The sequence below is a fragment of the Phyllobates terribilis genome, unplaced genomic scaffold (assembly GCF_046119375.1).
Source record: "Phyllobates terribilis strain yellow unplaced genomic scaffold, ASM4611937v1 Scaffold_3__8_contigs__length_932513732, whole genome shotgun sequence".
In the NCBI taxonomy this organism is placed as follows: domain Eukaryota; kingdom Metazoa; phylum Chordata; class Amphibia; order Anura; family Dendrobatidae; genus Phyllobates; species Phyllobates terribilis.
In genome coordinates this window covers 696375591-696447679 of record NW_027362763.1, presented here as the reverse complement: position 1 = coordinate 696447679, position 72089 = coordinate 696375591, and positions in this window count along the sequence as shown.

Sequence of the window (72089 nt, the reverse complement as noted above, 5' to 3'; positions counted from 1 at the left end):
ACAGAGGGGCTCTCCAAACGCAATGTGGTGTCCGCTAACAATTTGAGCCGATTTTCCATTCAATTTGTTAGCGGATACCATGTTGCATTTAGAGAGTCCCTGTGTGCCCAAACATTGGAGCTCCCCCACAAGTGACCCCATTTTGGAAACTAAACCCCCCAAGGCACCTATCTAGATGCATAGTGAGCAGTTGGAACCCCCAGGTGCTTCACAAATTGATTCATAACAATGAAAAAGTGTTTTTTTTTTCACTTTTTCATTTTTACGAATCAATTTGTGAAGCACCTGGGGGTTGCAACTGCTCACTATGCATCTAGATAGGTGCCTTGGGGGGTCTAGTTTCCAAAATGGGGTCACTTGTGGGGGAGCTCCAATGTTTGGGCACACAGGGGCTCTCTAAACGCAACATGGTGTCCGCTAATTATTCAAGCAAATTTTACAATCAAAAAGTCAAATGGTGCTCCTTCCCTTCTGAGCCCTACAGTGCGCCCAAACAGTGTTTTTTCCCCAAATATTGGGTATCTGCGTGCACAGGGGAAATTGCACAACAAATTTTGCGGTCCATTTTTTCTTGTTACCCCTGTGAAAATAAAAAAAATTGGGTCTAAAGTAACATTTTTGTGAAAAAAGTTAAATGTTCATTTTTTTCTTCCACATTCAAAAAATTCCTATGAAGCACCTGAAGGGTTAATAAAGTTCTTGAATGTGGTTTTGAGCACCTTGAGGGGTGCAGTTTTTAGAATGGTGTCACTTTTGGGTATTTTCTGTCATAAAGACCTCTCAAAGTGACTTCAAATGTGATGTGGTCCCTAAAAAAATGGTTTTGTAAATTTTGTTGGAAAAATGAGAAATCGCTGGTCAACTTTTAACCCTTATAGCTCCCTAACAAAAAAAAATTTTGGTTCCAAAATTGTGCTGATGTAAAGTAGACATGTGGGAAATGTTATTTATTAACTCTTTTGTGTGACATATCGCTCTGATTTCAGGGCTTAAAAATTCAAATTTTGAAAATTGCAAAATTTTAAAAATTTTCGCCAAATTTCCGTTTTTTTCACAAATAAACACAAGTGATATCGAAGAAATTTTTCCACAATCATGAAGTACAATATGTCACGAAAAAACAGTCTCAGAATCAGGGGGATCCGTTGAAGCGTTCCAGAGTAATTACCTCATAAAGTGACAGTGGTCAGAATTGTAAAAATTGGCCCGGTCATTAACGTGCAAACCACCCGCGGGGCTTAAGGGGTTAAAATAATTGTCCAATTACTTTTGGTCCCAATAAAAAGAGGCGGCTACTTATTAAAGAGCTGTAATTTCTAAACCCTTACTCCAATGAGTATGTGAATACCCTCAAATTAAAGCTGAGAGTCCGCACTTTCAGCCCATATTGATTATATAACTGTATCTTGAATATGTTTTGGTAAACAGCTAAAATGCCAAAACTTGTGTCACTGTCCAAATATTTCTAGACCTAACTGTATGTAAAGATATCTTCTCTGTGCGTCCAAGAGGTCAGTCATTTGCACCTTCTTCATCACTTTCCTATCTGGCTGTAGGACAAAATTGCTCCCCCCTCTGCCTTATCTGCAATAGGACAAAACTACTGTTAAGTCCTGTCCACTTAGATAAGCACCGCCCTTCCAGTTTTTCCTGGAGCAGACCAGAAAGAGATCAAACTACACATGCTTGGTGGGATTTCTAGAAGATTGACTGTTTTAGAAACTCCTACAGACTAATAAACAGAGATGACGAGATGATCTCCTGTTTTACTCATTAGTTTCTTTGTCTTCTGCTCTTTTAAAAAAAGGCATTGTGCTGTGAATACATATCAAAACGTTGAGTGTAGTGATGAGCGAGCATGCTCGCTACTGCTCGGTACTCGCCAGAGCATCTCACTGCTCGAGATGCTCGGCGCTCGGTGAGTATTTCCGGGGTTGCTCCGCGGGAGCTCGGGTCCCCTCCCTGCATGCTTGGCGCTCTTTAGAGTGCCAATCAACATGCAGAGATTGCCTGCCACTCACTGTAATGCCGTAGTCATGTTGGTTGTGGCATTACAGTGATTGGCTGGCCGCACAGCGTCATCAGGGCTATATCAGACCTGGCGCCGCCATGCTCGTCACAGTCACTCCGGAATCAGACAGTGTAGGCAGAGGTGCTGCTGCGTCAGGGAGAGATTTGCTTGTGTATTAGGTAGTGTAGGGAGAAAAACCGTACATTACACATATCTATCTTAACAAACAGTCCTTTTGAGGACTAACTAATCCATCTGCAGAGATATCAATCAGGCAGTGTATATAGGGAGGCAGGCAGGGTATATAGCAGACTGCAGTGCATATAGCACAAGAGGCTCCATTCCAATTCTGCCTTCTGCTGCTGTTAGATATTTCTATACAAAGGCCCAGGTCTCAGGGGCCAGGAATACTTTTTTTTGGATCTTAATCCTCATTATTTGCTTAAAAAGCAATCCAGAGAACACCGTTTTTCTGCGCCATTTGCTTGTTGGCACTGCAGAATACAGTCAGGTCCTTTCCATATTACAGCGCTAGAAATCCAGCTATTTAAAACTGTGTTTTCTCCGTCACATGGATCACATATACGTTTTCAGAAAATACTGCCATTTTTGGCCTCCATTCCAATTTTTTTTCACTGTGTCAGCGAAGTTTTTGACACTGGTTTGCTGTTCAAACTAGTTACCTACAGGCCAGGTGTTTAAAACTCTGTTTTCTCCGTCACACGGATCACACATACATTGTCAGAAAATACTGCAATTTCTGGCCTCCATTAAAAACTTCCATCAGCGTGTCAGTGAAGCAATTCACACCAATTTTCTGTTCAAACTAATTACCTACAGGCCAAATATTTAAAACTCTGTTTTCTCCGTCTCATGGATCACATATAAGTTCGCTCCATACTCAGTCATTTGTAGTGAGCGTGGAAGATACAGTCCTCCATTTAAAATGGGCAAGGCACGTGGCAAGGCACGGTGAACTGGATGTAATGGTGCATGCAGAGGCCGAGGACAAGCCTGTGGGCAAGCTGAAATTATGCCACAACAGACACCCACATCTTCTCGCCCGACCTTCCTGTCCCAATTTCTAGGGGACCGCAGTACACCACTATTGAACCCAGAGCAATGTCAAAAGGTTGTTGGTTGGATAGTGGATAATGCTTCCAGTCACTTAGCCACCCCCACCACCACCACCCTGTCTTCCACACGGTCAAGTCTCAGTAGCCGTGAGTCTGGACCACATATTCCTCCCCCTGATCCTCCTTCCTCCCACCATGCCAAGTGCCCGGAGACAACTGATCCCACACTTGGACACTCTGAAGAGCTGTTCACTTTTCCATTTAAAGATTCGGGACTCTCGCCCGGTCCACTTGAAGCGGGGCAAGAGGAGATCACGTGTAGCGATGCCCAAATATTTGAGCAGCCACGGTCACACGAAGGTGACGGTGGGAAAGTGTCACAAGAGGTGGACGATGATGAGACACAATTGCCAGAAAGTCAGGAGGAGGACCAGGGTGCGGAAGTGGAAGACGAGGTGGTGGATGATATAGTAACTGACCCAACCTGGCAGGAGGACGTGCAGAGCGAGGACAGCAGCACACAGGGGGAGGGAGGCAGAGCACCCCAACAGGCAGGAAGAAGCAGTATGGTGGCCGCAGACAGAAGGCAGGCAACCGTTCCCTGTAACACCAACACGAAGGAAGTTGCCAGTACAACTGTTAGGTCTTCCCGAGTCTGGTTGTTTTTTAAAGACTCTGCTGAAAACCCCAAAAAGGCCATTTGCACCACCTGCCAGGCCAGTATCAGCAGGGGTGACTAAACGACCAGCCTGACCAGCACCAGCATGATCAGGCACATGGCAGCAAAGCACCCAACTTTGTGGGCCGAACCCCAGGGTCCAGGAACAGTGTCTGCAGGTGGCACCATTGCTTCTTCCGCTGTTGTGCATGCAAGCCAATCCCCTGTCCATGGTGCATGCGAAGATGCCTCCTGCCCTGCACCTGTCATTGTGCACTCTCAAGTAGCAGCATCAGGAAGCCCGTATATGTCTTTGTCCCAGCTCAGCGTTCAGTTGTCCATACCCCAGTCCTTGGAACGCAAGCGCAAATATGCAGCCAACGCCCCACAGGCCACACTACTAAATTCTTAACCTGATGGCGGCAGCTGTCCCTCGGTACTCGGTCCCCAGCCGCCACTATTTCTCCTGGTGTGCTGTCCCCGCATTACACAAGCACGTGTCCCAAAACATTAGCCGTGCCCTCAACAACGCAGTTACCGGGAAAGTCCACCTAACCACGTACACGTGGACAAGTGCTTGTGGGCAGGGACGGTACATCTCGCTGACGGCACACTGGGTTAACATAGAGCTAGCCGGGACCCAGTCAGACCTTGGGACGGAACACGTCCTCCCGACGCCAAGGATTGTGGGCCCTAGGTCAATCAGGGTTGCCCCCACGGTGTACAGCTCCTGCACCTCATCCTCCTCAGCCTCCTCTTCAGCCTCCATCTTCGAAATAACCACATCAGTCACAAGCTGGAAGCACTGCAGCACTGCCTCGGCCAAGCGGCAACAGGTTGTGCTGAAGCTAATATGCTTAGGTGAAAAACCGCACAATGCTGAAGAGTTGTGGACAGCTCTGAAAGAGCACGCAGATCTGTGGCTCACACCGCTGAACCTACAGCCAGGCATGGTCATGTGTGACAATGGCCGGAACCTGGTGGCGGCTCTGAAGCGAGGCGAGCTCACACACGTACCATGCCTGGCCCATGTACTTAACCTCGTGGTTCAGTGGTTTCTCAAATCCTACCCGGAGCTGCCAGATCTGCTTGTTAAAGTACGCCGCCTGTGTGTCCATTTTAGAAAGTCAGCTACAGCTTCCGCCGCCCTTGCTCTGTTTCAGCAGCGTTTGCAGCTTCCGGCTCACAGACTGGTGTGTGATGTCCCTACGCGTTGGAACTCTACACTGCAGACGTTGGGAAGGATTTGTGAGCAGAAGAGGGCAGTTGTTGAGTACCAGCATCAACAAGGCCATCGGTATTCAGTTCAGACTCCACACATAAGACCTCAGGAGTGGACATGGATGTCAGACATATGTACCATCCTCCAAAACTTTGAGGACTCCACCAAGATGGTGAGCGGCGATGACGCCATAATTAGCGTCACCATCCCGCTTCTCTGTATTCTGAAATGCTTTCTGCTCACAATCAAAGAGGATGCATTGGAGGCGGAGCTCGATGAGATGGAGCAAGGAACCATACAGGGTGATTACACACAGCCCAGCCTCATCTCATCCCAATGTGGATTGGGTGACAATGAGGAAGAGGAGGAGGAGGAGGAAGGACAGAAGCTAGTTTCATGCGCTATAGATGGTACTACCTGCACAGCTGTCATACCGTCTGTTCAGCGTTTATGGCCAGAGGCCAGAGACGAGGAGGAGGAGGAGAGCATGGTCAATCATCCTCTTGGTGAGGACACGGAAGTCTTGCCTGTTTGTAGTCTGGCACGCATGGCTGAGTTTATGTTACGCTGCCTTTCCCATGACCCTCACGTTCTCAAAATTTTGGGTGACAGTCATTACTGGTTGGTGACACTTCTAGACCCACGCTACAAGGAGAACTTTATATCTCTTATTCCTGAGGTGGACAGGTCTACAAAAATGGGGCTGTACCAGAAGGCCCTTGTTGCGGAACTATTAAAAAAATTCCCATCTGAAAACGCTGGCGGCAGAGGTCACACTTCGTTGGACAACCAAGGAGCACAGGCGAGAGAGACACAACTTCAATCCAGCAGAGGCAGGGGAACACTGTCAAAGCTCTGGGAGAGTTTTCTCAGCCCCTCCCATTGCACAGGCCCTGAGGCGTGGGGTACTCTCACAAGGAGTGCAACGTTTGGGAAGATGCTGAGGGAGTACCTTGCTGACCGTACCAAGGTCCTCCGTGATTCCTCTGTGCCTTATAATTATTGGGTATCCAAGCAGGATAAGTGGAATGAACTGGCTCTCTATGCCTTGGAGGTCCGGGCCTGCCCTGCCGCCAGGGTTTTATCAGAGCGGGTTTTTAGTGCCGCTGGTGGAATTAAAACTGATAAGCGCATCCGCCTGTCAACTGAAAATGCTGACAGGCTGACTCTTATAAAAATGAACAAGGACCCGGGTTCGGGCCAGACTTCTCAACACCAGCGAATGATAGCGGCGTAACATAAACTCAAATCCAGTGTCTTTTCTTGGGAGGTGTATTCCCATGCACCTTTTCACACCCAGACATGGGTATACGGTTCCTGATTTTGGCTATTTGCTCTTGTCCTCCTCCTTCTCCTCATCCTCCACCACCATATTGTGTCACCCCAGGCCTGGATGCCACAAATATTAAAGGCTGTGTCTGAGAGCAGGAAGGAGGTTCCCTGGTCAGGGACAATTAGCATACAGCACCTCCTGTCCCAGGCCAGTAGGGGGAGCTGGCTGCCCCTATAAAAGCTGGAACTGAGGGCAGGGTTAGGGAGAACTGGACGACCTAGCTCAGGACTGAGACTAGTCCCAGAGAAGTAGGGACAGTTCAGCTGTAGCCAAGGAGTCCGTGAGGCAGAGGAGAACCTGCGAGCCAGGGATAGAGGCGACGAGAGCCAGTCCTGGCTGAGAGAACTACACTACCGGACATTGGGGTCCGAGGCTGTCAGGGTTGTAAGCCCAGCAGCAGAGAACCAACCCGCGAGGGATTTCAGGTCCCTTGGCCTAAGAAGCCTGGAGGTTCCGCCACATAGAGGGACCAGTACAGCACGGAGAAGCAAAAGGTACCTAAGGCCCGAGTCGCAAGCCATACAGGCAAAGTACACGGCCAGCTCAGGGACGTGGGCTATTACACCACGAAAAGGGGGATAGTCAGCAAGGGCAGAGAGAGAACGGTAGGCCTTCACACTCACCCTGACCAGTGGGGCTCGCCCGAATGCTCTCAGACACCCAGGCCCATTCCTACCTTGTACTCCTGTTGGGTCATTAGTTCTAACTACAATAAAGACCCTGGGCTGTTTGAAGCAGACTCTGAACCCTTTTTATTGCGGCCTGCACCATCACCCCCAGCATCCTATTACACTGCCCTGAGGCTACACTCTTCCCGTGGGGAGTTATCCTATCCCTGTGCTGCATACCAACATCAGCCTCAGCGGTCTGCCTTGCAGCGGCAGTCGTCCCTGACCGGAATCCACGGGTGGCGTAGTCGGATATTCAAAAACCCTACAAATAGACTGCCACAGCATTTGGTCTGACCACCCTGAGCCACGGGATCAGGTTGCCACTACTACCCCCAACATTGCACTGAAGCCCGGTTCCGGGTGCCCCACGGCCCAGGGGGTGAGTCAGCTTTTGGCGTAGTCGGCAGGATTGTGACCAACCCGCCACAAACGGGTACTGCGTGCCTGAAAAAGACTTTATACTTACCTGAGTGAAGTTTCCCGCCATCCGGAGCCATTTCCCGCCATCTTCAGCCGCTTCCCGCCATCCTCAGCCGCTTTCCCGCCATCGGGCGCCATCTTCGGGACGCCGCATGGGAAGAAGAGGGGCGTGGACGTCCAAACCGCGCGAGACCTGAAGCCCTGCCCTACGCACCGACGCTGCGCAAGGTCCTGGAAGGAGTGAGAGCGACGCTGACGTCACCAGGACGCGACGCAAGGTCCTCACCCGGAGCAGCACCAGCGGAGCCGCGGCCTACGGAAGAGGATCAACGGAAGGTAGGCCACACTTAACTAGGGGGGAGGAAGATGACAGACACGGAGGGACCCTCTACCACCAGCGTGGCTGCAGCAGCGGTGATGCCGTTCTCCATGCCCTACATCCCCGGAGCGGCCTGGCTGCCCCAATACTCAGGGGAATCCCATACCTTAACTGACTTTAAAGAAAGACAGCACAGTTTACAGTATTTAAAGTTTATCCCCTGACAGAAGAACAGAAAGTGAGCATTCTGACGGGGCAGCTAACCGGTGCAGCCCAGCTGGAAGTGAAATCATGGTCAGATGAGGAGAAAAGGACTGTAAAGGACATTCTGACCCGGCTGCAGAGTACCTTTGACACCCGTACCTCAGCAGAGATCAAAATGCGGTTCTATGGCTGTAAGCAGCGAGCCCAAGATAGTATCAGAGACTATGCCTTGAACCTGCAAGAAGCTCTGGGAGCAATAAAGCAAGCTGACCCTGGCAGCGTGCAGGACACTGATGAACTGTTGACTGACCAGTTCATAGAAGGTCTGCTGTCCAGCGCCCACAGAACCCAGCTGCGCCTTATTGTCCTACAGAACGCCGATCTGACTTTTGCGCAGTTCAAGGATAGGGCCATCCGGGCGCTCCGAGAACCCGCACCAAGTGGCGCTGTAGTTCCCTGGCGCCCTGCCATCACTTACCACCAGGAGGCGGCGCCCTACCCAGCAGACCTTGTGGGGGCTGATGCACAGGACCTAAATCCATCCCAGCCTGCAAACCATCAGGTCCAGGAGCTAACAAAGAGTGTGGCTGCATTGACCAGTACCGTGCAGTCGTTGCAGGTGGAACCGTCAAGACCAATCGAGCTGGCTTCCAGTCCGGAGGATGTCCCGTGGCGTCGACAGAGGAGGATCCCGTCGTTCAGAGGGAGGCCCGCCGACCGTTACACTGAGGATGGACAGTCGATTTGCCGCCGTTGCAGTCAGCCAGGACACATAGAAAGGTACTGTACTTTAAATGGGTCCGACCTGGGGCAGAGGGCCAACCCCCAGGCATAAGGTCATCAGGCCCGTCTAATTGGCGTGATAAGTATGTGGGGGGACGCCCGGTCTTACCCGTAGTGCTGGACGGTATCCCCATGAGTGCACTGCTGGACACCGGGTCTCAAGTGACTACCATCCCCTACGTACTTTTCAAGCGGTACTGGAGTGACGCCGACATAACCCGCTATCCAGACGATGACTTAAGCATCATCGCCAGCAATGGCCAACCCGTGCCGCAGGTGGGGTTCAGAGAGATGACCATCAAGATTGGTAAGGTGGAACTGCCGGCACAGGGAGTGATCATTGTGGACATTGACCGTCGTGAAAGTCACTCTAAAATAACCTTGGGTACTAATGTGATTGAAAACTGTCTTTCAGAAGTAATTGTGATTTTGCAGCAGGTGGCGATGAATGTGAGCTCCAGCCAACAGAGGGTCCTCCAGAAAGAGATAAGAGCCCTGATGAGACGGCAACAGGTAGAACTGTCTGGTGGTGAGATCGGTAGCGTGAGGATGAGCGACCCGTTCCCCATTGCCATGCTTCCCAAAAGTAAAATGATGATCTGGTGTCGGACTGCAATCGGGTAAAGAGGGAAAGACTACCAAGCCATGGTAGAACCCGTGTACTCAGACAGCAGGCCCACCATTTTGACAGCCAGGGGGGTGGTTGATGTCCGCCATGGGAGGGTGCCCGTCCGGATCTTAAACATCGGGGAAAGGGAAGTAAACTTGCCCCGGTACGCTACACTAGCCAAATTGTTTGCCGTCGAATACAATGCTATCAGGGTCGTGGAACCTTTGCCTCCATCTCCCCTGGTGGAGGGTAATGGCTCCAAGAAACACAAGGAGGATTGGTGCCAGAAACTCCATGTGGGTGCTGACTCCACTTCCCTGCACCAAAAACAAGGAGTCTACCGGGTGGTTCAGGAGTACGAGAGAATTTTTAGTAAGCACCCGCAAGACTTCGGCCGAGTAAAGGGAGTAGAACACCACATCCCCACGGGGAGCCACCCACCAATAAAAGAGAGACACAGACCTGTACCCCCTGCACATTATCAGAACGCAAAGGGCATGCTGAGAGAAATGAAGGAAGCTGGGGTCATTAGAGATAGCTGTAGCCCCTGGGCAGCCCCCTTGGTTCTGGTAAAAAAGAAAGACGGTACCATGAGAATGTGCGTGGACTATAGACAAATCAATCGTGTAACCCATAAAGACGCGTACCCGTTACCTAGGATAGAGGAGTCTTTAGCAGCCCTAAAATCAGCTAACTTCTTCTCTACTTTGGACCTTACTAGCGGGTACTGGCAGGTTCCTGTGGCAGAGGCTGACAAGGAGAAGACCGCCTTCACCACCCCGATGGGATTGAGCGAATTCAACTGTATGCCCTTCGGGCTCTGCAACGCACCGGGGACCTTCCAGAGGCTGATGGAATGCTGTCTAGGGCACCGAAACTTCGAGACGGTCCTACTTTACCTGGATGACGTGATCGTCTATTCGAAGACCTACAAGGACCATCTAAAACACCTGGCAGATGTGTTCGAAGCCCTGGCAGGCTATGGCCTGAAGGTGAAACCATCAAAGTGTCACCTGTTGAAACCGAAGGTCCAGTACCTAGGGCACGTGGTGAGTGCAGAAGGAGTAGCCCCCGACCCCGACAAGGTCACAGTAATCAAGAGCTGGCCAAGCCCTCAAACATCAAAGAAGTGAGGCAGTTTCTCGGGTTGGTAGGCTACTACTGAAGGTTCATCCCCGGGTTCACTAAGATGGCAGCTTCAATGCAGGACCTCCTGATAGGTCAATCCAAATCCAGAAGTCAAAAGCCACCCTTCAAGTGGGACAAGCCGGAAGAGGAGTCCTTCCGCCAGTTGAAGATGGCCCTCACGGGGGATGAGATCCTGGCCTAACCCGATTATGGCCAGCCTTTTATCCTCCACACAGATGCCAGTAATGTGGGGCTAGGAGCCGTGTACTGTCCCAAAACCAACAGGGCAGAGAAAGGGTGATCGCGTATGCCAGCCGGAAGCTGAGGCCCACTGAAAGAAACCATGAGAATAACAGCTCCTTCAAGCTAGAATTCTTGGCAGTGGTGTGGGCCGTCACAGAACGGTTTAAGCATTACCTGGCCTCCGACAAGTTCACCGTGTACACGGACAACAACCCGTTGACACACCTGGACAATGAGACTAGGTGCCCTAGAACAGCGGTGGATGGCTCGGCTATCCAATTATGACTTCACCATCAAATACCGGGCAGGCAGAACCAACGCCAACGCAGACGCCCTATCAAGAATGCCTCACCTACCTGAAGGAGAAGAAGACTCGGAAGAGCTGGAGGAAGTAGAGCCCCCGGCGTTCCACCGGTGTGGGGCCACTCAGTATTCTCACCGGGTAAGAGACAAAGACCTAACCACCGTCATGTTCAACCCCTTACCCCACCACGGCTGGGCTGAAACGCAAGATAGTGACCCTGCAGTTCGCCTGGTGAAAGACCTGTTAACCCAGGCAGACGTTAGCCCTGGCCCGGACGCTCCAGAGGAAGCCAAGCAGTTATGGCAGGAGAAAAGCAGGCTATTCCTCTACGAGGGCAAGCTGTGCAGAAGGCTTGTCAACCACCGGACGCACAAGCTGACCTGGCAGATAGTGGTCCCAAGGCGAGATGCAGCAATGGTCCTGGAGGCCTACCATGACAGAGCGGGACACTTCAGGTGGAAGAAAGTGGAGTTCCTGCTGAGAGCGGTTCTACTGGATCGGTATGAGAGGGGCCATAGAGAAGTGGAGCAGGGACTGCGGCCCATGCCACCTCCGAAGGAAGGACCATACCAGCCAGAAGACACCCCTGAAGCCCATCGTCACCAGGCAGCCTCTTGAGCTGGTAGCTCTGGACCACGTGAAACTGGCTCCAAGCCGGTCGGGCTACGTCTATGCCCTGATAATAGTGGACCACTATTCCCGATTCCTGGTGGTGGTTCCTGTTAAAGACTTGACAGCCCAAACAGCGGCCAGAGCCTTCCAACAACACTTCTGCCGTCCACACGGGTATCCGGAACAGGTCTTGACAGATCAAGGTCCAGCGTTTGAGGCGGAAGTCTTCCAGGAGTTCAGCAACCTCTACGGCTGTAGGAAGATTCGGACAACGCCTTACCAACGGGCTGTGTGAGAAAATGAATAATATCGTCATTGATCTCCTCAAGACGTTGCCCCTGGAAGAACGCAGCCTGTGGTCGGAGAAGCTGCCAGACCTAATAGACTTATACAACAATATCCCGGTGAATGCTACAAATTGCACCCCGGCTTACCTGATGCGAGCAAGACCAGGTAAGCTGCCAATCGACCTGGAGATGGGAGTCCTGACACCCGAGGACACCTCCCCAGACGCGGACTGGGATACGGAACGGCGACTACAGTACAAAAAGGTACAGGAGAGCGTGGAGAGGAGCCTGGCTCAAGCGAGAGAAAAGCAAGAGAGGCTCTTCAACCAACATGCCCCTGCTGGTCCCCTGGAACCTGGTGAGCAGGTCCTGAAGCGGAAGAGAAGGCTTCACAAGCTAGATGACCAGTGGGAGAGCAACCCGTACACAGTACTGCCGTCCAACCACAACAACCCGAAGGTATGTGTAATTACCAAGGACGGAGGAGAAACCAATAGCACTGTCTCCAGAGACCACCTAAAATGGTGCCCCGAGCAACTGCAGAATCCAAGTGAAGATCAAGATGACCTTGAGCCCGCAGTGGACAAGGAGGAAATGGTCAGAACCGTTCTCGGAGAGTTCCCCCGGTTCTGGACTCGGATAAACGATGCCATAGTGGTACCCATCCTACACTTCCTTCAACCTACCCAGCAGGAGCCTACAGGAGAGCAGGAAGAACAAGAAGAACAAGCAGCTCCGGAGGCAGAAGAACCCATGCCAGCAGCCCAGGAGAGTCAACCCTCTGCTGACAGTGAACCTGCCATGCCTGCGGTAAGCCAAAGGACCCGCAGACAGCTGCCTGCCCTGCCTGTAAACCCAGCTAGTAGCTGTACCCTTAATACTAGTGGGGAAAGCCAGGTTAGACCATCACCAGACAGTGGGTTACGTAGGTCAACCCGGAGCACTAGGGGTCAAATACCAGCTCGCTGGAGGATCTAAATGCAAAGTACCTGTATGTTGCAAATGTTTTATGTTTATTACCTGGTTATTAATAATGTTTTTCTAGTTTCTCATAGTGACAAATGGACTAACAGGTTATAAACTTTGAGTAACCGGGACTTCTTTGTAAAATATGTTCGGAGCCTAACCAAAGGAATGAATAAAGACTGTCTAGGACTCGGGGCAAGGACAGACCCCCACCTGGTTAAGGCTCCCGTTGTGTTGGTGAAATGGACACCGGGTCACGGATCGTACTGTGACCCTCTCCTTGTGTGGGTGATATGGACACCCGGTCACGGAAGCGCCGTGACCTTAAGGACAAAATGTACTTGTATATATGTTATGTTACTGTTTATACCCTGTATTTATGTTTCCTGTTTAGTCCCGGAGTACTAAATTTTACTAGGGGGGAATGTGTCACCCCAGGCCTGGATGCCACAAATATTAAAGGCTGTGTCTGAGAACAGGAAGGAGGTTCCCCGGTCAGGGACAATTAGCATACAGCACCTCCTGTCCCTGGCCAGTAGGGGGAGCTGGCTGCCCCTATAAAAGCAGGAACTGAGGGCAGGGTTAGGGAGAACTGGACGACCTGGCTCAGGACTGAGACTAGTCCCAGAGAAGTAGGGACAGTTCAGCTGTAGCCAAGGAGTCAGTGAGGCAGAGGAGAAGCTGCGAGCCAGGGACAGAGGCGACGAGAGCCGGTCCTGGCTGAGAGAACTACACTACTGGACATTGGGGTCCGAGGCTGTCAGGGTTGTAAGCCCAGCAGCAGAGAACCAACCCGCGAGGGATTTCAGGTCCCTTGGCCTAAGAAGCCTGGAGGCTCCGCCACATAGAGGGACCAGTACAGCATGGAGAAGCAAAAGGTACCTAAGGCCCGAGTCGCAAGCCATACAGGAGAAGTACACGGCCAGCTCAGGGACGTGGGCTATTACACCACGAAAAGGGGGATAGTCAGCAAGGGCAGAGAGAGAACGGTAGGCCTTCACACTCACCCTGACCAGTGGGGCTCGCCCGAATGCTCTCAGACACCCAGGCCCATTCCTACCTTGTACTCCTGTTGGGTCATGAGTTCTAACTACAATAAAGACCCTGGACTGTTTGAAGCAGACTCTGAACCCTTATTATTGCGGCCTGCACCATCACCCCCAGCATCCTATTACACTGCCCTGAGGCTACACTCTTCCCGTGGGGAGTTATCCTATCCCTGTGCTGCATACCAACATCAGCCTCAGCGGTCTGCCTTGCAGCGGCGGTCGTCCCTGACCGCAATCCACGGGTGGCGTAGTCGGACATTCAAAAACCCTACAAATAGACTGCCACAGCATTTGGTCTGACCACCCTGAGCCACGGGATCGGGTTGCCACTACTACCCCCAACATTGCACTGAAGCCCGGTTCCGGGTGCCCCACGGCCCAGGGGGTGAGTCAATATCACCAGGGTGACCGTGGTCCGTGATGCAACACACACATAATTTTTTTAAAGGGTGTACTGTTTATAATGCCCGTAAAAAAATTTTTTTATACAGTATGTTCATGTATACACCCCAGGGGTAAATGTTTGTCAGCCCATACACTTAGAGCATGGGCATTAGAAGTATAGGAGGCCCGCTACTTTCTAATTGGAACATTTTTTTGAGGCCCTCATCCACGTCTCTTCCAAGGAGCATTGGAGTGCCTCCAAATTTTTGGCAACCCTTGCATTCACTGCATAGGCCAACACTGTGGGAGACCCACTTCCTAATAATGGGAATATTGTTTTGAGGAGGCCCTCTGACCTCCATGTCTCTTCCAAGGGGCATTGAAGTGCCTCCAAATTTTTGGCAGCCCTTGCATTTACTGCATAGGCCAACACTATGGGAGACTCTCTTCTTTCTAATGGGAATTTGTTGTTACTGTGGCCCTGCTCTATATGTCTTTAATTTCTTAGTGGGGTTTTTCCTAAATTTGGTCAGCTGTTGGACTCACTGCATACCCTATAACTGTATAGCAGACTCTCTCCTTTCTAATGGGAATTTGTCGTTACTGTGGCCCTGCTCTATGTGTCTTTAAATTCTTAGTGGGGTTTTTCCTAAATTTGGTCAGCCGTTGGACTCACTGCATACCCTATAACTGTATAGCAGACCCTCTCCTTTCTCATGGGAACATGTCGTACTCGCTACTGTGGCCCTGCTCTATGTGTCTTTCAGAGTCCCTCCATCATCAATGAAACAGGATGTGTCTGATGATGTGTCACACACCACATTGCCAGATAAGGTTGTAAAATGTTAAAATGACATTTCCCGATGAATGCATTTGCCTTAAAAAATAGCGTAAAAAAAAAAACAACAGTGGGATCTTTCTTTAGTATAAAAACAGTCGCCAATGTAACCTCAATGTAATCACATTGTTCAGCTCCTGCACCTCCTCCTCCATCTCCGAAATGACCACATCAGTCACAAGCTGAAAGCACTGCAGCACTGCCTTGGCCAAGCGGCAACAGGCTGTGCTGAAGATAACATGCTTAATGCTTAGGTGACAAACCACCCAGCCCTGCAGAGTTGTTGAAAGCTGTAACACAGCAGCTTGATCTGTGGCTCTCACCGCTGAACATACAGCCAGGCATGGTCATGTGTGACAATGGGCGGAACCTGGTGATGGAGAAATGACAGCTGGAGTAGATATGGTTTCCCTCTATGCCAGTCCTTTCACCGAGCTAAAGAATATGGCTGTGATGAAATACAACTCCCACTGAGAAGCTGTTTCAGATTGAAAAACATTGTGCCCACCAGAGGATTTGAGTCTTTCTCCCCCGCTCAAGAGCCCCATAGCAGCTGCAAAATTAGCGCTATCATGAACTCTCCTGTTGTAGAAGCCAGGGCACACCAGAGGATTCTCTGGTGGGACCGTCCAACCCTGCCGAGAAGCAGTCCTGGCTAAGAAAAGTGTGTGGGAAGGTTCCCGGACACTCTATGGCTGCTTTTTTACTGAGGTGGAAACCCACGCACACACGGGGAGAACATGCAAAGTCCTTGCAGATGTTGTCCTTGCTGGGATTTGAACCCAGGATCCAAGCGCAGCAAGGCTTCAGTGCTAACCACTGAGCCAATGTGCTGCCGTTCACCCTCTAATATCTAACAGGAGAAACTTGCACCTACTGCCACTCTATCTTCAGTTCCTTTGTGAGAAACTAATGTATTTGGGAAGCCACTCAGTCTACCAAATAAAATTCCTGAGAAGGAAATTGGGGATGGCTTCGCTACTTGTACTGGGGACAGTGCTAATACCATGGCGTCGTACCATAGTTTACTGGAAATATTCCAGGCTGGTAGGAGGCAAGCAAATTCCCACAGAAAAGTACCAGCAGTAATGTTCAGGGACCCGCGCTTGTAGAAGGCGGAGACAACACGGGAGAAATAGTGACGGCTGGGGATCGAGTATGGACACGAGGCATGAGGTTGTGAAAAGCTTCCGCTTCCACGAGCCTAAAAGGCCACATATCAAATGCAAGAGGCTGCCCAGAAATCTGGCAGTTTAGTATTGCAGCCTGTGGGTGGGTGGGTGGCTGGCTGCATACTTGCGCTTGCATTCTAAGTAACAGAAAACTAAGCAGATGGTGGCCTCTATCATCATCATGGCCTCACCTCGGCACTATGAACTCTACTGAAGGAGAAGCCAGGGCCCACCGGAGGAGTCTCTGGTTTTCTGGTGGATCTGTTCAACCCTGCCGAGAAGCAGCCCTGGCTAAGAAAAGTGTGGGGGAAGGTTCCTGGGCACTCTATGGCTGTTTTTTTAATGTGGATCGGACGTGCTTATGTATGTTATTTCTCAAATCGGATTGCAGATCTGGCCATTGCCCAACTCTGTAGTCATGAAATTAAATGCGCAAAGAAAGATGTTTGTGTGTCAAAGCACCACTGGGAAGTTCGAGTTGATGTTGGACGGGTTGCCATTGCTTCTGCAAAATCTGCTTTAAAGGACTTCCTGGGAGAAATGACACCCAGAGTAGATACGATTTCCCTCTATGCCAGTCCTTTCACCAAGCTAAAGAATATGGCTGTGGTGAAATACAACTCTCAGCAAAAAAAGTTGTGGACTGGCTCCGTACCGTCCCTGGCTGCATTCACCTGTCCACGTGTTTGTGGTTAGCCGGTCCTCCCCAGTAAGTGCACTGGGAAGGGCACGGGTAATGTTGTGGGACCCGTGCTTGTGGAAGGCGGAGACGATACCGCGAGAAACAGTGGCGGTTGGGGACCGAGTATGGACACCCAGCCGCCGCCGGCATGAGGTTATGAAAAGCTACCGCCTCCACGAGCCTAAAAGGCCACATTTCAAGTGAAAGCAGCTTTAGAGGACTTCCTGGGAGAAATGACAGCTGGGTAGATATGGTTTCCCCAGTCCTTTCGCCAAGCTAAAGAATATGGCTGTGGTGAAATACAACTCAGCAAAAAAAGCTGTGGACTGGCTCCGTACCATCCCTGGCCACATTCATCTGTCCACGTGTTTGTGGTTAGGCGGTCCTTCCCAGTAAGTGCACTGGGGAGGGCACAGGTAATGTTGTGGGACCCATGCTTGTGGAAGGCGGAGACAACACCGGGACAAATAGTGGCGGCTGGGGACCGAGTATGGATACCCGGTCGCCGCCGCCATAAGATTGTGGACAGCTTCCGCCTCCACGAGCCTAAAACGCCACATTTCAAGTGCAAGCAGCTGTCAAAAATTTGGCAGTATAGTATTGCAGCCTGTGGGCTGGTGGGTGGCTGGCTGCATACCTGCGATTGCATTCCAAGGAATGGGGTTGGGACAACTGAACGCTGCACTGGGACAAGGACGTGGATGGTGATTGTTGCAAGTCTGAAATGACAGGTGCATGGTGGGAGGCATCTTCGCATGCGCCAAGGATCACTAATTAGGCAGTGACCTGGGAGTCAGAGATGCTTCCAGAGGTCTTCCCCATGCTGTTCCCATGTCTTTTCAGCACTGTATGCATGTGTCTGATGATGTGTCACACACCATATGGCAAGATAAGGTTGTAAAATGTTAAAATGACATTTCCTGGTGAATGCATTTGTAGCACCCTGAGGATTCGGCTGCTACAGGGGTATTACACCTCAAGCCAGAGGTGTGGTATTCCACTCCCGGGTAAGGATGGAGTGTGGAACTGAGCTCAGTAGGCTGCATGCACTACATACATCCCATTTCCGGGGGACAGACCAATGGTACTCCCACTAGAGAAATGTGCAGGTACGACAGCGTCTGTCCCTGGCTGGAGTGGGAGGGGGGTGGAACATCCCAGTAGTGTAGGGGCAGATAGGGGGAGCAGTCTGGGTAATGCTAGGAGCTCATTGGGTGCTGGTCACCTGAGCTCACACATAGAGGGAGTATATAAGGTGGGAACCATCTTAGAACAGGGTCTTTTGTAGAGGTTTGGTCAGACAAGCAGAGCAGCTCAGCCAGCTCCAAGGCCAAGAGAGTGAGAGAGAGGAGAAAAGAAGGACCCAGAGGGGGAGAAGAGGGAACTCCAAGAACCCAAAATTAGACCAGAGGGTGAAGAGTTGGCACAAGGGTACCGGATCCCAAGCTGGTGGAGGGCACTAATCCTTAGCCAGAGACCGGAGGTCGTGGGCAGGATCTGCCACGACCACCCACTAAACCACCCGGAAGGCAAACCAAGAATAGGGTCAGGGAACCCAGAGACAAGGGTTTTACCAACAAGAGGCCCGAGGGAGCCGGACTTAGGTGGATCCCTGGTGGGGAAGGCCAGAGAGAAGGACAAGTCAGAAAGGGAGCTCAGGAACACGCTCCAGAATCACCTGGGGGTTGGCCGAGTCCAGGACCTGGTGGACGCAGCGCGGCTCGGTCGGTCACTCAAAGCCGGAGTGACCAACACAAAAGCAGTAAGTAAAAACCCTGAACTGCACAGCCCGACTCTGAGTTTCATTACCATCCTCACTGCACCTCCACAACCACCATCCTCTGCAACTGCCCCCCCTGAGGCTATACCCCTCCCGTTGGGGGTTATACTACCTGAGCTGCACACACACCACCAGCCTCAGCGGACCCTGCTGCAGCGGCGGCCGTAGTGACCGCAAATCAACGGGTGGCGTAGTCGACACTAAAGAACATCCAGTAACATCTGTAGGACTGCCACACACTGAGCTTGACACCCTGGGCACGGACCGGGTCACCGCCACTCGGAGACTACAACCCCCATCTGATCCGGCTCCGGGTATCCCCCAAACAACACTGGCCCAGGGGGCGCGTCACATTTATCTTGGTTGAAAGCAATGCAAAAGTGCAAAAACGCATCAAAAACGCTACGTGTGAACATAGCCCAAGGTGTGGAGGAATATTTTTGTTTTTGGCTATTAATTTCGCCTTATATACAAGTCATTACCCTGGAAAGTATGTTCCTTAACATATTTCCCAGGAAATCCATTTTGGTTTCGTCTTGGTATGTTTTATTGTGAGTCCGTAAAAGTGGCGTAATACTCTGACAATGTTGTTGACAGCAGTGATCTGAGAGTCAGAGATGCTTCCAGGGGTCTTCCCCATGCTGCTCCCATGTCATTTGAGCACTGTTCTCATCGATTTGGGCAATTTTTTGGCCCTCTGCAGACCGCTGGGGGGAACCGCCTGAAAAATGCTCGAGTTTCCCATAGACTTACATTGGGCTCGTTGCTCGGGTCGAGCACCCGAGTATTCCAATGTGCTCCACCCGAGCAACGAGTACCCGAGCATTTTAGTGCTCGCTCATCACTAGTTGAGTGCTTAGAAACTTTACAATGGACATATTTTTTTGTCAACAAAAAGGTTGCAAAAATGATGCAATCACTCCCGAGCTCATGTGTCTGGGAGGCCAAAAAGATTCTGTGTTGCATAAAAACCCATTCATAGATTTGGCACTTTACATTTTATTTTAGATTTCGCACTGGATTCTACATGACTAGTGCTATATTTGAGATCTTATTAGCAATTTCTGATGATTATGTCACTTTTATTGAGACTATGCTTCTTGTCTTGCCATTTTATGGTTATGATGACTATGATAGCTGTTCATCGTCGTCTGGAGTCCTCTTTGCCCAGTCTCAATTTTCTTTGGTTATGTTCAGTCATCTCATCATCATCCTTGTTTTAGGTCCAGCTCCATTCATGTCTTTCTGACTAAGTAAAAGCCACAACTCTATCATTTTGTATAAAACCTTTAGGTTCTGACTAGTGTTGAGCCACCCCCGTAGTGTTCGAGTTCGGTTCGGTTCGTCGAACACCCGTGTGTTCGCCGAACTGTTCGTCGAACTGTTCGTCGAACACCTTCGAACACCGTTAAAAACAATGGCAGGCAAACAAAAACACATAGAAACACATAGAAAACACCTTCAAAGGTGTCCTAAAGCTGACAAACTGCTCAGAAGACACAACTAACACATGGAAAAGTGACAAGTACATATAGTCATGCGAAAAGAAAAGAGGTGGAGGAGTAAAAGGAGGGGGAGACACAGATATAGGCATGTCATGCCCTTCTAAAATCCAAAAAGTGAGAAGCCGAGACGGCCAGTCCGCTCCTGCCCGTGCCACCTCCGTGTCGCCGGGTTTGTGCCAGAGCCGCGGTGAACCCTGACGGCCAGCCCCCCTCTCCCAATACTGGTGCCTGTCCGCTGGTGGGTCGAGAGAGCCCCCCTGTGGTGGAGGCAGCTCTAAGCTTTTTAATTTAAATTGTCCCTCTAATTTGAATGAATACACTTTAAATCCATTTACAAGGATCTATTGGAGGGCAAGTCTCATGCCAGCAGCCGCGTAATTCCAGCTCCAGTAGCGTCCACTAAAGCTGCTGCAGTTAAAAAGCTTTTATAAGGATCGAGCTCGGCTGTCCACCGCAAGGCATCCTAGTGCGAGTCCCAGCCCCTATGCCTTGGGGTGCCTCCTGATGCTCTTCACTAAGTATCCCGTGGTCCCGAAGCATTTCCTTTGAAAAAATTAAGTGTCCAAACTACAGGTGGTGTAGCTTGCTTAACAGCCGGGATAATCCGCTGACTAGCAGACACTGCTACTAGGCACAAAGTATTTCCTGGGCTAGATGCAGTTAAAAATTTGTAAGTAGATACTCTCGTTGGATGCTGAGAAAGCATTCCATAGAGTCTCCTGGCACGCCATATATGATTCTCTTAAAAAGCTTGGGGTAGGGGTCTAGGGGACCCTTTTATAGCCAAAATCACGGCCCTGTATCACAATACGTCACCTAGGCTGAAGATAAATGGAACTGTAGCACCGAGGGCTCGGTTGCTACAGACGTATTGCACCTCACCCAGAGGTGTGATATCTCACTCTCAGATAAGGATGGAGTGTGGATCAGGACCCGACACCTGCATGCATTACACCACATTGCCGTGGGGCAGGGCGACCAATATGCCCCTGAGATGGGCACGACAGTCCCTGTCCCTGGCTGGAGTGGGGGGAGGGAACACTGAGGAAGGGGAACCCTGCAGTGCAGGAGCAGGGAGGAAGCAGTTCCTGGGTGCATTGAGAAGGGAGTATAAAAGGTGGGCACCATCTTAGTTCAGTGCAGAGAAGTCTGAGCAGAAGTGGCAGGGAGCAGGGGCTCTGCATGAGCTCTGCTCCGGAGGCGGGCCTAGTAACAGAGGCCCAGGCCTGCAAGAGGGAGAAGGAAGGAAGAGGAGCGGAGAAGGCTCCAGGAACGAGGAATGAAGGGATCCCAGGGGTGCGGACGGGCGAGTCGCCACCGCACGCCCGAATCCACCTGCGTGGAGGGGTCAGGCCAAAGGGGGAGACCGGTCCCCGAACTAGTGGAGGCAGGAAACGACCCTCAGCTAGAAACCGGAGGCTCTGACATTTTATGTGGCGCAGCCCCTTGCTCCACCCGCTAGGAAGGCACCACATAGGGTCAGGGAAACTGGCGCCAAGTTTACCAAGAGGAGGCCCGAGGCAGCCGGACAGAAGTGTTGGTAAGAAAGGCCAGACAAAGGACACACAAAGGGGGTCCTGTGAAGCGCTCCAAAGTTATCTGGGAGTTGTCTGAGCCCCTCACCTGGTGAGCACAGTACGACGTGGGCAGCCGTTACCTGCAGACGTGGTCTGGATAATAAGAACTGTGAGTAAAGGCCCTGAACTGCATCACTGACTCCGTGTCGTTACTGCTGCTGCCCTGCACCATCACCCCCATCCTCCGCATACACTGCCCTGAGGCTATACTCCTCCCGTGGGGAGTTATCCTACGCTCTGCTGCACCCACAACACCAGCCTTAGCGGTCTGCCCTGTAGCGGCGGTTCACTCTGACCGCAATCCACGGGTGGCGTAGTCGGACATTTAAACATCAAAACCACATAAATAGTTCCGCCACTGGTTTGACCGCCCTGAGCCACGGAACCGGATCGCCGCCACGAAGACTACAACCACCAGCATCCACCAAAAAGTGTCCGGCTCCGGGTGTCCCAAGGCCCAGGGGGTGCGTCAGAACATTTTCATCACCTTTCACAATCACCAATGGGACAAGGCAGGGATGTCCTCTGTCCCCTCTCTTATACATCCTAGTGACGGAGCACCTGCTCTCATCAATTCGCCATAACCCCAATATTAGGTGGATTGAGGTGGGAGGCACCGAGTACAAGTGCTCTCTATTTGCTGATGATGTCCTAGTATATATCACTCAATCACATATATCCATCCCTGCTGTTATGGCTGAAATAGATCACTTTGTTACATGGTAAAATTTTAAAATCAATGCAGCGAAGTCTGAGGCCCTCGATGTCTCCCTCCCTAAATCCATATAGGATTCCATCCAGTCCAACTTTCCCTTTGCCTGGCCCTCACAGGGTATCAAATACTTAGGAATTCCTATTCATAGAGACCTCTCCCATCTATGTTATCTTAATTTTGGGCCCTTTATTGAACAATTCCATACAGACCACGGTTGGCAAGTTAGAACTGTAAGATTCACTACGTGAACCACTGGTGTTTTGTGGAAAAGCACATGTACACCGCGTTCCAAATTATTATGCAAAAAGTGTTTAGGAGTGATAAGGGAAGAATTTGTTTGTTTGTCAGTTAAACTCATTGATGGTGATGTGTGTCAGGGCTCTTTATATCACTGTAAGCAATTGCAGACACCTGTGCTAATTAGTTTGGCAGGTGTGTCCAATGAAAGGCAAGACTACTTAAGAAGGCTCTCTCACATTATTAAGCAGCCTACATTTTCTGCCAAAATGGGAAAGAAAAAGGATGTGTCGGCTGCTGAGAAGCAACAAATTGTGGAGTGTTTAGGTCAAGGCATGACTACAATCAACATTGTGCGATGATCAGGATGAAGTGTCTTGGCAATCAAGAAGTATGTAGCTGATTCACAGTACACACGTGTGCGTGCTGATAAGGGCAAATTGAGGACTCTTTCCTACAGGCAATTACGTCAGGTTGAAACAGCAGCGGCAAAAAAGCCTTGTCATAGCAGCAGACAAGTTTTTGAAGCTGCTTGTGCCTCCAACGTCCCCCGAACAGCAAGATGCAGGGTCCTTCAGAGGTTTGCAGCTGTGCATATGCCATCCTGTCGACCTCCTCTATCCACTTCACACAAGCAGAAACGGCTCCAGTGGGCCAAACATTACATGAAGACTGATTTCAAAACTGTTTTGTTCACGGATGAGTGCCGTGCAGCGCTCGATGGTCCAGATGAATGGAGTGGAGGATGGCTGGTTGATGGACACCCCACGCAAACACGGCTACAGCGCCAACAAGGAGGAGGTGGAGTAATGTTTTGGGCTGGAATCATGGGGAGAGAGATTGTCGGCCCCTTTAGGATCCCTGAAGGCGCTAAAGATGAACTCCATAATGTATGTGGATTTTCTCAAACAGCACTTCCTGCCATGGTTCAAGAAGAAGAACCGTGTATTTCACAGCAAGATCATTTTTCTGCATGATAATGCACCATCTCATGCTGCACATAAAACATCTGCATCTCTGGCTGATATGGGCATAAAAGGGGACAAACTTATGGTGTGACCCCCATGCTCCCCTGACCTCTACCCCATTCAGAACCTTTGGAGCATCATTAAAAGGAGTGTCTATGATGGCGGGAGGCAGTTCACATCTAAGCAACAGCTCTGGGAGGGTATTCTGTCCTCATGCAAAACAATTGAAGCAGAAACCATCCAAAACCTGACAAATTCAATGGACGAGAGAGTTCAGAAGCTCCTTTCGAACAAGGGGTCCTATGTGAAAATGTAACATCACCTAGAATAAAGTTTTGAGTTGAAAACTGTTTGATTTCAGTTTCTAACAACCTGCTAATGCTTATAATTTCAAAAATGACCTTTTTTTTGGTCTTTATTAAAATGAAAAGGTTGATCGAAAAGTTTGGGGGATCTAAGAGTGTGGCAACCCAGTAGTCATGATTACTTCGAATTCTGACAATATGAGGGTCATGCTGCAGGTAGTGCAGCAAGAAGGCACTTATGTGTCTTGCGCATCTCGGAGCCCCAAAATTATTTTCCGGGCTAGATACAGCTAAAAATTATTTTTAATTTTAAATCTGGTGAAGCTTATTATAGATGGCCTAATAGGATCAGTGCTGCACACTGCTACAAAGCCCAAATTATTTTCCAGTCAAGATACAGATAAACATGATTAGTAATTTGAAAGCTTAAAACGGTTGGTAGGGTGATTTTAACCAATCATCAAGCTTTTACTCTCCCCAGGATGACACAGGGGTAGAAAAGTCGTTTCGGATCCATGATTTGTTCATCTTTATGAACGTGAGTCTGTCTACATTATCAGTGGAGAGCCGCGTGCGCTTATCTGTCAGCACACCACCAGCAGCGCTGAACACACGTTCAGACAGAACGCTGGCTGCGGGGCATGACAAGATCTCCAAGGCGTAAGTGGCTAGCTCCGGCCATTTATCCAGATTGGAAGCCCAAAAAGAGCAAGGGTCCAGTGACACAGTCGTGGCTTCAATGTTTACTTGGAGATACTCCTGTACCATCGTCTCTAGGCGTTGACTATGTGTCAGACTTCTTGTCTCCTGTGGCCTTGCAAAGGATGGGCTAAAAAAGTGGTGAAATGATTCCGCAAAATTGATGTTAACAGCAGATACTGTGGTTCTGTTACGGTTTGAGTGCTGAACACTTGACGGTCCCACGGTTGGCAAGTTGGAACTGTGAGATTCACTACGTGCACCACTGGTATTTTGTGGAAAAGCACATGTAAGATTCTGCAACAGTCTCTGCTGATACTCCTGCATGCGTGCATCCCTTTCTATGGCAGGAATAATTTCTGCAAATTTACTTTTGTACCGGGGATCTAACAGTGTGGCAACCCAGTAGTCTGGATTATTTCTAATTCTCACAATTCGAGGGTCATGTTGCAGGTAGTGCAGCAAGAAGGCACTCATGTGTGTTGCGCATCCAGGAGCACCAAGTCCCTGTTGTGTTGGTGGCGAGGTAACAATCATGCTTCCTTCCTCTGTCCTCTCCCCCCAACCTCGCACAACAGAAATGTGATCAAGGTCTCCCTCATCTGATGAGTCTTCCATCAGTTCGTCCTCCACTTCTTCCTGGGCTCCTGCACCTTCCTCACTAGTTTGGCTGCTACCATGCGCCCTGGTAAAACCATCTCCCCCACCCTCACATGCCTGCCGCCTTGGTGCTGCCGACCGTCTGGACCTTGCAGATGTTAGCCCTTCCGCATACAACTCCTCCTCCTCTACTTCCTCCACCTCCTCTTGTGCCACCACCTGACTCCGAATTCTGTTTAACATGTGCTCCAGCATGTAAATCACCGGAATAGTCATGCTGATAATGGCATCGTCAGCACTAAACATCTTCGTCGCCATTTCAAAACTGTGCAGAAGGGTGCATAGGTTCCTGATCTGAGACCACTCCTCCAGCGTGATTTGCCCCACCTCTGAATCTCGTTGGCCCAGGCTATACGTCAGAACGTATTGCACCAGGGCTTGTCAGTGCTGCCACAGTCGCTGCAACATGTGCAGAGTTGAATTCCACCGGGTAGGCACATCGCATTTTAGCCGGTGAAGTGGCAGGCCCAACGACTTCTGTAGAGATGTAAGCCGCTGAGCTGCGGGATGCGAACGGCGGAAGTGAGCACACAGCGACCGTGCCCTCTGCAGAAGGCCATCTAGTCTGGGATAGTGGGCTAAAAATTGCTGGACAACCAGGTTCAACACGTGAGCCATACAAGGCACGTGTGTGACATTGCCCCGGCGAAGGGCCGCACCCAGGTTTGCAGCATTGTCGCACACGGCCTTCCCTGGTTTCAGGTCCAGTGGAGACAACCATTCATGAAATTGGTTCTCCAGAGCTGACCACAACTCCTCAGCTGTGTGACTCACATTTCCCAGACATTTCAATGTAAAAACCGCCTGATGACGTTGAGCCCTACTGCCAGCATAGTAAGGAGGTGTGCAGGATCCCTTCTGCGCAGTTAGAAAGCTTGTGGCATGACCAGACAGGCTTTGGGTGCAGGTGGAAGACCGAGAGGAGGTTGAGGAGGCAGAAGCAGTGGAGGAACTTTGACATAAAGAGGATTGACGCACAACTCGTGGGGACGGCAAGACTTGGACAGCAGCCCCTTGTCCTGCTGTCACCATAGTTACCCAGTGCCCAGTCAGCGACATGTAACGCCCCTGTCCATGCCTACTCGTCCAAGTGTCTGTGGTGAAATGCACCCTGTCACACACAGAGTTTCTCAAAGAAGCGGTGATGTTGTGTGCGACATGCTGGTGGAGCGCAGGCACACCTTTCTTTGAGAAGTAGTGCCGACTGGGCATCTGGTACTGGGGCACTGCGACGGACATAAGGTCTCGAAAATCCTCTGTGTCCACCAGGCGGAAAGGCAGCATTTCTGTAGCCAAGAGCTTGCAGATGGTGAAATTCAACCTCTTAGCTTTCTCATGGCTAGGAGGAAATGGTCTTTTACTTGTCCACATCTGAGGGACCGAGGGCTGGCTATTGTGCTTAGACGGGGTTGATAAGGGTGTCCCCGGCAAACTGCCGGTCTGTGAGGAAGATGCAGGCGGACATGTTAGGTTGCCTTGATCCAAAGGTGGTGCTATCGATGTCGGACAGCGCTCAACACCAGCTGGTGTTACCACCTCCAAAGAAAATGATGACCTGCCAATCACGCTGGCTGTTGCGGGTAAAGAGGTGGCAGGTCTGCGCCCCAAAACAGGTGTGACTGCTGTCCCCCCAGTCACAGAGGATGAAGAGGCCGCGGATGCACAAGATATGGCAGACGGTGATTGGCCCGGCCGGCTAGGCCGCATTGTAGCACACTGAGCTTCCCACTGCAAGTTATGCTTCATGTCCATGTGCCGGTTCATGCATGAAGTACTCAAACTATGTATTTTTTGGCCTCTACTTAGCTTTTGCTGACAAATGTTACAGATAACACGAGTTGGGTCATCTTTATCGATCTGAAAAAATGCCCAGGCTATGCAAGGCTTAGCACCCATGCGACCTGAAGAGCCACCACGACTTGTGGTGAGAGGCAGAGTTGTGTTTGAGGATGCAGTTGTTGACGTGCTTCCAGTACTACGTCTCTGTCCAGGAAGGCGCAACCTGACCTCGTCGTCACTAGCATCTTCCTCCACCTCCTCTGCTGACCTCATCTCTTGGCTGACTGTGGGTTGACAGTAAGTGGGATCTCCGACCTCATCATCATCACCCTGTGCGTTATCACACCCGTCGTCCTCAGAGCCAACCTGTTCCTGCCCTGACAAAAAACTAAAGTTGTCGCTCCAATCAGGTATTTGAGTCTTATCATCGTCTTCCTCATTGTCTCCACCAACAGGAGTTACAGTTTGGGAATGAGGGTCTACATTATGGTCAGAACCTTCTGCGTCTGGTCCTGGATCCGACTCATAAAGATTCTGGGCATCAGTGCAGATCATTTCCTCGTCTGGATTCACAGAAGCGCTGGAGTCGACCTCTGATTCCCAGGCTATAGTATGAGTAAACAGCTCTGCAGACTCAACCATCTGTTCTACCTCATACTCAGACGGGCAGCTGGAGATTTGGGAGCTGTGAGGAAGCAAGTGCGATTTGGGTGACACCTTTGAGGACTGGAGTATTTGTGATGTTGAAGTTGATGTGGAGGAGAGCCCACTTAAAGGAGCACTTGATATCCGTTGAAGCACCTGCTGTTTTTGTGCCTCATCTGGAATTTGTAGCGATTGGCGTGGCCGTAAGAAAGGGATCTTATCACATTGTCCGCTAAAAGAAGTAGACATTTTGGTTTGGCTGGAAGATGGTCTTTCTTCTGCACCTACCCCACGGACACAACCTTTTTTCCCCTTCCCAACACGCCTATTCCCCTTTCCACCAGCAGCAGGCCTTTTTCCACTCATTTTGGTGGTTAACTAATTCACAACTCTGGAGTTGTTTGCACAAAAAAACAATGGATGGTAACCGAGCAGAGCTGAGTGGCCAAACTGTGGTATTAGGCCAAAACTATTGGCTGGGCTAGATGCAGAAAAAAATTATTTTTAATTTGCAACCTGATGGAGGTCAGTATAGATGGACTAATAGAACAAGTCCCACACGCTGCTAGAAGCCCAAATATTTTTTCAGAGATAAATGAAGAAAAAAATTATTTTTAATTTGCAACCTGATGGAGGTCAGTATAGATGGACTAATAGACCAAGTCCCACACACTGCTAGAAGCCCAAATATTTTTTCAGAGCTAGATGCAGAAAAAAATTATTTTTAATTTGCAACCTGATGGAGGTCAGTATAGATGGACTAATAGACCAAGTCCCACACACTGCTAGAAGCCCAAATATTTTTTCAGAGCTAGATGCAGAAAAAAATTATTTTTAATTTGCAACCTGATGGAGGTCAGTATAGATGGACTAATAGACCAAGTCCCACACACCGCTAGAAGCCCAAATATTTTTTCAGAGCTAGATGCAGAAATTTTTTTTATTCAATTTGCAACCTGATGGAGGTCAGTATAGATGGACTAATAGACCAAGTCCCACACACTGCTAGAAGCCCAAATATTTTTTCAGAGCTAGATGCAGAAAAAAAATATTTTTAATTTGCAACCTGATGGAGGTCAGTATAGATGGACTAATAGACCAAGTCCCACACACTGCTAGAAGCCCAAATATTTTTTCAGAGCTAGATGCAGAAAAAAATTATTTTTAATTTGCAACCTGATGGAGGTCAGTATAGATGGACTAATAGACCAAGTCCCACACACCGCTAGAAGCCCAAATATTTTTTCAGAGCTAGATGCAGAAAAAAATTATATTCAGTTTGCAACCTGATGGAGGTCAGTATAGATGGACTAATAGAATGATGCTATGCCCAAAAGATTTTACTTCACTAGGTGCAGTAAAAAAATTGGTATTCTATACACAGGTGGTATATCTTGCAACACAGATAGGCTACTCCACTGACTAACACACTCTGCAATAGGCCAAAAAGGATTAGCTTTGCTAGATTCAGCCAAATGCTGTGAAAAAAACTTGCACAGCACTGGCACAGACCTGCCTGGCAAAAACTGATAGGAACTGATGTAACCTAGTCCTGAAAAGGACTCCAATTACAATTAGTCTTTACTCCCACAATCTATCTATTTAAGAGCACAGACCTGCCTGATAAAAGTCGTAGGAAATGCTGTAACCTAGTCCTTAAAAGGACTGCAATCACAACTATTCCCTACTCCCAAGCTATCTGTATATTTGTGCGAAAATTGGCTTGAAATTAACAAGGTATAGCGCACACAGCAACAGCGGTGCCGTCTAACACGCAGCTGCAGCAGTGAGAAAATGGTGGCGACGGGGAAAATGGCTTGGTCTTATAGGGCAAGGACATGTGACATACACTGACAATCACACATGCCCTTGCTTGTGTGAAAAAAAGCACTTCGCTCCGTGTGTGCACTGCTGATAGGCTGACAGATTGCACCTCCCCACTGCAAATGCGGGAAAGAGAAAAAAAAATGGAGATCTTCATTGTTCCTGCAGAGATCCATCCCCTGCCCCTCCCCCCGCCCCGCTGTACACTCAAACTGCGTATTAACATTAATTTTCATCATTACTGAGAAAAAATCCAGTTATGATTTTGGTGCACGAACAGTTATCGAACATAACCTCGAACAGCCGAATTTTTCTCAAATTGTTCGTGTTCGCCGACCGGCTCGAACACCGCCCAAAACAGCTCGAATTTGAGATTGGCGAACAGTTCGAGTAGAACAACGCTCATCTCTAGTTCTGACCACATCTGCTACATCATTCATTATACAACAGATGCCATTAGAGTCCACCAAACTTATAATAGAATCTGTCCTCTGGGAATTTGCATCCTCCAAACTTAGCAACCTCTAAATGTGATGTGCACAGAGCATTAGAATTTTTGAGGACAAGAATTATTAATTAAAGATTTTTGAAGGCGATCTCACATAGTCTTTTCAAAACTATAGTTGGAGTCATATACTTTTTTAAGACCAAGGTCATAACTATCAGGAAAGCTTTAAAATGGTCGTAGTAAGGGCTAGGGGGTTGCAAAAGGAAGCTAAATGGGGGTAAGAGCAGGACAATCACCCTGCAAACAAATGTGGATAGGAAAATGACTTAAAATAACAGAATAAAATAATAAAATAAAATTAATCTTGAACCAGGAGGCGGAGGTCCAAGTGGAGAAGTGGAGCAGTGCCTTGTGTGTGTGTATTTTACTGTGCTTGTTAATAAATAAATAAAAAAATGGAAAAAAAACTATGTGGGGTCCCTCCTATTTTTATAACCAGCCAAGGGAAAGCAGACAGCTGTGAGTTAGTCTTATTATTCTGGTAAAGAGCAAATATACATGGACCTTCCCAACCTATTGATATCAGCCCCCATCTTTCTGCTTTGCCTTTGCTGGTTATTAAAAATGGGGGAACCCTAAAAAAATGATGTGGGATCCCTCCTATTTTTAATAACCTGCTAAGGCAAAGCAGACAGCGGGGGGCTGATATTAAAAGGCTGTAACGGGCCATGGATATTGTCCTCTTCCCAGCCTGATAAGACCAGCCCTCAGCCACCCCAGAAATGGCGCATCTAATAGATGCATCATTTCTGGTGCTTAGTGTTACACACACGCCGCTAGGTTCAGATAGGGGCGAGACAGGTTACATGAATTCTTTGGAATACTGGGGGAACCGTTACTCAGGGCGACCATAGACCATGTGCTGCAGCTTCTCTCAGGCACACAGGGGTATTGACCCTCAGGCACAGACACGTAGGTTGTTTCACTTGCTGACCAGACACACTTGACAAGAGTCCTCATAAACGGTAGAACAGTAGCATTTAATAAGAAGCCGCACAGCCAGTGCAAGTTAAGTCATATGAGCAAAAGGCTCCAGTGACAAACAGTACAGTTTCCTTAGCAGCACAGCAGTTCACAGTCTTCCCAGTAGTACAGGATAGCACAGTTCTAATGCAAAGGCACATTAATGAACACAGCATTCTTTACAGCACAGTGAGATGGAGGAGGGGGGAGGGTTTGCTGAGGTAGATGATCCCTGTGACACCATTTCTTCCAGTCCTTATCTTTCTGCCTAGCAATACTCTGCACTGTAAGTTTAGGAACTCTACCTGACCTGTGCTTAGCTACACTCCTGACTTGAATCCATTTCACTTGCAGGGGCGCTTCTGTGAGATACAGAACACACACACCACCTTTCTCTTCAGCTCCAGCCAGACAGTAAACAACTTCCCTACAATCTCCCTGGGACTCTGCTAAAACACTCCCCTTGTCCTGTGACTGTGTTAACCCTTCTAGTCTCATGTGCTTGTGTTACTTCTAAAAGTTGCTGAATGTTTTTAAAGCAACAGCACTACTTCTGCATGTCACATTATCGTCGGCTCTTCCTGATTGCCCTGGAGTGGTAGCAATTGGGGTAATGAGACACCCCCATTACTAAACCAGTAAATAAACAGAAAAAAACACAACAACAAAAAAAATTATTTGAAAAAACTCCCCAACAATTTTGCTCTTTCTCCCATCTATTTAAAAAATAAATAAATAAATAATCCACAGGGTTTGCCGTAATTCACAATATGGAGGTCCCTCCATGATCCCAGTCTTCTTCATCCAGTCTACAGAGCTCTATGCAGAGAATGCAGCTCCATAGACTGGAGCAGCAGCCACTGCTGGGTCTCACGGAGCACAGTATGAGAACTGAGGTAACATCAGTAAGGTGGCATCAGTTCATAGCGGCTAGCAGCCTGTTCTCACGATGCGCAGTGCTAGTGCCAGACTGATGGATGACAGCTCATCAGTTCAGCACTAGCCCTGCGCAGCGTAATAACCAGCAGCTGTGAACTGAAGTGACGTCAGTAAGGTCACCTCAGTTCATTTAGCCCGGGTCTCACAATGTGCAGCGCCAGTGATGGACTGATGGACGATCGCTCATCAGTCTGGCACTAGCACTGCACAGCATGATAGTCAGCCACTGTGAACTGAGGTGACGTCAGTAAGGTCACCTCAGTTCAATGAGGTCAGTTCTTACGATGTGCAGCGACAATGCTGGACTGATAAACGGTCATTCATCAGTCCAGCACTGGCGCTGCGCATCGTGAAAGCTAGCCGCTATGAACTGAGGTGACCTTACTGACAATTCACAGAAGCTGGGAGACACTGCAGTGGCTGCTGCTCCATAGACTGGATGAAGAAGACTGGGATCATTGTGGGACCTCCATTAATAAATGCGTAAATGAGGGAGTGTGGGGTAGTCTTTATTCAAATAAAGTATTTTTTTTCTGTGTGTTTTTTTTTAAAACTATTCACTTACTGGGTTAGTAATGCGGGTGTCTGATGGAAGCCGCCCCATTACTAACTTCTGGGCTTTATGTCAGCAGACATTACACAGCTGACATCAACCCCAACTATTACCCCACTTGCCAATGCACCAGGGCAAGTGGGAAGAGCTGGGCAAAACAGCAGAACAGCATCCATTAGATGCGCCTTATTTGGGGTGGCTGCCAGCTGCTATTTTTAAGCTGGGGAGGACCAAATATTCATTGACCTTCCCAGCCTGAGTATACCAGTCCCCAGCTATCTGCTTTACCTTGGCTGGTTATCAAAAATGGAGGAGACCCCATGCCGTTTTTTTAAATTGTTTATTTAAATATTTAAAAAAGAATGGCATGGGGCCCATCTATTTTTGATAACCAGCTAAGATAAAGCAGACAGCGGTCTGCTTACCTGCACTTGTTACCAAACTACATTTTTTTTTTTAATTATTTTTTTTTTCTAACATGGTGCGTCGGCCAATCACAGCCAATGCTTGGTGCCAGAAGTGCTCACACAGGAAAACCTTGTTGACTGGCTGCAGCCTTTCAACAAGCTTTATTAGTCGTCTGCCGAACCCGAAAAGTAAACCGGACATACAGTAATAAGCCCTTGTTCGGGGTTTGGTATCGGTCACTAGGTGTCCGGTACAGAGTCAGACCCCAAACTTTACAGTTCGGGTTCGCTCATCCCTATTGACAACGTCTGAAATATGAAAAAGTCTACAATTCTTTTGAAAAGTTCCCAGAGTAGTATTGCATTGCCTACAAGTCTCCTTACACCAGATTGGCACTATTCATGAGAAGAAACATACCTCCTTAGAACACCTGTCAGGGGCCTCCTATCTAGCCACATCAGACCTCCTGTTTTGCACTGATGAGTTGAAAACACCCGGAACCACGTGTCTGCAAATGGAGTTTCCTGTATGGCTTCTAATCCTAAATTATGTGACAAGGCTTGTTAAAAGAGTCGATATTGACTATTACGGATGTTACCCCCAATAGGTGGCACTAGCATTCCAGTCCTCTTCTTCAATGAAAAGACTATTTTCAGATATTATCTGTAACATCTCCAAATAATTGCACAACCGATGATGGTAGAGGTTGAGAGTGGGACTGATTTCGACCATCTGATTTCATTGTTTTTCCTCACTGCTCTTGCATTCAGACAAAACAAAGCAAATAATTGACACTTTATTATTCAAAGTGAGAGGTTGGTTAATTTCATGGTGTAGGTAAGACCTGGGCAAAGTGTGTTCGCCACATGCAGCTCTTTGGCTGTTATGGTGCAGGCACCACATGTCCGCCTCCCTTTCCGTGTCTCCCTTTCCCCGATATATGCATCCTTTGGATGCAGATACCGTTGACAATAATGATAGAACAGGGAGCCATCAGCTCCCTCTTCCATCATTGAGCCTGTGCAACTGAAAGAGCGACAGACGTGATGATGTCACTACATCACGCCAGCTGTGCCTCAGTACGCAGCATGGACTGGAGGAGCAGGGGAACAGTTTTAGGTGAGTAGTTTTATTTTTTTTTAATCAATAGTACATTGTGGGAAACTGTGCAGACATCACAGTGCACAAGCGGGCTGTCTGGAGACATCATACTGAACAAGGAGCTGTGTGGGGACATCATAGTGCGCATGTTGACTGTGTGGGGACATTATTCTGGGTAGGGGGGCTGTGTGGTGACATACTGTGTGGGCGACTTCATACAGTTTGAGGGAGTGTGTTAGGATATTATACTGTGTACGGGGGATGTGATAGTGTGTCACCCCAGGCCTGGATGCCACAAACTTGTAAAGCTGTGTCTGAGAGCAGGAGGGAGGTTCTCTGGTCATGGACCATTTGCATGCAGCTCCTCCTGTCCCAAGCCAGTAGGGGGAGCAGGCTGCCCCTATAAAAACTGGTACTGAGGGCAGGGTTAGAGAGAACAGGACCCACTTCTGAAGCATACAGAAGGGTTCCCAGAAGAGAGGGACAGGTCAGCCGCAGCTGAGGAGTCCAGGAGGCAAAGGAGGAACAGAAAGCCAGGGACAGAGGCGATGAGAGCCGGTCCTGGTTGATAGGGAACTACATACCGGACACTGGGGTCTGAGGCTGTCAGGATTGAAAGTCCTGCAGCAGATCATCTACCTGCGAGGGATTTTAGGTCCCTTGGCCTAAGAAGCCTGGAGGCTCCGCCACACAGAGGGACCGGTACAGCACAGAGAAGCTACAGGTACCTAAGGCCCGAGTCGCAAGCCATACAGGCGTAGTACACGGCAAGCTCAGGGACGTGGGCTATCATACCACTAAAGGGGGAGATAGTCAGCAAGGGCAGAGAGAGAACGGTAGGCCTACCCACTCACCCTGACCAGCGGAGCTCGCTCGAATGCCTTCAGACACCCAGGTCCATTCCTACTCTGTACTCCTGGTGGGTCTGTGATAAGATCAGTAAAAGACCCTGGACTGCATTATTGGACTCTGTGTGGTTACTGCGGCGCCTGCACCATCACCTCCAACATCCTATTACACTGCCCTGAGGCTACACTCCTCACGTGGGGAGTTGTACTATTCCCTGCTGCATCCCCAACACCAGCCTCAGCGGTCTGCCTTGCAGCGGCGGTCCTCCCTGACCGCAATCCACAGGTGGCGTAGTCGGACATTACCTAAAACATATAAAAGACTGCCACTGGTCTGACCACCCTGAGCCACGGGACCGGGTCGCCACTACTACTCCTAGCATTGCCCTGAAGCCCGGTCCCGAGTGCCCCACGGCCCAGGGGGCGAGTTAGCTTTGGCGTAGTCGGTAGGATTGTGACCAACCCACCACAAACGGGTATTGCGTGCCTGAAAAAGGCTGTACACGTTCCTTAAAAAGAAGTTTCCCGCCATCCGAAGCCGTTTCCCGCCGTTTTCAACCGTCTCCCGCCATCTTCAGCGGTTTCCCGCCATCTTCAGCCGTTTTCCCGCCATCGGACGCCATCTTCAGGACACCCCGCGGGAAGAAGAGGGGCGTTGATGTCCAAAGCGTGCGAGACTTGAAGCCCCGCCCTACGCACCGACGCTGCGCAAGGTCCTGGAAGGGAGAGAGAGCGACGCTGACGTCGCCAGGACGCGACGCAAGGTCCTCACACGGAGCAGCACCAGCGGAGCCGCGGCCTACAGAAGAGGATCGTCGGAAGGTAGGCCACGCTTAACTAGGGGGGAGGAAGATGACGGACGCGGAGGGGCCCTCTACAACCGGCGGGGTTGCAGCAGGGGTGATGCCGTTCTCTATGCCCTACATCCCTGAAGCAGCCTGGCTACCCCAATACTCAGGGGACCCCCATACCTTAACTGACTTTAGGGAAAGACTGCACAGTTTATTCAAAGTTTATCCCCTGACAGAAGAACAGAAAGTGAGCATTCTGACGGGGCAGCTCACCGGTGCAGCCCAGCGGGAAGTGAAATCATGGTCAGATGAGGAGAAAAGGACAGTAAAGGACATTCTGACCCGGCTGCGGAGTACCTTTGATACCCGTACCTCAGCAGAAATCAAAATGCGGTTCTATGGCTGTAAGCAGCGGGCCCAGGATAGTATCAGAGACCATGCATTGAACCTGCAAGAAGCCCTGAGAGCTATCAAACAAGCTGACCCTGGTAGCGCGCAGGACTCTGATAAACTGTTGACTGACCAGTTCATAGAAGGTCTGCTGTCCAGCGCCCACAGAACCCAGCTGCGCCTCATGGCCCTACAGAACCCCGATTTGACTTTTGCGCAGTTCAAGGATCGGGCCATCCGGGTGCTCAGAGAACCCGCAGCAGGTGGCGCTGTAGCTTCCCGGAGCCCTGCCATCACTTACCACCAGGGGGCAGCGCCCTACCCCGCAGACCTTGCGGTGGCTGATGCACAGGCCCTAAATCCATCCCAGCCTGCAGACCTGCGCCATCAGGTACAGGAGCTAACAAAGAGTGTGGCTGCATTAACCAGGACCGTACAGTCGTTGCAGGTGGAACTGACGCGCCCCCTGGGCCTGTGTTGTGCGTGCATGTGCGTGCGGGGGATACCCGGAGCCGGGCATTCTGTAAGATGCTGGGGGTTGTAGTCTCCGTGTGGCGGCGACCCGGTCCGTGCCCAGGGTGGTCAAACCAGTGGCAGTCTTAGGTAATAACAATGTCCGACTACGCCACCCGTGGATTGCGGTCAGTGGGGACCACCGCTGCGCTGCAGACCGCTGAGGCTGATGTAGTTTGCGCAGCCGAGTATGGAATAACTCCCCACGGGAGAAGTATTGCCTCAGGGCAGCTAGTGTGGATGCTGGGAGTGATGGTGTGAGCGTCCCAGTACTGATGGTGCTGGTGCGGCGATGAAACACAGAGACTTGTGGTGCAGTTTCCAATGCTTTACTCACAGTTTTCATCCAGGTCACTTGTGCACATGAAGGACCGCCTGAGCCGTGCTGCGTTCACCAGGCAAGGGGCTCGACCAACTCCCAGGCAATTCCTGGCAGAAGGCTCCCTTCTCTTCCTTTCTCTGGCCGTCCCCACCAGTGACCCACCTTTGTCCAGCTCCCTCGGGCCTTCTGTTGGCGAAACCTGGAGCTGGGCCCAGATTGAGCCACAGCTCCCTGCAAGCCCTCTCTGGCTGAACTCCTCTCTGAACTGAACTGGACTCTCTCTCTCACTCTAAGATGGTGCCCACCTTATATACCTCCCTCTATGTGTGAGCCCAGGTGACTAGCAACCAATGGGCTCCTACCTATGCCCAGAGACCCACCCCTATCTGCTCCTACACCACTGGGTATTCCACCCCCCTTCCCACTCCAGCCAGGGACAGATGCTGTCATGCCTGCACTTCTGTCTAGTGGGAGCACCGTTAACCTGTCCCTCGGAAATGGGGTGTGTGTGGTGCATGCAGCTAAACGAGTCCTGGTCCACACTCCATCCTTACCCGGGAGTGGAATATCACACCTCTGGTTCGAGGTGCAATACCCCTGAAGCAGCCGAGCCCTCGGGGTGCTACATTCCCCCCTGGTAAATCACAGCACGTCCTCGGGCTGGCATAGAATAAAACAATTTTCAACATACAAAATTTTTAGAATGCATTCGCATATAAGACATTTAACCAAAAACTCATCCCTTTATGGGAGGTACTCTTTTTCCTTTTAACAACATCTTGCTAAGGCCACTGGAACTCTTTTATAAAATACTATATAAAACTTTTGCATTCCTATTTTAGCAGCATTTTAAACTTCTTCACATATAAAACTTTTTCAAGTGAAACATTTTCAAACAGATTCTAGAGCTCTGGCCGCTGTGCAACTTGCGACCAGGAAAAAGGTGCAACAGTCCATTTAATCCGCCTTGAGGTAGACGTTGCGGTTCTTGTAGAAAACCAGTAGGGGGCGCTTTAAGAAGCGCAACTATTTACAAGGGGTTGGCCGCTCTCAGTCCTCGGCCAGTAGGGATAGGAGAATGGCTGCTCACAGTCCTCAGCCTGGTTAGGGATTAGGGGCAATTTTTAAACAGTCAACAGTTCACTATTTGTCCCAACGGGGACCACACTTTCACAAACGGGAACAGTTCCATTTTACTGTTTACTGGTAATGGTGTCCTCCTCACTCTTCCGGGTAGTCTTCAGGTCCGTCCGGACCCTCAGGGTAGTCCATGTCTGGGCGGTACCGCAGTTCCTCCTCCGTTAAACGGTGGACATGGAGGGCGTACAATCCCTTTGCGCCCTTGTGCCGGGTGTAGGTGACCACGTCACCAGGGTACAGGTCACGGCCGTGATGTCCCTCCGGCAGGTGGCTCTCTACGTCCCTTCTGGTGACAAAGACGTCGGTGTCAGCCTCCGGGTCTCTGATGAAGCCCCAGCCGTGCTCCAGCTGGAACTTGACTACGGTCCCGGTGGCTCTGGGACTGCGGATGGCGTGGGCATCTTGTCGGGCCCTCCTCTTCTGTTCCGCGCTCCTGGCCTGGAGTCGCTCCTCCCTGATGCGCCTCTGCCGTCGCTCCCTTTCAAAGGTGGCCAGCTGCTGACGGCAGCAATCCAGGCTCTGGGCTGCTTCCGCCCGGGTCTCCTGGGTGAACCCCATGAGATTCTCGCCGGTGGGGTCCCATGCAAACTGGGCATCCTCGGCGGGGGTGGAGCGATGTTGGCAGGCTCCGGGGCCGGGATCAGAGGCTCGCTCAGGGGTTGTTCTCTCCGGAGACAGGGGTTGACAAACTCCGGTGGCCACTCAAAGGGCAGCCCGTCCGGGCTGGTATGTTGGGCGTACAGGTCCGCACCCAGGGGTGGCACAGCGGGCTTCGGATGGGTGGCAGCGCCCGGGGGCACTCGGCCTTGCGACCAGGCCGGTGGTCGCTTGTTGGTCGCGCCCGGGGGTGGCACCGCCAAGGTAGCTGCCTCACCAGCGCCCGGGTGTGCTGGGCCTTGCGTCCCGGCCTGTGACGTCTCCCGCTTTACGGCGCCCGGGTTCAGAGGGCACAGCGCGGGGCGGGGCGTGACAGTGACGTTTGCAGCCTGAGGCCTAGCTAGCGGCGGTGGAGGCATGACGTCAGGTACAGTCCCCGGGGCTTCGGGTCCCGCAGTGGAGGGTGAGAGCAGGCTGGTGTTCCCAGGGCTTGGGGTGGTGGTGTAGCACCCTGAGGATTCGGCTGCTACAGGGGTATTACACCTCAAGCCAGAGGTGTGGTATTCCACTCCCGGGTAAGGATGGAGTGTGGAACTGAGCTCAGTAGGCTGCATGCACTACACACATCCCATTTCCGGGGGACAGACCAATGGTACTCCCACTAGAGAAATGTGCAGGTACGACAGTGTCTGTCCCTGGCTGGAGTGGGAGGGGGGTGGAACATCCCAGTAGTGTAGGGGCAGATAGGGGGAGCAGTCTGGGTAGTGCTAGGAGCTCATTGGGTGCTGGTCACCTGAGCTCACACATAGAGGGAGTATATAAGGTGGGAACCATCTTAGATCAGGGTCAGTCAGTCAGTCTGTCAGTCTTTTGTAGAGTGAGTCAGAGGAAGAGAGCAGAGGAGAAGAGCAGCTCCAAGGCCCAGAGAGAGAGAGGAGAAAGAAGGACCCAGAGGGGGAGAAGAGAGAACTCCAAGAACCCAAGATTAGATCAGCGGGTGAAGAGTTGGCACAAGGGTACCGGATCCCAAGCTGGTGGAGGGCCCTAATCCTTAGCCAGAGACCGGAGGTCGTGGGCAGGATCTGCCACGACCACCCACTAAATCCACCCGGAAGGCAAACCAAGAATAGGGTCAGGGAACCCAGAGACAAGGGTTTACCAACAAGAGGCCCGAGGGAGCCGGACTTAGGTGGATCCCTGGTGGGGAAGGCCAGAGAGAAGGAACGTCAGAAAAGGAGCTCAGGATCACGCTCCAGAATTACTTGGGAGTTGGCCGAGTCCAGGACCTGGTGGACGCAGCACGGCTCGGGCGGTCACTCAAGGCCGGAGTGACCAGCATAACAGCAGTAAGTAAAGACCCTGAACTGCACAGCCCGACTCTGAGTCTCATTACCATCCTCACTGCACCTCCACAACCACCATCCTCTACACCTGACCCCCTGAGGCTATACCCCTCCCGTTGGGGGTTATACTACCTGAGCTGCACACACATCACCAGCCTCAGCGGACCCTGCTGCAGCGGCGGCCGTATTGACCGCAATTCAACGGGTGGCGTAGTCGACATAAAAGAACATCTAGTAACATCTATAAGGACTGCCACACACTGAGCTTGACACCCTGGGCACGGACCGGGTCACCGCCACTCGGAGACTACAACCCCCCCCCTATCTGATCCGGCTCCGGGTAATCCCCCAAACAACACTGGCCCAGGGGGCGCGTCAACTTTGGCGTAGTCGGCAGGATTACGTGCCCGCAACAACCGGGTACTGCGTGCCTGAAGAAAAGTTCACCGTTACCTTAAAAAGAAGTCTCCCGCCGGTTCCGGAGGGTCCCCGCCAACGGACCCCATCACAGGTCGTTTCCCGCCGGTTGTCCGCCATTTGCAGCTTTTTCCCGCCATCCGTGGAGTTTCCCGCCACTGGGAGACGATTCCCGCCATTTCCAAAGATTTCCCGCCTTGGAAGAGCGGACGCCATTATGGGCGTGCCAGAGGGTGGCAAAAGGCCACCTCCCATCGTGGGCCAGGTCGAACAATGGCGCCAAAAGCGGAAACCGCGCCCACCAACAGAGACTGTGATGCTGGAAGTGTCCATCAGCGTAAGAGAACTGCCCCTGGAACTGACAATCACAAAGTTGCCCCGGGACCACCCTAAATGTGGGCGGAGACAGAACAAGAGAGCAAAGATGGGTGTCGCCTGGAGCAGTCTGGAGAGAGCGCACCCGGAGACAAGAAGTCTGGAGGGGAGTCCAGAGAAAGCCTACCCGGAGATGGAGGGAGAGTCAGGCAGCACCGACCCAGTGGTCAGGAGCCTGCTGCAAGCAACGATCCCACTAGGCTTAGTGGAGGTCCTGGCACAGCTCCCCCGAGACCGGGAGTGTGCACAGACTGCGCTGGAGAGCCTCGCACGGAGGATGGCCCGGGTACAGCGAGAGACGTTGGCGGAGTGGAGCCGAGAGATGGCCCAGCAGACCGAAACCCGACAGCGGAGCACGCCACCCGAGACGAGGAGACAGACCGCCTCTGAGGATGGTGCAGGAGGACAGAATGCCGGAGACGGCGCCGAGAAGGGAGCTGAACGGACGGAGGCAGGTAAAGGGGACGTCTCTACCCCGAGCCGGGAAACCGCGTGCCTGCCCCAGTTCCCCGTCGCAGAGCCCGAAGTTCCCCCTGCCGTGCCCGTCGCTGCATCGTCACCGCCGCCGACTAGGCCTCAACCGGAAACCGCGGCCGCGACCCCTGTGACGTCACACGCCTCGACCTCGAGCGTGGCCAAGCAGGAAATACCATCAGCCTGGTCGCAAGGCCTAGTACCCCCGGGCGCCGCTATTCCAACAGCGCCCCCTACCTCCGCGGAGCCACCGGCCTGGTCGCAGGGCCGAGTAACCCAGGGCGCCGCCGTTCTTACGGTGCCCTTTGCCTTTAGGGTGCCCCAAGCCTGGTCGCAAGGCCTGGTCAACCCGGGCGCCGCTACCATCAACGCGCCCTCAACATCTAGAGTGCCGCACCTGGGTGAAAATCTATTTGCCCAGCATACGTGCCCGGATGGGCAGCCCTTTGTATGGCCCCAGGAGTACATTCAGCTGGAACTCCAGAGAGCAAGGCCCATGTGCGAGCCCCTGATTCCGGCTCCGAAGCCTGTAAAGAGGACCTCACCCCCGCTGGAGGAGGCACAGTTTGAGTGGGACCCCACCGGAGGAGACCTCATGGGGTTCACTCAGGAGACTCGGGCGGCCGCAGCGGAGCGTGCAGAGTGCTGCCGGCAGCAGCTCGAAGTCTTCGAGAGGGAGCGGAGAGAGAGGCGGGTCCGGGAACAGCAAGCACAGATAAGGAGCGCGGAGCAGAAGAGCCGGACCAGGAGGAATCCCCGTGCAGCTCATGGTCCCCCTTCCACCGGGACTGTGATAAAATTCAACATGCAGCATGGGTGGGGCTTCATTAGAGACCATCATACCCCCGGCGACGTCTTTGTGACCCGCAGAGACGTAGAAAGCCATCTGCCGGAGGGACACAGAGGTCGTGACCTGTATGTAGGGGACGAGGTCACCTTCACCCGGCACAAGTGTGCCAAAGGACCCTACGCCCTCCATGTGCATCGCCTGACGGAGGAGGAGCTGCGGTGTGAGGAGGAGCAAGAGGGCCCGGACGGGTCTGAAACTGAAACCAACCAACAAGAAAGAGCAGGAGGACGCCGTCGTTGAAGTACGGTAGAGAGAGACTGTATAAAGTTGCCCGTCGGGGTACCAAGAACTGTTACTTATTTAAAATATGTTCCCCGCTGGGACAAAGTGTGAACTGATGCCCGTGTGTCCCTAGTTCCTAATAGCTGGCCGAGGACTGAGAGCGGCCATATCCCCTTTGTATATAGTTGCGCTTCCTAAAGCGCCCCCTACTGGTTTTATGGGAAAACCATTTTTCTTCAAGAGACTGTCGCACTTTACCCGGTCACAAGTTGCACCGTGACCGGAGGAACCAGCGACAGGAATGTTTACAAGAATGTTATTTATGAAAACGTTTTATTGCTGATATATATATGATGTTTTATATGTTTATATGTTGATGTTTATGAAAAATAATTGTATGTTTTGGATGTTTTTATCTTTAACAGCCCGAGGACGTGCTGTGATTTACCAGGGGGGAATGTAGCACCCTGAGGATTCGGCTGCTACAGGGGTATTACACCTCAAGCCAGAGGTGTGGTATTCCACTCCCGGGTAAGGATGGAGTGTGGAACTGAACTCAGTAGGCTGCATGCACTACACACATCCCATTTCCGGGGGACAGACCAATGGTACTCCCACTAGAGAAATGTGCAGGTACGACAGTGTCTGTCCCTGGCTGGAGTGGGAGGGGGGTGGAACATCCCAGTAGTGTAGGGGCAGATAGGGGGAGCAGTCTGGGTAGTGCTAGGAGCTCATTGGGTGCTGGTCACCTGAGCTCACACATAGAGGGAGTATATAAGGTGGGAACCATCTTAGATCAGGGTCAGTCAGTCAGTCTGTCAGTCTTTTGTAGAGTGAGTCAGAGGAAGAGAGCAGAGGAGAAGAGCAGCTCCAAGGCCCAGAGATAGAGAGGAGAAAGAAGGACCCAGAGGGGGAGAAGAGAGAACTCCAAGAACCCAAGATTAGATCAGCGGGTGAAGAGTTGGCACAAGGGTACCGGATCCCAAGCTGGTGGAGGGCCCTAATCCTTAGCCAGAGACCGGAGGTCGTGGGCAGGATCTGCCACGACCACCCACTAAATCCACCCGGAAGGCAAACCAAGAATAGGGTCAGGGAACCCAGAGACAAGGGTTTACCAACAAGAGGCCCGAGGGAGCCGGACTTAGGTGGATCCCTGGTGGGGAAGGCCAGAGAGAAGGAACGTCAGAAAAGGAGCTCAGGATCACGCTCCAGAATTACTTGGGAGTTGGCCGAGTCCAGGACCTGGTGGACGCAGCACGGCTCGGGCGGTCACTCAAGGCCGGAGTGACCAGCATAACAGCAGTAAGTAAAGACCCTGAACTGCACAGCCCGACTCTGAGTCTCATTACCATCCTCACTGCACCTCCACAACCACCATCCTCTACACCTGACCCCCTGAGGCTATACCCCTCCCGTTGGGGGTTATACTACCTGAGCTGCACACACATCACCAGCCTCAGCGGACCCTGCTGCAGCGGCGGCCATATTGACCGCAATTCAACGGGTGTCGTAGTCGACATAAAAGAACATCTAGTAACATCTATAAGGACTGCCACACACTGAGCTTGACACCCTGGGCACGGACCGGGTCACCGCCACTCGGAGACTACAACCCCCCCCCTATCTGATCCGGCTCCGGGTAATCCCCCAAACAACACTGGCCCAGGGGGCGCGTCAGTGGCGTCCCCATTACCTGCCTCAGTCTCCGTGGTCTCCTTCGCGGCGTCGTCTGCAGCTGCCGGTCCCTCTTTTCCGCGTCCAGCGGTAAGCGCGCTGCCCGGTCCCGGCGGGGTCCTCCGCTGGCTGCCTTCGTGCTGCCGGGCCATCTCCTCCCTCCACCTGGCAAACACATCCCGCTGCGCCCGGACCATCCTTCTGTTCAGGTCTTCCAGAGCTGCGCGCGCACTGTCCGGGTCCCTGGGCAGCTGGGCTAGCAACTCAGTCAGGCTGCAGGGTGGCTCAGCTTGCAGCAGGCTGCGGGCCAGGGTGCTGGTAGAGTTCTCTGCTCCCTCCATCTCCGGGTGCAGCAGGTCCAGACTGATCCAGGCCGCGCCCGGCCCCACAGTTTTCTTTCCTATCCGTCCCCATGGGGGGCGGTCTTGGGGGCATCTGCTGACAATCACCTTTAGGGGCAGCCCCCCCACGTTGATGGACATCTCCATTGCTGCACTCATCGTTGCTGGGGGCGGGCCCCTCCTTTGGCGCCACTCTGGGACCTGGCCCACGATGGGAGGTGGCTTCCTGCTGTCCTTTGGTGCGCACATAATGGCGTCCGCTCTGCCAGGGCGGGAAAAACGGATGAAGATGGCGGGAAACGGTCCAAGATGGCGTCTGATGGCGGGAAACGGCTCCGGATGGCGGGAAACGACACCGGACGGCTGGAAACTTCTGGAAATGGCGGGAGACTTCTTTTCAAGGTACATGCACAATCTTCTTCAGGCACGCAATATCCGCTTGTGGCGGGTTGGTAAAGATCCTGCCGACTACGCCAAAGTTGACGCGCCCCCTGGGCCTGTATTGTGCGTGCACGTGCGTGCGGGGGATACCCGGAGCTGGGCCTTCTGTAAGATGCTGGGGGTTGCAGTCTCCGTGTGGCGGAGACCCGGTCCGTGCCCAGGGTGGTCAAACCAGTGGCAGTCTTAGGTAATAACAATGTCCGACTACGCCACCCGTGGATTGCGGTCAGTGGGGACCGCCGCTGCGCTGCAGACCGCTGAGGCTGATGTAGTTTGCGCAGCCGAGTATGGAATAACTCCCCATGGGAGAAGTATTGCCTCAGGGCAGCTAGTGTGGATGCTGGGAGTGATGGTGTGAGCGTCCCAGTACTGATGGTGCTGGTGTGGCGATGAAACACAGAGACTTGTGGTGCAGTTTCCAGTGCTTTACTCACAGTTTTCATCCAGGTCACTTGTGCACATAAAGGACCGCCTGAGCCGTGCTGCGTTCACCAGGCAAGGGGCTCGACCAACTCCCAGGCAATTCCAGAGCGTGGCACAGGGCTCCCTTCTGTTTCTTTCTCTGCCCGTCCCCACCAATGACCCACCTTTGTCCAGCTCCCTCGGGCCTTCTGTTGGCGAAACCTATCTCCGGTTTCCCTGACCCTATGCGGTATGCTTTCCTGGTGGATGTAGTGGGGGGTCGCACCAAGATGTGGTGACGACCTCCGGTCTTTGGCTGAGGAATCTGTTGCCTCCACCAATTTGGGTTCCGGTACCCTGCTCTGCCAACCCTTCACACTGTATCTCCTGGGCATATGGGGTTCCTTCTTTACTCGCGTCTCTGGGCCTTTCTCTGTGTTCCTTGCTTCCTTTCTCCTCTGTTCCAGTTCCTTTCTTACTTTCCTTTCCGTTCCTTCTCCTCTCTCTCTTTCTGCTGTTTCTGGCCTCCACTCCAGGCCTGCCTCTGGAGCTGGGCCCAGACTGAACCACAGCTCCCTGCCAGCCCTCTCTGGCTGAACTCCTCTCTGAACTGAACTGGACTCTCTCTCTCACTCTAAGATGGTGCCCACCTTATATACCTCCCTCTATGTGTGAGCCCAGGTGACTAGCAACCAATGGGCTCCTACCTATGCCCAGAGACCCACCCCTATCTGCTCCTACACCACTGGGTATTCCACCCCCCGCCCCACTCCAGCCAGGGACAGATGCTGTCGTGCCTGCACTTCTGTCTAGTGGGAGCACCGTTGACCTGTCCCTCGGAAATGGGGTGTGTGTGGTGCATGCAGCTAAACGAGTCCTGGTCCACACTCCATCCTTACCCGGGAGTGGAATATCACACCTCTGGTTCGAGGTGCAATACCCCTGTAGCAGCCGAGCCCTCGGGGTGCTACAGAACCGTCAAGACCAATCGAGCTGGCTTCCAGTCCGGAGGATGTCCCATGGCGTCGACAGAGGAGGATCCTGCCGTTCAGTGGGAGGCCCGCCGACCGCTACACTGAGGATGGACAGCCGATTTGCCGCCGTTGCAGTCAGCCAGGACATATATCAAGGTACTGTACTTTAAATGGGTCCGACCTGGGGCAGAGGGCCAACCCCCAGGCATAAGGTCATCAGGCCCGTCTAATTGGCATGATAAGTACGTGGGGGGACGCCCGGTCTTACCCGTAGTGCTGGACGGTATCCCCATGAGTGCACTGCTGGACACCGGGTCTCAAGTGACTACCATCCCCTACGTACTTTTCAAGCGGTACTGGAGTGACGCTGACATAACCCGCTACCCAGACGATGACTTAAGCATCATTGCCAGCAATGGCCAACCCGTGCCGCAGGTGGGGTTCAGAGAGATTACCATCAAGATTGGTAAGGTGGAACTGCCGGCACAGGTAGTGATCAGTGTGGACATTGACCGTCGTGAAAGTCACCCTAAAATAACTGTGGGCACAAATGTAATTGAAAACTGTCTTTCAGAAGTAATTGTGATTTTACAGCAGGTGGCGATGAATGCGAGCTCCAGCCAACAGAGGGTCCTCCAGAAAGAGATAAGAGCCCTGATGAGACGGCAGCAGGTAGAACTGTCTGGTGGTGAGATCGGTAGCGTAAGAATGAGTGACCCATTCCCCATTTCCATGCCTCCCAAAAGTGAAATGATGATCTGGTGTCGGACTGCAATCGGGTTGAGAGGCAGAGACTACCAAGCCATGGTAGAACCCGTGTACTCAGACAGCAGGCCCACCAATTTGACAGCCCGGGGGGTGGTTGATGTCCGTCATGGGAGGGTGCCCGTTCGCATTCTCAACATTGGGGAGAGGGAGGTACACCTACCCAGGTACGCTACACTTGCCAAACTGTTTGCTGTTGAGCACAAAGCTATCAGGGCCGTGGAGCCTTTGCCTCCATCTCCACAGACGGAGGGTAATGGCTCCCAGAAACAAAAGGAGGACTGGTGCCAGAAACTCCATGTGGGTGCTGACTCCACTCCCCTGCACCAAAAGCAAGGAGTCTACCGGGTGGTTCAGGAGTACGAGAGAATTTTTAGTAAGCACCCGCTAGACTTCGGCAGAGTAAAAGGGATAGAACACCATATCCCCACGGGGAGCCACCCACCAATAAAAGAGAGACACAGGCCTGTATCCCCTGCACATTATCAGAACGCCAAAGGTATGCTGAGAGAAATGAAAGAAACTGGGGTCATTAGAGATAGCTGTAGCCCCTGGGCAGCTCCCTTGGTTTTGGTAAAAAAGAAAGACTGTACCATGAGAATGTGCGTGGACTATAGACAAATCAATCGTGTCACCCATAAAGATGCGTACCCATTACCTAGGATAGAGGAGTCTTTAGCAGCTCTAAAATCAGCTAATTTCTTCTCTACTTTGGACCTTACTAGCGGGTACCAGCAGGTTCCTGTGGCAGAGGCTGACAAGGAGAAGACCGCCTTCACCACCCCGATGGGACTGAGTGAGTTCAACTGTATGCCCTTCGGGCTCTGCAACGCACCAGGGACCTTCCAGAGGCTGATGGAATGCTGTCTAGGGCACCGAAACTTCGAGACGATCCTCCTTTACCTGGACGACTTGATTGTCTATTCGAAGACTTACAAGGACCATCTAAAGCACCTGGCCGAGGTGTTCGAAGCCCTGGCAGGCTACGCCCTGAAAGTGAAGCCTTCAAAGTGCCACCTGTTAAAACCGAAGGTCCAATACCTAGGACACGTGGTGAGTGCAGAGGGAGTAGCCCCCGACCCCGACAAAGTTACAGCCATCAAGAGCTAGCCAAGCCCCTCTAACATCAAGGAAGTGAGGCAATTCCTCGGGTTGGTAGGCTACTACCGAAGGTTCATCCCCGGGTTCACTAAGATGGCAGCCCCTATGCAGGACCTCCTGATAGGGCAATCTAAATCCAGAAGTCACAAGCCACCCTTCAAGTGGGACAAGCCGGAAGAGGAGTCTTTCCGCCAGTTGAAGATGGCCCTCACGGGGGATGAGATCCTGGCCTACCCCGATTATGGCCAGCCTTTTATCCTCCACACAGATGCCAGTAATATGGGGCTGGGAGCCGTACTGTCGCAAAACCAACAGGGCAGAGAAAGGGTGATCGCATATGCCAGCCGGAAGCTGAGGCCCACTGAAAAGAACCCGGAGAATTACAGCTCCTTCAAGCTACAATTCTTGGCAGTGGTGTGGGCCGTCACAGAACGGTTTAAGCATTACCTGGCCTCTGCAAAGTTCACCGTGTACACGAACAACAACCCGTTGACACATCTGGACAATGCAAGACTAGGTGCCCTAGAACAGCGGTGGATGGCCCGGCTATCCAATTATGACTTCACAATCAAATACCGGGCGGGCAGAACCAACGCCAACGCAGACACCCTATCAAAAATGCCCCACCTACCTGAAGGAGAAGACGACTCAGAAGAGATGGAGGAAATAGAGCTCCCTGCGTTCCACCGGTATGAGGCCACTCAGCATTCTCACCGGGTAAGAGACAAAGACTTAACCACCGTCATGTTCAATCCCTTACCCCACCACGGCTGAAAAGCAAGATAGCGACCCTGCAATACGCCTGGTGAAAGACATGTTAACCCAGGAAGACGCTAGCCCTGGCCCGGACGCTCTAGAAGAAGCCATGCAGATATGGAAGAAGAAAAGCAGGCTATTCCTCTACGAGGGTAAGCTGTGCAGAAGGCTTGTCAACCACCGGACGCACGAGCTGACCTGGCAGATAGTGGTCCCAAGGCGAGATGCAGCAATGGTCCTGGAGGCCTACCATGACAGAGCGGGACACTTCGGGTGGAAGAAACTGGAGTTCCTACAGAGAGAGCGGTTCTACTGGGTCGGCATGAGAAGGGCCATCGATAAGTGGAGCAGGGACTGCGGCCCATGTCACCTCAGAAGGAAGGACCGTACCAGTCAGCAGACACCCTTGAGGCCCATCGTCACCAGGCAGCCTCTTGAGCTGGTAGCTCTGGACCATGTGAAATTGGCTCCAAGCCGGTCGGGCTACGTCTATGCCCTGACAATTGTGGACCGTTACTCCCGGTTCCTGGTAGTGGTTCCTGTTAAAGACCTGACAGCCCAAACAGCGGCCAGAGCCTTCCAGCAACACTTCTGCCGTCCACATCTGTATCCGGAACAGGTCTTGACAGATCAAGGTCCAGCGTTTGAGGCTGAAGTATTCCAGGAGTTCTGCAACCTCTACGGCTGTAGGAAGATTCGGACAACGCCTTACCACCCGCAAACCAACGGGCTGTGTGAGAAGATGAACAATATCGTCATTGATCTCCTCAAGACGTTACCCCTGGAAGAATGCAGCCTGTGGCCGGAGAAGCTGCCAGACCTGATTGACTTGTACAACCATATCCCAGTAAATGCTACAAATTGCACCCCGGCTTACCTGATGCGAGCAAGACCAGGTAAGCTGCCGATCGACCTGGAAATGGGAGTCCTGACACCTGAGGACACCTCCCCAGACGCGGACTGGGATACGGAACGGCAGCTACAGTACAAGAAGGTACAGGAGAGTGTGGAGAGGAGTCTGGCTCAAGCGAGAGAAAAGCAAGAGTGGCTCTTCAACCAACATGCCCCTGCTGGTCCCCTGGAACCTGGTGAGCAGGTCCTGAAGCAGAAGAGAAGGTTACACAAGCTGGATGACCAGTGGGAGAGAGACCCGTACACAGTACTGCAGTCCGACCACGACAACCCGAAGGTATGTGTGATTACCAAGGATGGAGGAGAAACCACTAGCACCGTCTCCAGAGACCACCTAAAACGGTGCCCCGAGCAACTACAGAGTCCAAGTGAAGATCAAGATGACCTTGAACCCGCAGAGGACAAGGAAGAGATGATCAGGACAGTTCTCGGAGAGTTCCCCCGGACCTGGACTCAGATAAACGGCGCAATAGTGGTACCCGTCCTACACTTCCTTCAGCCTACCCAGCAGGAGCCTACAGGAGGACAGGAAGAATAAGAAGAGCAAGCGGCCCCAGAAGCAGAAGAACAAACGCCAGCAGCCCAGGAGAGTCAACCCTCTGCTGACAGTGAGCCTGCCACGCCTGCGGTAAGCCAAAGGACCCGCAGACAGCTGCCTGCCCTGCCTGTACACCCAGCTAGTAGCTGTACCCTCAATGATAGTGGGGAAAGCCAGGTTGGTCCACCACCAGACAGTGGGTTAAGGAGGTCAACCAGGAGCACTAGGGGTCAAACACCAGCTCGCTGGAGGATATAGGTACAAGATCTAAATGTACCATGTATATATTTAAAATGTTTGTTACCTGTAACTAATAGTGTTTTCTCCAGTTTGTCTAGATATGGACTGACAGGTTATGAACTTTGGATAACCTGAACTACCTTGTAAGTAGTTGCACTTGGTGCCTCTTGCGAAGACGGCCACGGAAAAAAAACCTGTCTGGCGTGGTCCCGAGTGGTCCAAAGTAGTTTGCTTCGCCTTGCAGCCACGCCCAGGGCCAACGTTTGGGGTTTGCTTTGGACAGGTCCCCGCACCGGTTGAGACTTCGCTTTATTGGGTGAAATGGACACCCGGTCACAGGCCATACTGTGACCTAAAGAACTCAATATGTGGTGTTGCTTGTTGTTTTCTTCTCTGTTATGTTTATGTTATAATTTATACCCTGTATCGTGTTTCTTGTTTAGTCCCGGAGTACTAAGCTTTCCTAGGGGGGAATGTGTCACCCCAGGCCTGGATGCCACAAACTTGTAAGGCTGTGTCTGAGAGCAGGAGGGAGGTTCTCTGGTCATGGACCATTTGCATGCAGAACCTCCTGTCCCAGGCCAGTAGGGGGAGCAGGCTGCCCCTATAAAAACTGGGACTGAGGGCAGGGTTAGAGAGACCAGGACCCACTTCTGAAGCATCCAGAAGGGTTCCCAGAAGAGAGGGACAGGTCAGCCACAGCTGAGGAGTCCAGCAGGCAAAGGAGGAACAGAAAGCCAGGGACAGAGGCGACGAGAGCCGGTCCTGGTTGAAAGGGAACTACATACCGGACACTGGGATCCGAGGCTGTCAGGATTGCAAGTCCTGCAGCAGATCATCTACCTGCGAGGGATTTTAGGTCCCTTGGCCTAAGAAGCCTGGAGGCTCCGCCACACAGAGGGACCGGTACAGCACAGAGAAGCTACAGGTACCTAAGGCCCGAGTCGCAAGCCATACAGGCGTAGTACACGGCAAGCTCAGGGACGTGGGCTATCATACCACTAAAGGAGGAGATAGTCAGCAAGGGCAGAGAGAGAACGGTAGGCCTACCCACTCACCCTGACCAGCAGAGCTCGCCCGAATGCCCTCAGACACCCAGGTCCATTCCTACTCTGTACTCCTGGTGGGTCTGTGATAAGATCAGTAAAAGACCCTGGACTGCATTATTGGACTCTGTGTGGTTACTGCGGCGCCTGCACCATCACCTCCAACATCCTATTACACTGCCCTGAGGCTACACTCCTCCCGTGGGGAGTTGTACTATTCCCTGCTGCATCCCCAACACCAGCCTCAGCGGTCTGCCTTGCAGCGGCGGTCCTCCCTGACCGCAATCCACGGGTGGCGTAGTCGGACATTACCTAAAACATATAAAAGACTGCCACTGGTCTGACCACCCTGAGCCACGGGACCGGGTCGCCACTACTACTCCCAGCATTGCCCTGAAGCCTGGTCCCGAGTGCCCCACGGCCCAGAGGGCCAGTCAATAGGACATTATTCTGCATAGGGGGCTCTGTTTTGTAGTGACAATTTGTGAGGGGACATCACACTGTCTGAGGGGCTATGATGGGACATTATACTACGTAGGGGTGCTATGTGTGGTGACATAATTTGTGAGGGGATATCATGCTGTGAGGGGCTGTGTGAGGACATTATGTTGTGTTGGGAGCTGTTGATCAAGGTAGATGGGTTGATTAACAGGAGCAGTATGACTTATAAACTTTATGAAAAGCAGTAAATTATATGATTATGATTCGCTGCTACAAGTAAAAATACATATTACATTAGGCCCTATCGTAACATGTATTAGCAGTAGCATCTAGTCAACAAAGTTAATTCTGCTCAATATTAAGTGATAAAAATTAATACAAAACAATAATAATGAGTAGGATTAAGTACAGCCAGTTGACTCAACCCTCCACAACAGTTACAGTCTGTCATGTTGCCCCTTGGGGAAATTAATTGCCCACCCCTTGTGTAGGTAATAGTCTAGAGGTCGAAATGTCAAAACTCTGCACTTTACCAGTAGAGGAAGCAGGAGGTCTACTTGAACCGTAGTTTATTGTGCCCACTGCCCAACAATTAGGAAATTATTCTGACGATATAACCTTGATCCGGACAAAACATTTACTTGCCCTCTCATATCATAAACTATGCTGTTATCATTGTACATACAGGACATTCAGATGAGTCCTCCCTTTCCTTTCCACTTGACTTGACATATCCCAATATGTTCTACACAAAAGCATCAGCTTTGCCAAAAAAAGCAAAACCTGATTCTATGATACTCTGGCTGGAGATGTGTCATGGCTTGAATCCGGGGCTTGATCTCATGACCTCTGGCTGTAGGTTGGTTTCCCTCTCTGTTGGACTATAGCCTGTGTTGTCTCTGTCCAACTGCTGATAATGCTCTTGTCTTTGCTTTGCTGTGTTCCTCCTATGAAGGTGTTTTCATTTCCTCGTTTTGGTTTATCCTAACACATCTTGGGAGGTGCTATTTATATTCTCCTGGCACATGCAGTTGTGGTGCCCCTGAGGGTTCGGTAGCCACAGAGGTGTTGCATCTCAGCCAGAGATGTGGCATCTCACTCTCAGGTAAGGAAGGAGTACGGCTCAGGACCCTAACACCTGCATCCAACACACCACTCCAGGCAAACAGGGGAGGGCAAGATGTCTCTGGTTCTTGCTGAGCCCTTTCCTTGGCTGGAGTGGGGGGGAACCTAGAGAGGGGGAACCACGTAGTGGGTGTGGGTGGAGGAAGCAGCTTAGGGGAGCACATGAGAGGAAGGTATAAATTGGGAAGCCATCTTAGAAAGACAGTTCAGTCAGAGGAGGAAAGTGAGGGGAGCAGAGGCTCTGCAGGAGCTCTGCTCCAGAGGCAGGCATAGCCAGTGAGGCTCAAGTCTGAAGAGAAGGAGAGAAGAGAGGAGAGGGAGCAGGAGAAAGGCTCCAGGAAGCAGGAAAGGACCCCAGGGGTACGGGCCGTGCAGAAGGCCACCCTTACGCCCGCATCTGCCAGGCGGTGGAGGGGTCAGGCCATCAAAAGGGAACTAGCAAAGGACTTTATGCCCAACTAGAAACCGGAGGCAGTACTTTATGTCCTGTAGCCACAAGTCCACGCCAGTCTCACCGAGAAGGTAGCCATATAGGACCCAAGGGACGGAACAGATGTCGCCCGCTAAGGCCTGCGGGTACCGGATTGGGGATACTAGGTGTGAGGTGCAGGAAGAAGGCCAGAGAGCGAGGACACACAGAAGGGGGTCCTGCTAAGTACTCCAGAGTTACCTGGGGGTAGACCGAACCCCTTGATGAGTAAACACAGGACGACGAGGGCAGTTACCTGGATCTCTGTAATCTGGACTGCAACAACTGTGAGTAAAGACCCTGGGACTGCACTATTTTGTCTCTGTGTTTCTTGCTGCGCCATCAACCACTGCACTACAACGCCCAGCATAACCTGCAATATCTACACTGCCCTGGAGCTAGCTCTTCCTGTGGAGAGCCACACCATCACTGCTGCAGTAACATCAGCTTCAGAGGACTGCACCGCAGCGGTGGCTCCCTTTAGCCGCATTCCACAGGTGGCGTCACGAACTCTATAAAAACACTATAAATCCCCTATATATAACCCCTTTTATTGACCACCCTGGGTCACAGACCGGGTCACCGCCACTGTGACATTCCCCAGCATTCACCGGCCTGGTACCGGGTGCCCCACGGCCCAGGGGTCGCGTCACAGTCATTGCTGACTATATTCCATGTTAGATGGATGTTTGGAGTCCCAGCTCCCCGGTGAAGGATTATCTTGCTGAGGTTTTCTCTATTACTTCTCCTGCGTTTGTTTGCTTGTTCCCATTGTTAGCACTTTTCCCATTTTGTTACATTCAGGGTCTAGGGGTTTTTACGTATACTGAAGGTCTTTTTGGGTTCCTTTCTTTTTCCTTCGTCTTTCATGTATGACTGTGTGAACACATCTTTAGCCCTGTGTCTCACTCTCTGTGTGCATTACGTTCTGTTGTTGTTTTGGGTCACACTGTTACACTCTGTGTTGTGGGTGCAGTTAAGGACACTCTAGGTCAGCCAACATTGAAAGGGGGCACCATTGCATCATTTTAGGGTGCCAACCTCCACAGCGAGGCGGGGACAAATCAGGCCAGGTTAGGAATTTGTCTGTATATTAACCTGTGGTGTGCAGGTTTAACATCCCCTCTGGTTTGTTCATCCCCATGTGAGTGTTAGGGCTCAGTCATAACAAGATGTTTATGATGGGTCAATATGTAACTACCTAGTGGTAGCGATATGATTTGCAGCCTGTTAATAGTTTTTTATCATCTAACGATAATGTATTGAATTTGTGTTGTGAGAAATTGGATTCCTTAAGAAGGTTGTCCCATGAATAAAGTGCATTTTAATTAATAGATCGTGGAATAATAATAAGTTCCTCAATTGGATGTGTTAAAAAAATGCTCCTGTGCTGAGAAAATCTTGCAAATATGCTTCTGCTGTATAGTCTTATTTACTGTGTTCAATCATGCAGAACTTCTTCAGTTCATGATTGGCACATAACACAGCTCCTGGCCAGGGGAGGAAGCGTAAGTCACTTATGATAAGTGAGTATACAGACAAGACAGCAGGGACTCGTGTCTTCTGCTTTCTGAGGTAACACATTTTTTTGTTTGTTTTGTCACCTCCACATCCAACACCACACTTCTACCACCAGAGGGGGCTAGTAGGCACTAGGGTGCCGCCCCTACTGTAAACTGGGAGACTGGGGAACCACAAAATAGGGGGGAACCATGTAGTGGGTGAGGGTGGAGGACGCACATCTAGTTACACTTAATATTTCATATTTAATAAACAGCCATCTTGGCTCATGGTCCTTTGATTGTGATCTCCCTCCCAGAACGTGGCTTCTGGGTGAACCTGCAGCGGATGGGGACACGGCCCTCGTACCCTGGCCTTGGGTCGAGGGGCAGGTTGGAGTTAACGTATGTTTCAACCCGATCAAGGACCATGACCAAGAAGGCCCGGAGCTTAGGAGTGTAGCTCCACCGCAAAAGGATCCCAGGGGGGATGCAGACGGAGCGGTATACGCCACCTGTCCTCGCTATTCTGGCCTAGTCAGAGGGATTCCGGCTGCAAGAGGGGTACCGGCCCCCGACACCTGACTTTGCTACTCTAAGTCCTAGTCAGGGAAGCCCGGTAGGCCCAGAGGATCCCACCGGGTAACGGAAGGAGCGGAGCTGCCACCCGTACCCTTTTTCTGAGCGAAGTCCAGAGGGAGACCCGGCCTATCTACACACACACACAGACAGGAAAGGTACCCGGTCTGAAGTCTAGGAACACTCTGTTGCGGGGTCCTGATTGAGCACTTGAGTTACTCGGAGGTTGTCAGACCCCCGTTCCTGGTGACCGCAGAACTCCGAGAGGAGCAGGGAGAAGCCTTGCAGCTGTACTCTCCACCGTGAGTAAAAAACCCTGGAAGTCAACCCCTATGGCCTCCGGACTCTTTATTTCTGCACGGCACCGCACCACGTAGCACCAGACCTCCTACACTACAACCCCCTCCATCCTGGTCTCTGCCCTGAGGCCCTGCTCCGCCTGTGGGGAGTAGCATCAACGTCGGCTGCCACAACATCCCGCCTCAGAGGACTGAAGCAGTGCTGGTGGCCTTCACCAGGTACCATAGGTGGCGTAGTCGATAGCAACCACTCAACCCTGATAGCCCGGACCACCCTTTTTAATGTGACGGCCCTGGGCACGGAGCGGGTCCAGGCCACGGCTGCACCCCACCAAAACACAGAACCCGTCTCCGAGTATCTCCCCATCTTCCCAGGGTTAGGACTGCGAGCGTCACATGAGCTCATCATAAATCAAGTCAGTGGAGCTCCAGCGACCGTTGACCCTATAATTCACTGACTTGATTCATGATGAGCTCACAGAACTGATGACACATCAGAAACTGTGATAAAGCAGGCAGGGAAATATGTAACCTTAGAAAGCAGCAGTTGCAGGATCCTGCTGTCTTGTCTGTGTACTCACTTATCATGAGTGACTTATGCTTCCTTTCCTAGCCAGGTTTGTGGTATCTTTCGACTATGACCTGGAGCATCTCTGCATGGTCAGACACAGCCATTACACAGTACATTGGAGGAGCACATCTATAAGATTATCTAAGCACACGGACATTTTTTTTAACAAATGTAATTTTGGAAGTTATTATTCCAAGATCTATTAATTAAAATGTACTTTGTTCATAGGACAAGCCCTTTAATGAAATTCGAAGAATGGTAAAGGTGAACAACTGTTGAAGACTAACTGATATTTAGAGATAGGTGATAACTTAGTGATTTCTGGGACCTTCACTAGTTATGAGAATGGGGCTCTAAAATGCTCTGATGTGTGGCCATTGCTCCATACATTGTCTATGGGACAACCGAACAAAGCTGAGCCATATACTCATCTATAGACAAGGAATGAAATTGCTACAGCTCCGTTCTAGCTGGTGATTTCAGAGCTCATTCTTGGGATCAGTATAGGTCTCAACAGTCAGATCTCCACTGCTCAGTAAACTATCACTTATCTTGATGGTATTTGGGAAAAAAGCCCTTTGTGGGCCCATTACTGTGCTATCGACCCATCAATGGATCCTTCAGAGGGTTGTACCCCTAAAACACAAGTAATCCCCTATCCTTAGGACAGTGCTTGGCTTTTTGCGGCCATCCCATAGACAATGAATGGAGTGGAGGTTGAACATACAGTAAAGAAAAAAAGTATTTAGTCAGCCACCAATTATGCAAGTTCTCCCACTTAAAAAGATGAGAGAGGCCTGTAATTGACATCATCAACTATGAGAGACAAAATGAGAAAACAAATCCTGGAAATCACATTGTCAGATTTGGAAAGAATTTTTTTTAAAATTTTAGTGGAAAATAAGTGTTTGGTCAATTACAAAAGTTCATCTCAATACTTTGTTATATATTCTTTGTTGGCAATGACTGAGGTCAAACGTTTTCTGTAAGTCTTCACAAGGTTGGCACACACTGTTGCTGGTATGTTGGCCCATTCCTCCATGTAGATCTCCTCTAGAGCAGTGATGTTTTGGGGCTGTCACTGGGCAACACGGACTTTCAATTCCCTCCAAAGGTTTTCTATAGGGTTTAGATCTGGAGACTGGCTAGGCCACTCCAGGACCTTGAAATGCTTGTTACGAAGCCACTCCTTCATTGCCCTGGCGATGTGCTTGGGATCATTGTCATGCTGAAAGACCGAGCCATGTTTCATCTTCAATGCCCTTGCTGATGGAAGGAGGTTTGCACTCAAAATCTCACAATACATGGCCCCATTCATTCTTTCATGTACACGGATCAGTCATCCTGGTCCTTTGGCAGAGAAACAGCCCCAAAGCATGTTGTTACCACCCCCATGCTTCACAGTAGGTATGGTGTTCTTTGGATGCAACTCTGCATTCTTTTTCCTCTAAACACGACGAGTTGTGTTTCTACCAAACAGTTCTACTTTGGTTTCATTTGACCATATGACATTCTCCCAATACTCTTCTGGATCATCCAATTGCTCTCTAGCAAACTTCAGACGGGCCCGGACATGTAATGGCTTAAGCAGGGGGACACGTCTGGCACTGCAGGATCTGACTCCCTGGCGGCGTAGTGTGTTACTGATAGTAGCTGTGTAACGTTGGTCCCAGCTCTCTGCAGGTCATTCACTAGGTCCCCCCATGTGGTTCTGGGATTTTGCTCACCGTTCTTGAGATCATTTTGACCTCACGGGGTGAGATCTTGTGTGGAGCCCCAGATCGCGGGAGATTATCAGTAGTCTTGTATGTCTTCCATTTTCTAATTATTGCTCCCACAGTTGATTTCTTCACACCAAGCTGCTTGCCTATTGCAGATTCAGTCTTCCCAGCCTGGTGCAGGGCTACAATTTTGATTCTGGTGTCCTTCGACGGCTCTTTGGTCTTCACCATAGTGGAGTTTGGAGTGTGACTGTTTAAGGTTGCGGACAAGTGTCTTTTATACTGATAACAAGTTCAAACAGGTGCCAGTACTACAGGTAATGAGTGGAGGACAGAGGAGCCTCCTAAATAAGTTACAAGTCTGTGAGAGCCAGAAATGTTGCTTGCTTGTAATTGACAAAATACTTATTTTCCACCAAAATTTGAAAAAAAATTCTTTCCAAATCAGACAATGGGGAGAACTTGCACAATTGGTGGCTGACTAAATACTTTTTTTCCCCACTGTACGCATCTCTGCTCCTTTCAAGATAGGACTGCAAAACCCCGCTCTAGGGCTTCCAGAGCTCTGATTTTAGGATTGCAGGGGGTCTAAGAAGTCAGACCCCCAGCGATCAGCAAGTTATCCTCTACCCTATGGATAGGGGATATTTTATTTTTTTGGGGAATAAATCTTTAAACCCTCTCCCTAAAAACATAATTATAATTCCCACTATCCTCCGTCTTTCAAGGTGCATCATTTCCATACCAGATACCTAATAAGGAATGAATGAAAATAGGAATGGGAATGAAGTATGAACCAGGACTTTACTTATTCCATATCGATTTTTTTTCCCACAGCGATGGATGAAGAATATTTCTTTTATGTGGTTATATGGTGAAATACATTTACATCCTTATACACAGTTTTAAGTGTGTTTACGCGCGGCATACTTGAGAAAGTTGAAGAACTGAGCTTGATGTATAATGTTTTCTATTCTAAGGACGAGGAGGGATGTCTTAGCCGGTCCTACTCTATATTCTTATGTTTAAGAAAGAAAGTCCTTAATTTAGCTTTCTTCCATAATTTATGACTTCCACAAATGAAGCGGTAATGCTTTTATAAATAGCACAATCCTCATTGACCATGCCTGGAAAGCTGATAAAAAAATGAAATGTTTTCCTTATTGCATTATATTAAGAGAAAAGCAAAAAAACATCCAAGATGATGCAGGGGACAAGGAATGCAAACCATGCAAGCGAGTGGCAAATTATATGGAAATATGCCTTTCATCTTAATTATAGACTGGACAGCGAGAATGTAATATATTCGGTTGTACATACAGACGGAGGAAACTTTCCCATGGTGTTTTTTCCTTATTCCTTCTTTTGGACTTAAGTTGAAAACTTGCCCATGTGATTTTGTCATGTCTACTTTCCATAATAAGCAAAAATGTAATATATGCCTTACTTAGCCCTAGCGAGAAATATCTGGTGTGTAACGGGGTATTAAGTGCATGTCCTTGTATGGTTCATTCTCGCAATAAACATTCCTGACAACGTAATCTGATATGTGATAAGGCAAAAACATAAATCTAACTTCCATATTTGCTCCTTATGGTTGGACACGGCCATATTATTCATAGTTAATTTGGTGCCCTTAGAAACCTATGGGCCTCTGATTTTATATGGCGGCACATGGATAAAAAGATTAAATGGATCTACAGTATATGGAACCTGTTGCTTCTAGGGAGAGTATATTGTGCCATCCCCAAGACACCAAATGGAAAGTCTCTAAGTCCATAATTTAGTTCTTGAAAATACAGATGCGGGAACCGATCTGTAACTGTTCAAATTTACCAAAATTTACCAAACTTTTCAGATTTGCCAGATTACATTAGCATGAAACTGGCAAAGCAGATTCCAGCTAGCACTACTTTGATGGCAAGGGGTTAAAATAGTAAAGCAAATTATACTCACCCATCCTAGACCCTCATCTGTTCTTGTCTCACGGCATCTTCCCGATCCTTCACTCCGGTGTTTGGATTCTCCATCAGGAAGGCCAGTGATTGTCCTTTAGTGGTCACATTGGGGCCGATGCACATAATTGAAGTCAATGAGGCACCTTTTTCCCACCTGTGACCATTTAAAATCAATCATTGGCCTTAGCCCAGTAAGAACCGAAGACTAAAGCGAAAGATCGGGGAGCTGCCTTGGAGGTGTACTCTGCACAAGGACAGATGAGGAGCTAGGAAAGGTGAGTATAAAACATTTTATTATTTTAAACTCCTTCCCTCCTTTCTAATTATTATATTTTTGGGGGTCTGGAAAGATGTTATCATAATAAACAGCAATTGGGGTACTTTCAATTTGTATCTTGACCAAATCTACCAGTCGAAGTGTTAATCTGCCCCACATAAAATTTGGGAATGAACTATATCCCTAAAACCATGAGCTCAGAGTCTAAGTCAACGGTCAACTGATGCCCAAAGATACAAATCTTGATCAAGACACGACCATAACTATATGTAACATTGCTTGTCGTAAACCCGATGTTTAGTCACAGTTTTTCTACACCTACCTAACATGTTCTCTTGGAAATTAATTTCTGGATATCTATGGAATTCATAAGGAATAAACATTGATAGTATGATCCAATGCATTCTTTATTCCCAGAATAATATTGCTGGTAGGGAAGATGACTGTGTCAGATGGAGGTACCATATAGCAGCACATGCTGAAGCCAATGTTGTGAAATATAGGCAAAGCATTGAGTCTCGAGATTGAGGCAGCTGGTTGTGCTTGGTTTAAAGATGCTGAGAGATAAAAAAAAAGATTCAGCATTGATCCCTCACCCTTAGGTGTCCTGCAAACCTTGAAAAATAAATCAGGCACCTGAATGAAGAATTATTGGTGATGGAACCCCCAACACATCTTAGAGAGAGTGACTCTCACTGGGGTGGATGGCCAATCATTATAATGGGCAGCATGAAGGGATACGTACATTTCCCTTACAGGGGATTTGTATGCCGATATGCATCTTTACCCAGTAATAGATACATCAGTTTTCATTGTGCTTTCCCTTTGGGGACTCTTTGGATGCAGATCTAAATGTAGTTACTTTACAAATCACCCATTAAGATGAAAGGGGTAGTGTCTTGATCATTTACCACCGGAGCAGTCGTTGCTGGTTCCCTGCCTGCCAAGGCTCCTCTGTTCCGTCTTTCTCCTGGCCCCCAGGACCCTCTGCCTTGACCTCTAGCGCAGTTTCTAGAATAACTGTACCAACTTCTGGTTTCTTAAGAACCAGTGTGCATTAAAGTTCCTCCTCCATCAGTCAGCCATTGCTCATGCTGACTACTCTGAAGTTGCCATTTGGGGATTGTATACAGCAAAGTCCAGATACCTTTATAAGGGTAAATGGTGAAAACCAGGGAATTCCTTAAATTCTGCTCCTCATTATAGCCCCAGTAGCGTAACTTGAAATTTGTGGACCTAATGCAAAATCTCAATCAGGACCTCAACAATCACAAGTTTTTAATTTTATTGTGCTTCTCATACACGCCAAAGAGACTTTTTCAATCCCCCTATGCGCTTGGGCTCAGGTGCAACTGCAACCCGTGCACTCACTCTAGTTGTACCCCTGCCTCACGCCAAATCTATTGCAACCTGAGGGCTCCACCTTCTCCTAAGTAGGTCTCGGTACAGGAACCAATCTAGAAATTAGTTGATGCCGTGAGTGCAACTTCAAAAACTCCCAGTGATTGATTGTTATATCCATGAGAAACTAGGGATTACTGTTCATTTTCCCTGCAGTGGCCATTACTGGGGAAATGTGGTATTGCATGTCCTGTATTAAAACAAGTGGCCAGTTAGGTAATATATCATAGAATCATAGAATCATAGAATGGTAGAGTTAGAAGGGACCTCCTGGGTCATCTGGTCCAACCCCCTGCTCAAAGCAGGATTCACTAGATCATCTCAGACATCTCAGACAGATTGTCCATTTATATGGACAAGTCATGTCTACTGGTGTAAAATCGGCTCTTTATTGGCGTCTCTCCACTCTGGCTTGTAGTTCCCTATGCTATGAAGTCCAAAAATATTTTTTTATCATCTTAATACATATGCAGTACAGACCAAAAGTTTGGACACACCTTCTCATTTAAAGATTTTTCTATATTTTCATGACTATGAAAATTGTACATTCACACTGAAGGCATCAAAACTATGAATTAACACATGTGGAATTATATAATTAACAAAAAAGTGTGAAACAACTGAAAATATGTCTTATATTCTAGGTTCTTCAAAGTAGCCACCTTTTGCTTTGATGACAGCTTTGCACACTATTGGCATTCTCTTGATGAGCTTCAAGAGGTAGTCACCGGAAATGGTCTTCCAACAATCTTGAAGGAGTTCCCAGAGATGCTTAGCACTTGTTGGCTCTTTTGCCTTCACTCTGCGGTCCAGCTCACCCCAAACCATCTCGATTGGGTTCAGGACTGGTGACTGTGGAGGCCAGGTCACCTGGTGTAGCACCCCATCACTCTCCTTGTTGGTCAAATGCCCAGCCTGGAGGTGTGTTTGGGTCTTTGTCCTATTGAAAAATAAATGATTGTCCAACTAAACGCAAACCGGATGGAATAGCATGCTGCTGCAAGATGCTGTGGTAGCCATGCTGGTTCAGTATGCCTTCAATTTTGAATAAATCCACAACAGTGTCACCAGCAAAGCACCCCCACACCATCATACCTCCTCCTCCATGCTTCACGGTGGGAACCAGGCATGTAGAGTCCATCCGTTCACCTTTTCTGCGTCGCACAAAGACACGGTGGTTGGAACCAAAGATCTCAAATTTGGACTCATCAGACCAAAGCACAGATTTCCACTGGTCTAATGTCCATTCCTTGTGTTCTTTAGCCCAAACAAGTCTCTTCTGCTTGTTGCCTGTCCTTAGCAGTGGTTTCCTAGCAGCTATTTTACCATGAAGGCCTGCTGCACAAAGTCTCCTCTTAACAGTTGTTGAAGAGATGTGTCTGCTGCTAGAACTCTGTGTGGCATTGACCTGGTCTCTAATCTGAGCTGCTGTTAACCTGCGATTTCTGAGGCTGGTGACTCGGATAAACTTATCCTCAGAAGCAGAGGTGACTCTTGGTCTTCCTTTCCTGGGGCGGTCCTCATGTGAGCCAGTTTCTTTGTAGCGCTTGATGGTTTTTGCAACTGCACTTGGGGACACTTTCAAAGTTTTCCCAATTTTTCGCACTGACTGACCTTCATTTCTTAAAGTAACGATGGCCACTTGTTTTTCTTTACTTAGCTGCTTTTTTCTTGCCATAATACGAATTCTAACAGTCTATTCAGTAGGACCATCAGTTGTGTATCCACCAGACTTCTGCACAACACAACTGATGGTCCCAACCCCATTTATAAGGCAAGAAATCCCACTTATTAAACCTGACAGGGCACACCTGTGAAGTGAAAACCATTTCCGGTGACTACCTCTTGAAGCTCATCAAGAGAATGCCAAGAGTGTGCAAAGCAGTCATCAAAGCAAAAGGTGGCTACTTTGAAGAACCTAGAATATAAGACATATTTTCAGTTGTTTCACACTTTTTTGTTAAGTATATAATTCCACATGTGTTAATTCATAGTTTTAATGCCTTCAGTGTGAATGTACAATTTTCATGGTCATGAAAATACAGAAATGTTTTTTGAAAGAGAAGGTGTGTCCAAACTTTTGGTCTGTACTGTAAGATAATAAAAAATAAGCCAATAGTCTTGATTCAAAATCCCTTCTGTTTCGTGTCTACAGCTCCTATGCAGTCCTCCAAAAAAACCCTATAAACTGCAGTCACACTTCCTTTTCGTGTAGACTCCACTTTTTGGTAATCATTTGGTAGGTAAGTAAGAAATATAGATGATATAGATGGAGAACAGCGTGACTGCAGAATCAGACTACACAGCATTTGTTTGTAGTCTGTTACCATGGAGACACAGTCTGTATATCTGCATAGAACCTGTGAACACAAGACAACAAAGAGTAAAAAATTGAGGGTAGTGATTTTAAAGTGTAGCCGTCGTTTTCATTTTTATTTAATAAATCAAAAGCATACATGAAAATAAGCAACTTTATAATATCTTATCAGAGAAGTCTGCTTCTTTCTCCTTCTAGATTGATTTTTCACTCTCAAATCAGGGAGAAAATCTGGATGCAGTGAAGACAGATTTTCCCATTACTCAGATAAGAGATGATAGTTGGAACTTTGAAAATTTCATGGAGGGAGGAGGAGCTAGAGGCGGACACAGACAACAGTTACAGTACTCCGTAGAACTTTATGAGCACCAACTGTCATTTCCTATCTCAGTAATGGGAAAACCAGTATTCACTGAAGACAAATTTTACCCATGAATTGAGAATTTTGAGAGTGAAAGATCAGTCCAGGAAGAGAAAGATTTTTTAAATAAGATGTATTACAAAGTTTCTAATTTTCATTTCTGCTATTGATTTATGGAAAAAAAGTATCAGAATAGTGATAAATATATATTGATATATGCTGCCCACACATCTGCACTTGCACATTAGAGGAAGATGGCCACTTGTCTAAAATGTATAGTTGCATATACCCTACAAACAATGCAGTGACCTGTTTATGCTACTCAGGTAACAGCATAGTATAGGACTACAGCATTATTTATAAGTCCGGGGAGTATATATAATGCTCATGTATACATTAATACTTGTATCACAGCATGCAGAATTTCACGAGTCTCCATTGTTCAGTAACTTGTACTTCATTTTGCTCTGCAACAAATAATATAAACCAGAACAATTATCACCTCAGAAACAAAATGAATATTAGTAAATATTGCAGCCAAACAAAGGTAACCATAACCGGCCAAACAAACAGCGATAATAGGAAACAGACGTGAACCTGATGACATCTTGCAACAAGTCTTATCGAAAAGAAGAAATGCTCAGACCTGGATACTGTGTAACATTTTACACATGAAGGGGTAGAACCTTAACAAACCTGATTTTTGATTTACCTGTAAATAATTGTACAGTGCCAGTCTTGGATAGATTGCGGCTTCCTACAGATGTCCTGCTATTGTGTAGGTATTTTTTTGTAGCCAGTCTTTATTGCTTAAATATATCTAAAATGAAATAGTTTTGAATAAAAAAAAAAGTTTTTTAAGTTTTAGATTTATGGGTCGCGTGTAGAACGATGTGTCTCCATGGTTACAGACTACAAACAAACCCTGTGTAGTCTGATCGCTGCCTCAAAAACTTCTTCTTTACGGAATGCAGAAGAGAGAGCAGAACAAAGTGGAGTAATAACACATGACTGAATAATAAGGGTATATTCACTCAGAGTGAATACAGATTAGAAAAAATCAGATGCAAATAAGAGTGAATCGATTCAATTCAAGTTCATGTCGAATTTTAGAAAATTTGCTGGACCCGGCAAATTTGAATAATTTGTACATTGATTCATGTGAATCACCAAAAAATGTTCACCGGCAATTTACACAAAGCAGAAGATTCACATGACCTCACGGCATCCACATAATGCAGTGCAGCTATCACATTACATGGCATAGCATGGCCAATCAGGAAAGAATCTCCTAGCCTTTCTAAAAGCTGAGGCAGGGAATGTAGCAGCTGCTTTGCAGTGAATCTAAATAGTGAGAGAACGTAACAGCTCAGTAATAGAGAAAGCTGTAAAACATTGAGACAGCCCATCAGTGAAGAACACCTACCATCCATTCACCTATAGCCATATATGTATTTATTTTTATTTATTTATTTTTCTCGCTTATATAGTGCCATTAATTCCACAGCACTTTACAGACATTATCATCACTGTCCCCAATGTGGCTCACAATCTACATGCACTATTAGTCTTTGGAGTGTGGGAGGAAACCTGAGAACCTGGAGGAAACCCACACAAACATGAGGAGAACATACAAACTCCTTGCAGATGTTGTCATTGGTGGGATTTGAACCCAGGACTCCAGTGCTGCAAGGCTGCAGTGCTAACCACTGAGCCACCATGCTGCCCCCAGTTGTATAGGCCACTTTGTATAGGCCAACATGTATAGACCACTTTGACATCACAATACCAATGCTGTGTTTGCATTAAAGATATTGAAAAGTATTCAGTGCAGTCCTAGGAGACCTCAGAGTGTTACACGTGTCTATTCAGGGCAATTGGAGGCTTTGCAGACAGTACATACGATTGGCGGCAAATAAAATAAAAAAAAAAAAATTAGACAAAGATGTGTTCGAATTTCAAAAGACTCGTTCATCTCTAATCAGACAGATATTAACACCTGAATCCACAACCTCAGGTTTCACATTTGTCAGCACGCAGAGTAGTCCCATCCCACGGGGATAATCCAACTGCTGCTAGTCTTTGGCCAAAGTCCACCCCCATTTCTGCTTCAATAAGTGATGTTATTTATTGAAGAAGTTTTTGAAACTAAGTTTAAAAACGATGTTCGATTTTGCAACATTGAACACAGGAATACGTGTTTTGTTGGCCTTTTGCGCGTGGATTTTTGCCTTAGAATTAATCAGATTTGATGCCAAAATCAGTGTGAAAAAAACTTTGTGATAAAATACTTACAGAAGTATCCAAGTATTCCTCAATGAACTTCTTTATTCATCGCAACACAAATTAGGCAAAGAAATGTCAATTTTTCTAAGCTAAACGGCCTTTATCCATTCAACAAGTAAAAATGTACAGTCACTTTTTGGATTGATAAAGGCCGTTTTGTGGCATTATTTTGTTTAATTTCTGTTGCCATTATTAAAGAAGAAGTTCGTGGAGGAATAGCTCCAGTACTTTGGACACTTTTGTTGGATTTTCTGGCAATTTGGTGCTGAGATAATCCAAGTTATCATGGAGATTGAGCAGCAATGCACAGGAGCAGCGAAATACTTTGACTACAAGTGAAGTTTGTAAAAAAGTTGCACATCTCCCATTGTAAAAATATAATATAACACTTTATGTGCTTCGCTGGATGTGCTTCTATTGGAAAGTATACATACGCTCAATTACAGGTTATGGTTAGATTTTGTATATACAGTACAGACCAAAAGTTTGGAAACACCTTCTCATTTAAAGATTTTTCTGTATTTTCATGACTTTGAAAATTGTACATTCACACTGAAGGCATCAAAACTATTAATTAACACATGTGGAATTATATACTTAACAAAAAAGTGTGAAACAACTGAAAATATGTCTTATATTCTAGGTTCTTCAAAGTAGCCACCTTTTGCTTTGATGACTGCTTTGCACACTCTTGGCATTCTCTTGATGAGCTTCAAGAGGTAGTCACCAGAAATGGTTTTCACTTCACAGGTGTGCTCTGTCAGGTTTAATAAGTGGGATTTCTTGCCCATGGGGTTGGGACCATCAGTTGTGTTGTGCAGAAGTCAGGTGGATACACAGCTGATAGCCCTACTGAATAGACTGTTAGCTGCTTTTTTCTTGCCATAATACAAATTCTAAGTAAAGAAAAACGAGTGGCCATCATTACTTTAAGAAATGAAGGTCAGTCAATCTGAAAAATTGGGCAAACTTTGAATGTGTCCCCACTACAAAGAAAATGGCTCACATGAGGACCACCCCAGGAAAGGAAGACCAAGAATCACCTCTGCTTCTGAGGATAAGTTTATCCGAGTCACCAGCCTCAGAAATCGCAGGTTAACAGCAGCTCAGATTAGAGACCAGGTCAATGCCACACAGAGTTCTAGCAGCAGACACATCTCTACAACAACTGTTAAGAGGAGACTTTGCGCAGCAGGCCTTCATGGTAAAATAGCTGCTAGGAAACCACTGCTAAGGACAGGCAACAAACAGAAGAGACTTGTTTGGACTAAAGAACACAAGGAATGGACATTAGACCAGTGGAAATCTGTGCTTTGGTCTGATGAGTCCAAATTTGATATCTTTGGTTCCAACCACCGTGTCTTTGTGCGACGCAGAAAAGGTGAAGGGATGGACTCTACATGCCTTGTTCCCACCGTGAAGCATGAAGGAGGAGGTGTGATCATGTGGGGGTGCTTTGCTGGTGACACTGTTGGGGATTTATTCAAAATTGAAGGCATACTGAACCAGCATGGCTACCACAGCATCTTGCAGCGGCATGCTATTCCATCCGGTTTGCGTTTAGTTGGACCATCATTTATTTTTCAACAGGACAATGACCCCAAACATACCTCCAGGCTGTGTAAGGGCTATTTGACCAAGAAGGAGAGTGATGGGGTGCTACGCCAGATGGCCTGTCCTCCACAGTCACCAGACCTGAACCCAATCGAGATGGTTTGGGGTGAGCTGGACCGCAGAGTGATGGCAAAAGGGCCAACAAGTGCTAAGCATTAGAGATGAGCGGTGTTCGACTCGAACTGTTCGCCAATCTCAAATTCGAGCTGTTTTGGGCGGTGTTCGAGCCGTTCGGCGAACATGAACAATTTGAAAAAAATCCGACTGTTCGAGGTTATGTTCGATAACTGATCGTGCACCAAAATTATAACTGGATTTTTTCTCAGTAATACTGAAAATTAATGTTAATACGCAGTTTGAGTGTACAGCGGGGCGGGGGGAGGGGCAGGGGATGGATCTCTGCATAAATAATGAAGATCTCCATTTTTTTTCTCTTTCCCGCATTTACAGTGGGGAGGTGCAATCTGTCAGCCTATCAGCAGCGCACACGCGGAGCGAACTGCTTTTTTTTCACACAAGCAAGGGCATGTGTCATTGGCAGTGTATGTCACATGTCCTTGCCCTATAAGACTCAGCCATTTTCCACGTAGCCACCATTTTCTCACTGCTGCAGCTGCGTGTTAGACGGCACTGCTGTTGCTGTGTGCACTATACTTTGAGTGTTCATTTCAAGCCAATTTTCTCTGAAATATACAGATAGCTTGGTACTAGGGAATAGTTGTGATTGCAGTCCTTTTGAGGACTAGGTTACATCATTTCCTATGACTTTTATCAGGCAGGTCTGTGCTCTTAAATAGATAAGTTGGGAGTAGGGACTAATTGTAATTGCAGTCCTTTTGAGGGCTAGGTTACATCAGTTCCTATCATGTTTTGCCAGGCAGGTCTGTGCCAGTGCTGTGCAAGATTTTTTCACAGCGTTTGGCTAAATCTAGCTAAGCAAATCCTTTTTGGCCTCTTGCAGTGTGTGTTAGTCAGTGGAGTAGCCTATCTGTGTTGCAAGCTACACCACCTGTGTATAGAATACAAATTTTTTCACTGCACCTAGCCAAGTAAAACCTTTTGGGCATAGCATCATTCTATTAGTCCATCTATACTAACCTCCACCAGGTTGCAAATTAAAAATAATTTTTATCTGCATCTAGCTCTGAAAAAAATTTGGGCTTGTAGCAGTGTGTGGGACTTGTTCTATTAGTCCATCTATACTAACCTCCCCCAGGTTGCAAATTAAAAATATTTTTTATCTGCATCTAGCTCTGAAAAAAAAATTGGGCTTGTAGCAGTGTGTGGGACTTGTTCTATTAGTCCATCTATACTAACCTCCACCAGATTGCAAATTAAAAATTATTTTTATCTGCATCTAGCTCTGAAAAAGAATGTGGGCCTGTAGCAGTGTGTGGAACTTGTTCTATTAGTCCATCTATACTAACCTCCACCAGGTTGCAAATTAAAAATTATTTTTATCTGCATCTAGCTCTGAAAAAAAATTTGGGCTTGTAGCAGTGTGTGGGACTTGTTCTATTAGTCCATTTATACTAACCTCCACCAGGTTGCAAATTAAAAATAATTTTTATCTGCATCTAGCTCTGAAAATTTTTTTGGGCCTGTAGCAGTGTGTGGGGCTTGTTCTATTAGTCCATCTATACTAACCTCCACCAGGTTGCAAATTAAAAATAATTTTTATCTGCATCTAGCTCTGAACATTTTTTTGGGCTTGTAGCAGTGTGTGGTACTCATTGTATTAGGCCATCTATACCAAGATCCACCAGCTTTGAAATTAATAATAATTTTTAGCTGCATCTAGCCCGGAAAATAATTTTTCTTCCCAATAGTGGTAGCAATAGAAATATGGGGCGCGCGCCTGGCTAACAAAAATATACGCTTCATAACAAAAAACACCAGCCTAGCGCACTGCATTAATAAGATGGCATCATCGTCTCTCCCAGTGCTAGGCCTACTACGCCGGCTAGCATTCCTGTGCCTAAAACACAATGTATGGGTCCGCGCTAGCCACGATGCTGAGGGGTCTAAAGCTGCTGCTAACGCTTTTTCACAATTCAATTGGCAGATTTTCACAGAGCTCCTCCCCAGCGCCCACTCATCGGGCAACAGTTGCCCACCCTCCCTATGGGATCTAGTGGCGAATAGTTGATGCCATTAATCAGAGCGTCAGTTGCCCCGTCGACGTGGCAAGCATACGGTAAGGCATGGGAAGAGTGAACACGACTAGCAGCAGGCAGATGAGTTGACCAATGTGAACAAGCCAGATTACAAGTCACCATAGAATTTCTCCACCAGCTAATGATGAGGGGCATATCAGGGGCGTCAGCGCAGCGGTGTCTGACCGGAGTAGCATTTCACTTCCAACTACTGAATTGGGGAGATGTGACAAAGAGATTCATCATCAGACAATCCATAAAAGGGTGGAAAAGGGGTCAGCCAAGTCAGGAGTGTAGACGTCCTGTCCCGTGTCACTAAAACTGATTTCTCACATTATATCCCTAACACCATTAACATGACACTCACAATTTGAAGCAACACTACTGTCTACTGCATTTGCGATCGCCTTCTTCGAGGCGCTATGCATAAGCGAATTAGTCCCTCAATCCAAAATTACCACCAGTGGAGGCTTATTACACCAGGACGTAGTCATAGCCAATAATGCAATACGTCTACGCATACGCCAATCGAAAATGGTTCCAGCGGGCAGGGGCACTTGGGTACTTCTACAACCTACAAACGGAACACTGAGTCAGGTAACAATAGTAAAAACATATATAACCATCAGATCACAAAGTAATTTCTTCCTATCACACATAGATGGAACGCCATTATCAAGATACCAGTTCCAAGCTATATTTAATAAATGCATAACATCGGCAGGGAACCACCCCAAAGATTATGGGACACACTCATTCCGCATAGGCGCGGCCACGGAAGCAGCAAGAGCAGGACTGTCAGAAACGGAAGTTCAGAGGATAGGGAGATGGCGATCCCCATGTTTGGCGAGATACATAAGACCGGACTTATTATCCTAACGTGGTTTGTTTCTTTTACAGGTGACGCTAAGCCAACAATGTGGGTAATAGGTCACTCGTATATACAGTGGTGGCCAAAAGTATTGGCACCCCTGCAATTCTGTCAGATAATACTCAGTTTCTTCCTGAAAATGATTGCAATCACAAATTCTTTGGTATTATTATCTTCATTTAATTTGCTTGCAAGGAAAAAACACAAAAAGAATTGTCCTAAAGCCAAATTGGATATAATTCCACACCAAACCTAAAAAAGGGGGTCGACAAAAGTATTGGGACTGTTTGAAAAATCATGTGATGCTTCTCTAATTCGTATAATTAACAGCACCTGTAACTTACCTGTGGCACCTAACAGGTGTTGGCAATAACTAAATCACACTTGCAGCCAGTTAACATGGATTAAAGTTGACTCAACCTCTGTCCTGTGTCCTTCTGTGTACCACATTGAGCATGGAGAAAAGAAAGAAGACCAAAGAACTGTCTGAGGACTTGAGAAACCAAATTGTGAGGAAGCATGAGCAATCTCAAG